The 72089-nt window shown below is 41.4% G+C and overlaps 3 protein-coding genes, 2 long non-coding RNA genes and 1 pseudogene across 7 annotated transcripts; 2 read left to right on the top strand and 4 right to left on the bottom strand.

Annotated features, from left to right (window-relative positions):
* LOC127321296 (methyltransferase-like protein 2) overlaps window positions 1-663 on the bottom strand; it is a 4895-nt pseudogene extending 4232 nt beyond the window's left edge.
* A 27842-nt stretch (window positions 664-28505) lies between these two features.
* Window positions 28506-28991, top strand: LOC127321298 (uncharacterized). The gene is made up of 3 exons (XR_007863967.2): window positions 28506-28594; window positions 28707-28805; window positions 28956-28991. It is a non-coding gene; the product is annotated as an uncharacterized lncRNA (long non-coding RNA).
* Window positions 28992-34954: 5963 nt separating this feature from the next.
* Window positions 34955-35518, top strand: LOC127321302 (uncharacterized). The gene has a single exon (XM_051350327.1). It carries the CDS (start codon window positions 34955-34957, stop codon window positions 35516-35518), a length of 564 nt encoding a protein of 187 aa, XP_051206287.1.
* A 528-nt stretch (window positions 35519-36046) lies between these two features.
* LOC127321295 (methyltransferase-like protein 2) lies at window positions 36047-41774 on the bottom strand. Of its 3 annotated transcripts, none has more exons than XM_051350320.2 (11): window positions 41390-41774; window positions 40737-40950; window positions 40520-40650; window positions 40373-40406; window positions 40171-40246; window positions 39425-39602; window positions 39260-39346; window positions 39052-39151; window positions 38692-38899; window positions 38033-38124; window positions 36047-36390 (listed from the first exon to the last, which is right to left on the bottom strand). In XM_051350320.2, the coding sequence occupies exons 1-9, from the start codon at window positions 41678-41680 to the stop codon at window positions 38760-38762; spliced, it is 1251 nt and encodes a 416-aa protein (XP_051206280.1). In that variant the 5' UTR covers window positions 41681-41774; the 3' UTR covers window positions 36047-36390; window positions 38033-38124; window positions 38692-38759. The 3 variants fall into 3 exon arrangements, with proteins under 3 accessions (XP_051206280.1, XP_051206279.1, XP_051206277.1); XM_051350319.2 differs by lacking the exon at window positions 38033-38124 and adding an exon at window positions 36873-36994; XM_051350317.2 differs by lacking the exon at window positions 38033-38124.
* Window positions 41775-42214: 440 nt separating this feature from the next.
* Window positions 42215-48171, bottom strand: LOC139830699 (uncharacterized). Its single transcript, XR_011743930.1, has 3 exons — window positions 48034-48171; window positions 46598-46673; window positions 42215-42440 (listed from the first exon to the last, which is right to left on the bottom strand). It is a non-coding gene; the product is annotated as an uncharacterized lncRNA (long non-coding RNA).
* On the bottom strand, window positions 45104-46502 carry LOC139830698 (uncharacterized). Its single transcript, XM_071819410.1, has 2 exons — window positions 45987-46502; window positions 45104-45904 (listed from the first exon to the last, which is right to left on the bottom strand). Exons 1-2 carry the CDS (start codon window positions 46494-46496, stop codon window positions 45227-45229), a joined length of 1188 nt encoding a protein of 395 aa, XP_071675511.1. The 5' UTR covers window positions 46497-46502; the 3' UTR covers window positions 45104-45226.
* Window positions 48172-72089: the final 23918 nt, after the last annotated feature.

Raw genomic sequence — 72089 nt, 5'->3', positions numbered from 1 at the left:
TCTTATCCTCTCCCCGTCTACAGTAGAGAGCGGTGTTTTTGGGCGATTCCAGGCGACCCACCTCGCCGCCGCTCGGCCGGCGGGTTCCTCCCCCTCCGGCGGCTGCTTCGGCAGCGGGAGGATGGGGAAGCCCCGGTCGGCGGCGTGTATATAGCGTAGGGTTGGCGTGGGTGCTGGCCGGCGGCGTCTTGGAGCGGGAGGAGCGGCCGGAGCGGCTTTTGCTGGTGGGAGGCCCCTGCTCTGGCGGTCTGGTTCTTCGGAGCTGTGCTGCTGATCTCCTGCCTTGTACGTGCTCGGGGCTCCATGGAGCTGATGGGCGCGTGCTTCCCTCGCCGGAATCCGTGGGGCGGCGGATCCGGGATCTTCGAATAAGGATTCAAGCTGGTTGTGTTGCAGGGCGTTGGCGTGGGCGGCGCTGGGTGGAGGCTCTTTGGGGCCGAGGTCGTCGACTTCCCAGTCGCAGAGGGACGGTCCCGTATCCAAGGCCAGAGGGGATCGATTGCGGCGGCGCGCCGGCGTACGTCTGGTTCGTCGTCTTCGTCAACGGGGTAGCTGAAGGACTTCTTTGTAATATCGTTTATGTATCAGGACCTATCTGTAAGATCCCTGTGATAATATAATCAGCTTGTGTTCCCGCAAAAAAAAAATCCATAGGTGGGTCCACTTATCAGTGAATACCGTCGTCGTTGGAGACTCCGAGTATAGCGCGCTGGACACACATGGATCAATAGTGAATGTTCCCATGGAGGCACTCAAAGAAGGATGACCTCAAAGCCCGGCCCTTGGCGTCGAAGAAGGAGGCGGAGCCGCGCAACCGGGTGCATGTCCGCATCGAAGTCGTCCAGGCCCTATACAACAGCGAGATGCCGTGCGACGGCTAGGACGATGTGCACCTGCTCGACGGGTGGCTCCTCAGCCACCGACGGGTTCCCATTCCACCGGTGCCATGTTTGGGCCAGGCGCGACGCGATGAGATCATCCGTAGGTTATCCCTCTTACTGCCGGACCTCCGCGCCGATACCGCGTTCGTCGTGTACTCCCCAATGTCGGACACGTTAGATCATCCCTTCATGTGTTATTGTACTAAACCTAATCCCTTTTGATCTAACCCATAGATCAATTCATCTTTACCCGATGTTAGCATGAGGGACGATGGCGTCTCACCCACCCCTCCCACGTCCTAAACCCTAGCCCACTTCATCGCAGACGATCTCTCTTATCCCTGGTGTTTTCTATTTACTTTTCCACCTATTCTCTCCATCATACTCTCTTCTACACTTTGATATCCTTTTCTGATCTCTATTTCTTCATCCCATCATGGATCCTTCATAGGTCTAGAAGGTGACATAGTCCACTCCAACCGCTACGATGGTGAATTATGCCTCCGGCTGCCTAAGGAGTGGATTTCCCTTGCCAACGCCAAAGGAACACCGATCATCGGTAGATCTCTTGAAAATGGGGAGGTGATATATCCAACTAACATAACACTCGTCTCTAATTCAGTTATGTGTAGGTGTGTGCTCCAAATATAGTTATGCGTACTAACCAAGAGAATTTGCATAACATCTTTTGTCAGCTTGCCCATTTCACCGGGACCAACTTGGAACTACAAGCAATTAAGTTCTACCCTTCCGAATAGACCAGAATAAAGCATTAAGATTCATGAACACACATAACCCTCGAAATTACTACATCTCACCTTTGTTTTTTCCCACCTGTCACCCGGTGATTCGCATGATCAACATAATAACAAGTGATACACATCGCAGATAAATACCAACCTCACATATATGATAAATAAATATAAGTTCAGTACTAAAATCAAGTTACTTAGGCCCTAGTAACAAGCATTAAACATATCAAAGGTGTACCAACACTCATACAAGAATATCTTTAAGACGAACACCTAAAATATCGATACATATGGAGGATTACATGATCAATCTCATCCAAAACCCATCCACCTCTAAACCTACAAAGAACTACTCACTCATTGTGATGGAGAGTGAGTACATGATGGTTGGTGATGACGTCGGTGGCGGTGATGATGAAGAAGCCCTCGAAATCCCTCTCTCCGGGGTGGAGAGCAGGATCAATCTGGCCCCTGAAACGAAAATCGTGGTATCGGCGGCGCTCTATTTCATGAAACGTCGTGTCCTCCAAGGGGTCAGGTTTTAGGGTATATAAGGCACCACGCGAATGGGGGAGGCGAGAAAACGATCGAGGGCCGAACTGTAAGGGTATATTGCACATATGTGTGGTTTTGGTAATTAATGACAACCCCTATGGACTAATGTTTTCATTGAGTTTATATGAAAGAGTATTCCATAGGTACTACTTGTATTCCATGTGTTGGATTCAAGTATGTATTGGCATCAAGATCATCGATTTGAAGATATATATGTGATATGATCAAGAAAAAGAAATGAAGATAGAGTTCTTATGTGGAACTCAATATTAGCCATGCTCTAGCTTATGTGATAAGCAACGAATGATCAAGATCTTGAGTGCTTGATTCCAAGTGAAGAATTCTTTATACACCTCAAGATAGTATTATAGAGCATGCGAAGATACAAGGTTGACCAATACAAAGAGTGAAGAATAGATTCAAGATTGGTCAACACATGAAGCATGATGAATGTGCCACGAGAAGTCATGTGGTATGGTAAGCCATGCCAATCATGCTTTATGAACTAACCCATCATATATATTCCCTTGTGTTGTCTATGTGGGTTAGGTATCTTTCCATGGGCATGCATCAAAAGTGAGATCTCATATAGCCCATGAGAGGATGACGTCAAGTGATACGTCCAAAACGTATCTACTTTCCCGAACACTTTTGCTATTGTTTTGCCTCTAATTTGTGTGTTTTGGATACAACTAACGCGGACTAACGCTGTTTTCAGCAGAATTGCTCTGGTGTCTTGTTTTTGTGCAGAAATTCAACTTTCGGGAAAATCCTCGGAATTTATATCAATGGGCCTATTTTACAAGAATACTCACGGAGCCAGAAGGGCAAGCCAGGTGGAGGCCCGAGGGCCCCACACACCAGGCCGGCGCGGCCCAGGGGGGGCGCGCCGCCCTAGTGTGTGGCCCCCTCGGCTAGCCTCCGACGCCCCCTCTGGACTACTTAAGAGGTTCGATCTAAAAATCGCGAGGAAGAAGTCGAAGTCGCCAGAAACCCTCCAGTACGCCGCCACATCGCGAAACTCCATCTCGGGGACCAGAAACTCCGTTCTGGCACTCCGCCGGGACGGGGAATTGGAGGAGATCATCGCCATCATCATCACCGACGCCTCTCCATCGACCAGCCATGTTTCCCCCATCCATGTGTGAGTAATTCCCTCGCTGTAGGCTGAAGGGGATGGTAGGGATTGGATGAGATTGGTCATGTAATAGCATAAGATTGTTAGGGCATAGTGCCTAGTGTCCGTAATTGGTACTTTGATGATATTGTTGCAACTTGTTATGCTTAATGCTTGTCACTAGGGCCCGAGTGCCATGATCTCAGATCTGAACATGTTATTGTTTCATCATGATATTCATTGCTTTATGATCTTACCTGCAAGTTGTATACACATGTCGCTGTCCGGAACCAAAGGCCCCGAAGTGACAGAAATCGGGACAACCGGAGGGGATGGTAGTGATGTGAGGATCACATGTGCTCACGGAGTGTTAATGCGTTGCTCCGGTACTCTATTAAAAGGAGTACCTTAATATCCGATAGATTCCCTAGAGGCCCTGGCCGCCACCGGCTGGTAGGACAAAAGATGTTGTGCAAGTTTCTCATTGCGAGCACGTACGACTATATATGGAACACATGCCTATTGATTGCTTTGTACTTGGACACCGTTTTATTATTATCTGCAAATGCCCTGCTTTGATTGTTACATGAGTTTCTCTCATCCATGCAACGCCCGTTATCCGTCCCTGTGCCTACAGTATTTTAATCCTGCTGTTTACTAAAATCACCACTGCTGTCTTTGTTACTCTCTTCTTTGTTATTTCACTATCTCTATCGCTATAAAACTGTTACTACTGATAAACTCTTGCGAGCAAATCTGTTTCCAGGTGCAACTGAATTGACAACTACGCTGTTAAGGCTTTCAAGTATTCTTTGTCTCCCCTTGTGTCGAATCAATAAATTGGGTTTTACTACCCGCGAAGGCTGCTGCGATCCCCTATACTTGTGGGTTATCAAGACTGTTTTTACGGCGCCGTTGCAGGGAGCATAGCTTTATTTGGAAGTTCACTTGGATTGATATTGTTCGCTGCAAATTCTCCATCATGGGTAAACCTCGCGATCCTAAAGTCGCCATATTACCATCCACTACAAGAAAAGGTACAACTCTGAGTACCTCTGCTACTCTTGATTCACCCTCTGTGATAAGTCAACTTGTTTCACCGCCGCAAGCTTCACTTGCGGGTACTTCTGCTGAATCTGAAAATTCTCATAATATTGATAATGTTTCTGTTGTGCTTGATGATAGTGGTTCATTGGGATCCTTTCTAGATGCTACAATTGCTAGGTCTAGACAAATTGAAAATACTGAAACTCCTAATGCTGCTACACCTGTTAATTCACCTGAACTTGATTATTCTAGTGATGATCCTGATGAGGATTATGTGGAACTTAATGATGATTTTATTGATAAACTAGCATAGTGGCCCCCGCAAATGCGAGGGTATTATCTTTATGTGTTCGAGAAATGCATTCATAGTTTCATATATTTTTGCAATATGTCAGCATAAAAATATGGTTAAATAGTCATAGCACATCAGTTAGATTCCTTGATATTTCCTTCAATAGATGGATGCAATAACAATGGGCGTGTATGTGCTTTGTGTTAGGAAACGTTTCTATTTGCTATCTTCACTCCAAAATATCTAATGAATTAGTTATTGCTACATCATAAAGATGTCACTTTGACCTCGTTTTATATGATTATGTTTTAATAATTAATAAAAATCAATTGTGGAAAACAATTGAATAAAATATCTAAAGTTATTTATATTTGCTCATTGAGGGCCACTTAGAGTAGAAAATATGGAGGTGTTTGTTCAAGTGCTTGGAATAAGAAAATTGCTCATCCAAGTACAAAACCTCGTGATCGTCCGTCAAGATGACCATAGCACGCCTATGTGCGAGGCTCTAGTGAAGAGAGACAGAATTTCTATTTACTCGAGTTGAACAAAAATATTTTTATTTCAAGAGATATGGATTAGGTTGCCATAGCATCTTAAATCGACAAAAGGTGATCTCCTTTCCAATTTTGTTTTCTCCCAACGAAAATATAGCGCTAGGTAATGTTATTTCAGGTTTACAGAAATACCGGCCAAATATCGTCAGAGATTTGTTAAAAACATTTTACAGATTTCTTCATAATTTGCAAATATTCATTAAACTTGAGAAAATTACGTAAAACTTGGTAAATTTTTCTTGCTAATATTTTTCTTCGGTTTTATTCGGAAAAGGTGGTTGGTGCCGAGATACCGGAAAATACCAATTGAGAAGAAGAAAAAACCTGCTCATGTCTCTAAAACTGCTTTTGTGCCAAAGTATAGGAATAGTCTTTTTTACTGTAATTGGAGCAGAGTTGTATGAAACTATCTCAGTGTCGTTTGAACTAATCTTTTGTTTTAACGGATATAGCTCGTGTCATTGTTTTAAACGGACGTGGCCCTGTTGTTTTACGTGGACTCGTTTTCTTTTGGCAGCCAGCCTGCCGGAACACATCTTTGTTCTAGCTGATTGCACTTCTTTTTTTCTTTTTGATTCAAATTCAAAAACGGATATAGCTTGCCATTTTCTAGCTGGACTCTTCTTTCCTTGTAGCCGGCCAGCGGGAGATGCAACATATTGTATATATGGCATGTTTTGTTTGTTTTACGCTGAACCAATATAGTAGTTTTTTTTGGGTAACTCAATCGTGTCAACTACACAAATCGGATTGCTTTTTAGTTACGTAACTATTAATAGTTGGTTAAATCCTAGCCACTTATTTTAGATCTAACTATTATAAATAATTAAAGTGATGTGGATTAACGTGATGTCTCTATTTGAGTTTCGTATATTGCTTTTAGTATATAATAGATGCAATGCTATTACTGATACAAGAAAAATTAAAAAGTTTCTCGCACAATATACTATTAGACATAAGCTATCTCCTAATCCTAAATTTGCCACATCTCCTATATGCATTAAGGATAAAGATTGTGATTTTTCTCTCAATCTATCTCATATAGCTATTGTTGAGAAAATACCCATTTGTGGTACTGAAAAAGAAAGTGCTGTAGAACACATGAATGAACTCTCTTCTATGAGTAGCTTGTTTTCTGATGATGTCAAGATGCGTACTTATTTCGTTGCTAAATTTTTTCCTTTCTCATTAAAGGATGATGCTAAAACTTGGTATAATAATTTGCCTCCTGGTTCTATTAAAAGTCCAGGTGATTTGCTTGATGTTTTCTTTCGGAAATACTTTCCTGCTAGTGCTCAACATGCTGCTTTACAGAAAATTTATAGCTTTGACCAGGAAGATGGAGAGAAATTGCCTGAATCATGGGCAAGATTTTGCTCTCTTATCAGGGCTCGACCTAGACATAAATTGGAAAAGCATGATTTACTTGATATATTCTATAGTGGACTAACCGTTGAGTCTAGGGCATATTTGGATAGTTGTGCTGGTTGTGTTTTCAGGAAAAGAACTCCAGACGAAGCTGAAGAATTATTGGCTAAAATAGGCCGGAATCATGATGATTGGACTACACCTGAACCAACTCCAACGCCAATATTGAAGAAGAGGGGTTTAATTAAATTGAATGATGAAGATATGAGGGAAGCCAAGAAGTCTCTCAAGGAGAAAGGTATTAAATCCGAAGATGTGAAGAATCTACCTCCCGTAGAAGATATATGTGAGATAATTCCCCCCTTCATCCATGATTGAGGTAAACTCTCTTCAACGCTTTACTAGGGAAGATATTCCGTATTCAAAACCTCCTGCTCAATGCTTAGATGAGTTTGATAATTATATTGTTAAGCAAGAAAATTTTAATATGAGAGTAGAGAATCATCTAATGGAAAATTCTCAAGCTATTAGCAATTTGCATGATATTGTGAAGAGAACCTCCAATGATGTTAAGATGCTTGTTAAACATTTTCAAATGGTTCAAACTCAAATTGATCAACTCACTAAAGTGCAAAGTGACCTGTTAAAAAATAATTCTAAAGAGAAACATGCTTATGAAGTAACAACTAGAGGCGGTGTCTCTACCCAGGATCCTCTATATCCTGAAGGGCATCCCAAAAGAATTGAACAAGATTCTCAACGAATTGAAACTAGTGCTCCTTCTAAGAAAAAGAAGAAGAAACATAAAAATATTGTAGAATCCTCTGAACCTGTTAATGATCCTAATAGTATTTCTATTTATAATGCTGAAACTAAAAGTGGTAATTTACATGATAATGATAATGATAATGATAATGATAAGAAAGATGCTTCTGATAAAGAAGAGGTTGAAGATGAACCTGAAAAGCATGCTAAAAATAAAAAGTATACTAAAAAAGATTTTATTGCTAAGAAACATGGTAATGAAAGGGAACCTTGGGTACAAAAGCAAATGCCTTTCCTGCTAAGAAACTAAAATCAAAGGAAGAAGAACACTATAATAAATTTTGCAATTGGATGAAACCTTTATTCTTGCAAATCCCTTTGACTGATGCTATTAAATTGCCTCCTTATTCAAAGTATATGAAAGATATTGTCACTAACAAGAGGAAAATCCCCAATGAGGAGATTTCCACTATGCTTGCTAATTACTCTTTCAATGGCAAAGTTCCAAAGAAGTTGGGCGACCCAGGTATACCTACTATTCCTTGTTCTATTAAGAATAATTATGTTAAAACTACTCTATGTGACTTGAGAGCCGGTGTTAGTGTTATGCCTTTTTCTCTTTATAAGAGACTTTATTTAGATAAGTTGATACCTACCGATATATCTTTGCAAATGGCTGATAAATCTACTGCTATTCCTGTTGGTATATGTGAGGATGTTCCTGTTCAAGTTACTAATAACTGCTTGATATTAACTGATTTTGTTGTGTTGGAAATACCTGAAGATGATAATATGTCTGTTATTCTTGGGAGACCTTTTCTTAACACCGCAGGGGCTGTTATTGATTGCAATAAAGGAAAGGTTACTTTCAATGTTGATGATAAGGAGCATACCGTCTATTTCCCCAAGAGGATTGATAAAGTATGTGGAGTTAATACTATTTCTAATGTGAGAACTATCAAAGTTGGAACTATCGATTGTCCTATATATGAGCCTAAAGAAGGATATCAAAGCCTTATGATTGGATCCATATCAATACAATTCAAGGTAACATGATTGATTTGAGGTTTATTTCTCTTTATGCTATGTAAAATTTATTTGGTGGCAATACTTGATCAACCTTGTTAACAAATACTTTTTATATGCATAGAGGAGGTAAACAACATTTCTTTCTTCCTCCACTTGTTCTACTTGCTGTAGCACTTTTGTTTTGCAAAGTTCCTTAGCTAATTAGAGATTTCAAAATTTTTCCTAGCCAGTAATAATAAACTTAATACCCAGAAATGTGCATTTTTCAAAGTTTTCAAAAATTCACAAAAATTATACCGTTGGTCCTATTTTTCGAAAATGCACCCGGGAGCACCTGGGGATGATCAGTTCGGCACCCCAGGGTGGCACCCCACAGGCCGGCGCGGCCTGGAAGGGGGGCGCGCCACCCTGGTGTGTGGGTCCCCCTTTGCCCCACTTCAACATCTCTTTCTCCCACACTCTTCTCTCTCCCGAAAAATCAGCACCAGCTTTCTCTCACTCGTGTTTTTGCTCAAGAGCTCAGGATTTCTCGATCTTTTTGCTCAGCCCAGATTTCTGTCTGAAATTTGGCACATTTGCTCTCCGGTATGTGACTCCTCCGATTATCCAAGTAGAATTTTGTTTGGTTGAGTATATTTTGAATATTTTGCTGCTGTAGGTAACATGTTTAGTGAGTTTGCATGCTTGTCCTAAGTTGTAGAAACTAGTTTTGATGCATGATTAGTACTCTAGCAAGTTCCTATAGTAGTTCCCCTCAATTATATTTCACCAAATCAAATTTTATAATGATTGTTAAAAATTTCAGAAAATGGAGTGGAATAGACATCAGCTAAACCAACAAGAATTGGAGGTGCAACAAGTCATGAGAGTGAACCGCGAAGAGGGAGTATACCCCTCTTACTACCCGTGCACAGATTTCATGAGAAGTGCAGGAATCTTGGGAGATGTTTAGAATCTAATTTCTCGTGCAGGGTTGAATGACTTTGTTGACGGAGAACCATGCCAATATGCAAAGTTGACTATGTCTGTTGTGCAGGATTTTAAGTTCAATTGGTCGCAATCTAACCCCATGGTTCAGTACAAGATTTATAATAAAACTGTCAACTTTCCATTCAATGATTTTTGTACATCAATTAGAGTACCGCAATGGGGATCATGTGAGAAGATAAGGGGATCGCCGCGAGAGCTCTTAAGCCTCTTCGAGATGATTTGTCATGGAAGGAGTTTCTCAGAGGATGGTGGTAAAATCACTAGCATTCAACTCCCAGCTATCCGCTACTTTGCTTATTTCATTACTAAATGCGTTCTTGCTAGAAAGAATGGTAGTAAACTATCTATCCAGGATTTAGCTTTTCTAGCTGCTGCACTGCAAGGTAGTAAGGCCTATAATTTGGGTGCGTTGATAGCTTATAGACTTGCTACTAACCGTGAGAAGGGCGGAATCTGTGGAGGTCTCATCGTCTCTCGTTTACTAGCTTTGCATGGTGTAGAACCTCACCATCTTGATATTCAACTTTCCATAGAAAAACTTGACATAATCTCCATGATTAAACATCAATTTGTTTCTAATTCATCTAACTTGAGTAACATGTCTTACAAGATAACATTTTACAAGAAGACTTGGAGAACAACTAAGAAAACTGAAAAACTAGTAAGATTGCCTGCGCCTGTTCTATTTAACCTTGATTCCAGGGAGGATTGGTCGATCCACGAAGGTGCACTGAATGCACACATAGAGGGAGGAGGCCATCATGCAAGAGACAACACGGAGGAGGCCGAGGAACACCTCGACTCGTCATCCGATGCAGCAAGTTCTTCGCATCAACATTTTGGACATGTGGAGCCTCCACGCTTTTCTTCTGCACAGGGACCTTACTATTACTACGCCATGTATGATCCACCGGCGAGGAACAGCGACCCTCGCTGGGGTTGAACTCCACTTAGGCCAAAAGCCTAAGCTTCGTGGGAGGTATACCGGCATCACTCATTCTTAGCATATTATGGTTGCTGGATACTTGTATATACTTGTTTAGTTTCTTTGAGTGGTTTTCTAATGAGAGGGAGATGATATTTGGGGAAGTGCTGCCTGAAAACAGATTCTGGACTGTTACCGAAAAAATTCCCAAAAATAGCCAGAATGGTATTTTGCGAAGCCAATTTTTGTGCATGTTCCCCAGGTTGTTATCTAACTTTCATTAGTTGAACACTTTTCGATTTGAGCAGTGGAAGAATTTCTTAAAAATCGAGTACTGTACTGCTGTTAAGTTTGACGAATTTCTGCTGCTTTGTGTTTATGTGACTCTTCTAGTTTCCATTTTCTTGTTTTTGCTTTGTTTCCTTCCTAAAACACAAAAAGACCAAAAATATTTCCGTTGTTTCTTTTCACCATTTGTTTATTTTGGTTTCTAGTTTTTATTTTGCTTTATTTACTATCGTTGGTTTGCTATAAGAAAATCCAAAAAGATTTTGCTTTGTTTGCTTGTTTCCTTTTGTTCTTGTTTCCAATTCGAAAACACCAAAAATATTTGCTGTTCTTCTTTGGTTTGTAAAGTTCACTATGAGTTCAATGGTCTTCGGTGGCTGGAGCGTGGTTTTCATTTCATATTATCCAAGCTACACAAGTGAAAGGCAATAATGACGATCTACGACAATTCGACTGTGGTAAGAGGCTGGTATGAACTCTATTTGTTTTCATTTTTGTACATATACTCATCCATGTGAGCATGCTTAGTTGGTTCATGTGAGGTATATGTCATTTAAGAAAGTCTAGTAGTTCATGATCTCTCATGTTTAGCTCCAATTTATTAATATGAGTAGCATGTCATGGATGTTTGCTTGCATTATTTTATTCATAAGTAGGTATGACATTATGGTATCCTCCTCTGAATAATTCATTTGTATCGACTTGGCACATGCTCACGCATGCATATGACTGAACAAAAGTCAATTAAGCCTCGATGATTTACATTGCTTCAGAGTTCTTGTATCATTTTTATGCCTCCGTTAATTTATTTTGCCGCAAGTATAATTATGACAGTGACTGCTCTCTTGATTTGTCGCTCCCCAGTCTATTGCTAGGCGTCACTTGTACTGAGCGGGAACGCTGCTCGTGCTTCCAAACACCTGAAAACCAAGTTGTTCCAAAGTGTCCACCATAAATACCTATGCATGGCATTTCAAACCATTCCAAGTAAATTCTCATGCGCTACCTTTAAACCTTCAAAATGCTTCTCAATTTGTGTTAATGTTTCATAGCTCATGAGGAAGTATGTGGTGTTTAACTTTCAACCTTGTCATTTACTCTTGACGGACTTTCATTATGGACTAGTGGCACATCCGCTTATCCAATAATTTTGCAAAAAGAGCTGGCAATGGGGTTCCCAGCCCCGATTAATCAAACTTCATTAATAATTCTCTTCACATGTTTTGCTCTGATTCATCAGTAAGCAACTTAATTTTGCAAATAGACACTCCTCCATGGTATGTGATTGATGGAAGGCACCCGAGGATTCGGTTAGCCATGGCTTGTGTAAGCAAAGGTTGGGGGGAGTGTCACTCATAATAAAACTAAAATACGTGTGTAAACAAAAGAGAAGAGGGATGATCTACCTTGCTGGTAGAGATAACGTCCTTCATGGGAGCCGCTCTTGAAAGTCCGGTTGGCGAGGTAGTTGGTGTACCCATTACCATTCGTTGACAACAACAAACACCTCTCAAAATAATTTTATTCCTGTTTTAAAAATGAAAAGCTCTAGCGCATGCTAATCCCTGCTTCCTTCTGCGAAGGGTCAATCTTTTACTTTTATGTTGTGTCTCCATCCTTTCTTTGAGCACTATCTTGAGAGCACAACTGTCATTCTTAGTATAATATGCTTGTCCCAAAATATGATTGATTGCGGTATAACTTTGATGCTTTTATCTTTGACAATCACTATTTCTAGTCTTTCTACGAACTTCAGAGGTGCCTGGGCATTTATGTTTTGCTGATCAAATATGGGCTAGCGAGATACCACTTTATCATACTCTTTTATGAACATTGCAATCCTGCTTATAGACATGATTCATGATGCTTATTATTAATTGTTGGTACCTTTCCATGATTGACATAGCTGTTAGATGATCTTATTTGCATGTACCTTATTATGAATTGCCTAAGTGTTAGCCATATCATGAGAATATTTACATCATATGAGCAAATGTGTTCGTGAAAGTTCTTTTATCGCACTCAGTTGTTAACTGAATTGCTTGAGGACAAGCAATAAGCTAAGCTTGGGGGGAGTTGATACGTCCAAAACGTATCTACTTTCCCGAACACTTTTGCTATTGTTTTGCCTCTAATTTGTGTGTTTTGGATACAACTAACGCGGACTAACGCTGTTTTCAGCAGAATTGCTCTGGTGTCTTGTTTTTGTGCAGAAATTCAACTTTCGGGAAAATCCTCGGAATTTATATCAATGGGCCTATTTTACAAGAATACTCAGGGAGCCAGAAGGGCAAGCCAGGTGGAGGCCCGAGGGCCCCACACACCAGGCCGGCGCGGCCCAGGGGGGGCGCGCCGCCCTAGTGTGTGGCCCCCTCGGCTGGCCTCCGACGCCCCCCTCTGGACTACTTAAGAGGTTCGATCTAAAAATCGCGAGGAAGAAGTCGAAGTCGCCAGAAACCCTCCAGTACACCACCACATCGCGAAACTCCGTCTCGGGGACCAGAAACTTCGTTCTGGCACTCCGCCGGGACGGGGAATTGGAGGAGATCATCGCCATCATCATCACCGACGCCTCTCCGTCGACCAGCCATGTTTCCCCCATCCATGTGTGAGTAATTGCCCCGCTGTAGGCTGAAGGGAATGGTAGGGATTGGATGAGATTGGTCATGTAATAGCATAAGATTGTTAGGGCATAGTGCCTAGTGTCCGTAATTGGTACTTTGATGATATTGTTGCAACTTGTTATGCTTAATGCTTGTCACTAGGGCCCGAGTGCCATGATCTCAGATCTGAACATGTTATTGTTTCATCATGATATTCATTGTTTTATGATCTTACCTGCAAGTTGTATACACATGTCGCTGTCCGGAACCAAAGGCCCCGAAGTGACAGAAATCGGGACAACCGGAGGGGATGGTAGTGATGTGAGGATCACATGTGCTCACGGAGTGTTAATGCATTGCTCTGGTACTCTATTAAAAGGAGTACCTTAATATCCAGTAGATTCCCTAGAGGCCCGGCTGCCACCGGCTGGTAGGACAAAAGATGTTGTGCAAGTTTCTCATTGCGAGCACGTACGACTATATATGGAACACATGCCTATTGATTGCTTTGTACTTGGACACCGTTTTATTATTATCTGCAAATGCCCTGCTTTGATTGTTACATGAGTTTCTCTCATCCATGCAACGCCCGTTATCCGTCCCTGTGCCTACAGTATTTTAATCCTGCTGTTTACTAAAATCACTACTGCTGTCTTTGTTACTCTGCTGCTATTATTTCACTACTGCTAATGCTATAAAACTGTTACTACTGATAAACTCTTGCGAGCAAGTCTGTTTCCAGGTGCAACTGAATTGACAACTCCGCTGTTAAGGCTTTCAAGTATTCTTTGTCTCCCCTTGTGTCGAATCAATAAATTGGGTTTTACTACCCGCGAAGACTGCTGCGATCCCCTATACTTGTGGGTTATCAAGACTGTTTTCTGGCGCCGTTGCCGGGGAGCATAGCTTTATTTGGAAGTTCACTTGGATTGATATTGTTCGCTACAAATTCTCCATCATGGGTAAACCTCGCGATCCTAAAGTCGCCATATTACCATCCACTACAAGAAAAGGTACAACTCTGAGTACCTCTGCTACTCTTGATTCACCCTCTGTGATAAGTCAACTTGTTTCACCGCCGCAAGCTTCACTTGCGGGTACTTCTGCTGAATCTGAAAATTCTCATAATATTGATAATGTTTCTGCTGTGCTTGATGATAGTGGTTCATTGGGATCCTTTCTAGATGCTACAATTGCTAGGTCTAGACAAATTGAAAATACTGAAACTCCTAATGCTGCTACACCTGTTAATTCACCTGAACTTGATTATTCTAGTGATGATCCTGATGAGGATTATGTGGAACTTAATGATGATTTTATTGATAAATGTAATGCTATTACTGATGCAAGAAAAATTAAAAAGTTTCTCGCACAATATACTGTTAGACATAAGCTATCTCCTAATCCTAAATTTGCCACATCTCCTATATGCATTAAGGATAAAGATTATGATTTTTCTCTCGATCTATCTCATATAGCTATTGTTGAGAAAACACCCTTTTGTGGTACTGAAAAAGAAAGTGCTGTAGAACACATGAATAAACTCTCTTCTATGAGTAGCTTGTTTTCTGATGATGTCAAGATGCGTACTTATTTCGTTGCTAAAATTTTTCCTTTCTCATTAAAGGATGATGCTAAAACTTGGTATAATAATTTGCCTCCTGGTTCTATTAAAAGTCCAGGTGATTTGCTTGATGTTTTCTTTCGGAAATACTTTCCTGCTAGTGCTCAACATGCTGCTTTACAGAAAATTTATAGCTTTGACCAGGAAGATGGAGAGAAATTGCCTGAAGCATGGGCAAGATTTTGCTCTCTTATCAGGGCTCGACCTAGACATGAATTGGAAAAGCATGATTTACTTGATATATTCTATAGTGGACTAACCGTTGAGTCTAGGGCATATTTTGATAGTTGTGCTGGTTGTGTTTTCAGGAAAAGAACTCCAGACGAAGCTGAAGAATTATTGGCTAAAATAGGCCGGAATCATGATGATTGGACTACACACAGACCAACTCCAACGCCAATATTGAAGAAGAGGGGTTTAATTAAATTGAATGATGAAGATATGAGGGAAGCCAAGAAGTCTCTCAAGGAGAAAGGTATTAAATCCGAAGATGTGAAGAATCTACCTCCCGTAGAAGATATATGTGAGATAATTCCCCCCTTCATCCATGATTGAGGTAAACTCTCTTCAACGCTTTACTAGGGAAGATATTCCGTATTCAAAACCTCCTGCTCAATGCTTAGATGAGTTTGATAATTATATTGTTAAGCAAGAAAATTTTAATATGAGAGTAGAGAATCATCTAATGGAAAAATCTCAAGCTATTAGCAATTTGCATGATATTGTGGAGAGAACCTCCAATGATGTTAAGATGCTTGTTAAACATTTTCAAATGGTTCAAACTCAAATTGATCAACTCACTAAAGTGCAAAGTGACCTGTTAAAAAATAATTCTAAAGAGAAACATGCTTATGAAGTAACAACTAGAGGCGGTGTCTCTACCCAGAATCCTCTATATCCTGAAGGGCATCCCAAAAGAATTGAACAAGATTCTCAACAAATTGAAACTAGTGCTCCTTCTAAGAAAAAGAAGAAGAAACATAAAAATGTTGTAGAATCCTCTGAACCTGTTAATGATCCTAATAGTATTTCTATTTATGATGCTGAAACTGAAAGTGGTAATGAACATGATAATGATAATGATAATGATAATGATAAGAAAGATGCTTCTGATAAAGAAGAGGTTGAAGATGAACCTGAAAAGCATGCTAAAAACAAAAAGTATACTAAAGAAGATTTTATTGCTAAGAAACATGGTAATGAAAGGGAACCTTGGGTACAAAAGCAAATGCCTTTTCCTGCTAAGAAACTAAAATCAAAGGAAGAAGAACACTATAATAAATTTTGCAATTGGATGAAACCTTTATTCTTGCAAATCCCTTTGACTGATGCTAATAAATTGCCTCCTTATTCAAAGTATATGAAAGATATTGTCACTAACAAGAGGAAAATCCCCAATGAGGAGATTTCCACTATGCTTGCTAATTACTCTTTCAATGGCAAAGTTCCAAAGAAGTTGGGCGACCCAGGTATACCTACTATTCCTTGTTCTATTAAGAATAATTATGTTAAAACTGCTCTATGTGACTTGAGAGCCGGTGTTAGTGTTATGCCTTTTTCTCTTTATAAGAGACTTTATTTAGATAAGTTGATACCTACCGATATATCTTTGCAAATGGCTGATAAATCTACTGCTATTCCTGTTGGTATATGTGAGGATGTTCCTGTTCAAGTTACTAATAACTGCTTGATATTAACTGATTTTGTTGTGTTGGAAATGCCTGAAGATGATAATATGTCTATTATTCTTGGGAGACCTTTTCTTAACACCGCAGGGGCTGTTATTGATTGCAATAAAGGAAAGGTTACTTTCAATGTTGATGATAAGGAGCATACCGTCTATTTCCCCAAGAGGATTGATAAAGTATGTGGAGTTAATACTATTTCTAATGTGAGAACTATCAAAGTTGGAACTATCGATTGTCCTATATATGAGCCTAAAGAAGGATATCAAAGCCTTATGATTGGATCCATATCAATACAATTCAAGGTAACATGATTGATTTGAGGTTTATTTCTCTTTATGCTATGTAAATTTATTTGGTGGCAAGACTTGATCAACCTTGTTAACAAATACTTTTTATATGCATAGAGGAGGTAAACAACATTTCTTTCTTCCTCCACTTGTTCTACTTGTTGTAGCACTTTTGTTTTGCAAAGTTCCTTAGCTAATTAGAGATTTCAAAATTTTTCCTGGCCAGTAATAATAAACTTAATACCCAAAAATGTGCATTTTTCAAAGTTTTCAAAAATTCACAAAAATTATACCGTTGGTCCTATTTTTCGAAAATGCACCCGGGAGCACCTGGGGATGATCAGTGGGGCACCCCAGGGTGGCACCCCACAGGCCGGCGCGGCCTGGAAGGGGGGCGCGCCACCCTGGTGTGTGGGTCCCCCTTTGCCCCACTTCAGCATCTCTTCCTCCCACATTCTTCTCTCTCCCGAAAAATCAGCACCAGCTTTCTCTCACTCGTGTTTTTGCTCAAGAGCTCAGGATTTCTCGATCTTTTTGCTCAGCCCAGATTTCTGTCTGAAATTTGGCACATTTGCTCTCCGGTATGTGACTCCTCCGATTATCCAAGTAGAATTTTGTTTGGTTGAGTATATTTTGAATATTTTGCTGCTGTAGGTAACATGTTTAGTGAGTTTGCATGCTTGTCCTAAGTTGTAGAAACTAGTTTTGATGCATGATTAGTACTCTAGCAAGTTCCTATAGTAGTTCCCCTCAATTATATTTCACCAAATCAAATTTTATAATGATTGTTGAAAATTTCAGAAAATGGAGTGGAATAGACATCAGCTAAACCAACAAGAATTGGAGGTGCAACAAGTCATGAGAGTGAACCGCGAAGAGGGAGTATACCCCTCTTACTACCCGTGCACAGATTTCATGAGAAGTGCAGGAATCTTGGGAGATGTTCAGAATCTAATTTCTCGTGCAGGGTTGAATGACTTTGTTGATGGAGAACCATGCCAATATGCAAAGTTGACTATGTCTGTTGTGCAGGATTTTAAGTTCAATTGGTCGCAATCTAACCCCATGGTTTAGTACAAGATTTATAATACAACTGTCAACTTGCCATTCAATGATTTTTGTACAGCAATTAGAGTACCGCAATGGGGATCATGCGAGAAGATAAGGGGATCGCCGCGAGAGCTCTTAAGCCTCTTCGAGATGATTTTTCATGGAAGGAGTTTCTCAGAGGATGGTGGTAAAATCACTAGCATTCAACTCCCAGCTATCCGCTACTTTGCTTATTTCATTACTAAATGCGTTCTTGCTAGAAAGAATGGTAGTAAACTATCTATCCAGGATTTAGCTTTTCTAGCTGCTGCACTGCAAGGTAGTAAGGCCTATAATTTGGGTGCGTTGATAGCTTATAGACTTGCTACTAACCGTGAGAAGGGCGGAATCTGTGGAGGTCTCATCGCGTTTACTAGCTTTGCATGGTGTAGAACCTCACCATCTTGATATTCAACTTTCCATAGAAAAACTTGACATAATCTCCATGATTAAACATGAATTTGTTTCTGATTCATCTAACTTGAGTAACCTGTCTTACAAGATAACAATTTACAAGAAGACTTGGAGAACAACTAAGAAAACTGAAAAACTAGTAAGATTGCTGCTTTGTTCTATTTAACCTTGATTCCAGGGAGGATTGGTCAGTCACAGAAGGTGCACTGAATGCACACATAGAGGGAGGAGGCCATCATGCAAGAGACAACACGGAGGAGGCCGAGGAACACCTCGACTCGTCATCCGATGCAGCAAGTTCTTCGCATCAACATTTTGGACATGTGGAGCCTCCACGCTTTTCTTCTGCACAGGGACCTTACTATGACTACGCCATTTATGATCCACCGGCGAGGAACAGCGACCCTCGCTGGGGTTGAACTCCACTTAGGCCAAAAGCCTAAGCTTGGGGGGAGGTATACCGGCATCACTCATTCTTTGCATATTATGGTTGGTGGATACTTGTATATACTTATTTAGTTTCTTTGAGTGGTTTTCTAATGAGAGGGAGATGATATTTGGGGAAGTGCTGCCTGAAAACAGATTCTGGACTGTTACCGAAAACATTCCCAAAAATAGCCAGAATGGTATTTTGCGAAGCCAATTTTTGTGCATGTTCCCCAGGTTGTTATCTAACTTTCATTAGTTGAACACTTTCTTAAAAATCGAGTACTGTACTGCTGTCAAGTTTGACGAATTTCTGCTGCTTTGCGTTTATGTGACTCTTCTAGTTTCCATTTTCTTGTTTTTGCTTTGTTTCCTTCCTAAAACACAAAAAGACCAAAAATATTTCTGTTGTTTCTTTTCACCATTTGTTTATTTTGGTTTCTAGTTTTTATTTTGCTTTATTTACTATCGTTGGTTTGCTATAAGAAAATCCAAAAAGATTTTGCTTTGTTTGCTTGTTTCCTTTTGTTCTTGTTTCCAATTCGAAAACACCAAAAATATTTGCTGTTCTTCTTTGGTTTGTAAAGTTCACTATGAGTTCAATGTTCTTCGGTGGCTGGAGCGTGGTTTTCATTTCATATTATCCAAGCTACACAAGTGAAAGGCAATAATAACGATCTACGATAATTCGACTGTGGTAAGAGGCTGGTATGAACTCTATTTGTTTTCATTTTTGTACATATACTCATCCATGTGAGCATGCTTAGTTGGTTCATGTGAGGTATATGTCATTTAAGAAAGTCTAGTAGTTCATGATCTCTCATGTTTAGCTCCAATTTATTAATATGAGTAGCATGTCATGGATGTTTGCTTGCATTGTTTTATTCATAATTAGGTATGACATTATGGTATCCTCCTCTGAATAATTCATTTGTATCGACTTGGCACATGCTCACGCATGCATATGACTGAACAAAAGTCAATTAAGCCTCGATGATTTACATTGCTTCAGAGTTCTTGTATCACTTTTATGCCTCCGTTAATTTATTTTGCCGCAAGCATAATTATGACAGTGACTGCTCTCTTGATTTGTCGCTCCCCAGTCTATTGCTAGCCTTCACTTGTACTGAGCGGGAACGCTGCTCGTGCTTCCAAACACCTGAAAACCAAGTTGTTCCAAAGTGTCCACCATAAATATCTATGCATGGCATTTCAAACCATTCCAAGTAAATTCTCATGCGCTACCTTTAAACCTTCAAAATGCTTCTCAATTTGTGTTAATGTTTCATAGCTCATGAGGAAGTATGTGGTGTTTAACTTTCAACCTTGTCATTTACTCTTGACGGACTTTCATTATGGACTAGTGGCACATCCGCTTATCCAATAATTTTGCAAAAAGAGCTGGCAATGGGGTTCCCAGCCCCGATTAATCAAACTTCATTAATAATTCTCTTCACATGTTTTGCTCTGATTCATCAGTAAGCAACTTAATTTTGCAAATAGACACTCCTCCATGGTATGTGATTGATGGAAGGCACCCGAGGATTCGGTTAGCCATGGCTTGTGTAAGCAAAGGTTGGGGGGAGTGTCACTCATAATAAAACTAAAATACGTGTGTAAACAAAAGAGAAGAGGGATGATCTACCTTGCTGGTAGAGATAACGTCCTTCATGGGAGCCGCTCTTGAAAGTCCGGTTGGCGAGGTAGTTGGTGTACCCATTACCATTCGTTGACAACAACAAACACCTCTCAAAATAATTTTATTCCTGTTTTAAAAATGAAAAGCTCTAGCGCATGCTAATCCCTGCTTCCTTCTGCGAAGGGTCAATCTTTTACTTTTATGTTGTGTCTCCATCCTTTCTTTGAGCACTATCTTGAGAGCACAATTGTCATTCTTAGTATAATATGCTTGTCCCAAAATATGATTGATTGCGGTATAACTTTGATGCTTTTATCTTTGACAATCACTATTTCTAGTCTTTCTATGAACTTCAGAGGTGCCTGGGCATTTATGTTTTGCTGATCAAATATGGGCAAGCGAGATACCACTTTATCATACTCTTTTATGAACATTGCAATCCTGCTTATAGACATGATTCATGATGCCTATTATTAATTGTTGGTACCTTTCCATGATTGACATAGTTGTTAGATGATCTTATTTGCATGTACCTTATTATGAATTGCCTAAGTGTTAGCCATATCATGAGAATATTTACATCATATGAGCAAATGTGTTCGTGAAAGTTCTTTTATCGCACTCAGTTGTTAACTGAATTGCTTCAGGACAAGCAATAAGCTAAGCTTGGGGGGAGTTGATACGTCCAAAACGTATCTACTTTCCCGAACACTTTTGCTATTGTTTTGCCTCTAATTTGTGTGTTTTGGATACAACTAACGCGGACTAACGCTGTTTTCAGCAGAATTGCTATGGTGTCTTGTTTTTGTGCAGAAATTCAACTTTCGGGAAAATCCTCGGAATTTATATCAATGGGCCTATTTTACAAGAATACTCAGGGAGCCAGAAGGGCAAGCCAGGTGGAGGCCCGAGGGCCCCACACACCAGGCCGGCGCGGCGCAGGGGGGGCGCGCCGCCCTAGTGTGTGGCCCCCTCGGCTGGCCTCCGACGCCCCCCTCTGGACTACTTAAGAGGTTCGATCTAAAAATCGCGAGGAAGAAGTCGAAGTCGCCAGAAACCCTCCAGTACGCCGCCACATCGCGAAACTCCGTCTTGGGGACCAGAAACTCCGTTCTGGCACTCCGCCGGGACGGGGAATTGGAGGAGATCATCGCCATCATCATCACCGACGCCTCTCCATCGACCAGCCATGTTTCCCCCATCCATGTGTGAGTAATTCCCCCGCTGTAGGCTGAAGGGGATGGTAGGGATTGGATGAGATTGGTCATGTAATAGCATAAGATTGTTAGGGCATAGTGCCTAGTGTCCGTAATTGGTACTTTGATGATATTGTTGCAACTTGTTATGCTTAATGCTTGTCACTAGGGCCCGAGTGCCATGATCTCAGATCTGAACATGTTATTGTTTCATCATGATATTCATTGTTTTATGATATTACCTGCAAGTTGTATACACATGTCGCTGTCCGGAACCAAAGGCCCCGAAGTGACAGAAATCGGGACAACCGGAGGGGATGGTAGTGATGTGAGGATCACATGTGTTCACGGAGTGTTAATGCTTTGCTCCGGTACTCTATTAAAAGGAGTACCTTAATATCCAGTAGATTCCCTAGAGGCCCGGCTGCCACCGGCTGGTAGGACAAAAGATGTTGTGCAAGTTTCTCATTGCGAGCACGTACGACTATATATGGAACACATGCCTATTGATTGCTTTGTACTTGGACACCGTTTTATTATTATCTGTAAATGCCCTGCTTTGATTGTTACATGAGTTTCTCTCATCCATGCAACGCCCGTTATCCGTCCCTGTGCCTACAGTATTTTAATCCTGCTGTTTACTAAAATCACTATTGTTGTCTTTGTTACTCTGCTGCTGTTATTTCACTACTGCTACTGCTATAAAACTGTTACTACTGATAAACTCTTGCGAGCAAGTCTGTTTCCAGGTGCAGCTGAATTGACAACTCCGCTGTTAAGGCTTTCAAGTATTCTTTGTCTCCCCTTGTGTCGAATCAATAAATTGGGTTTTACTACCCGCGGAGACTGCTGCGATCCCCTATACTTGTGGGTTATCATCAAGTGGTGATCGTCATCAAGGTTGAGTTGGGCAAGTTCAAGTTGAGCATCTCAAGAGGATCATATGCTTGAAGCTTGTCGTCCATTTGGTGATAATGGAAATGTGAATATGTGCATCAATGGAGCTTTTCCATCATGGTGTATGGGGGAGCATTTGTGAGTCTTCACGAAGTAACAATGATCAAGTGAGGCATTCTGGCTTGAGTGGAGCTTGAAGAGTTATCATCAAGATCAAGCGGGATGCGCAAGGCAAAGGTATGGCCTTGCTAGGTTTTCCTTTTACCAGTCTCAAGGTGGTTGATGGGAGACCGGATTATAGGATAGATAGCCGCACTATCAAGAGGGGCTTTCGGTTGGGTAACTTGATCATATCGTCTTAGGGAGCTCAATCCTTCGCATATCCCTATTGCTTCTTAGTGTTTCTCTGTGAGAGGTTCTTGAGCTTGTTCCTAGCTTTACAACAAGCCCAAGTTCATCTGAAACGGAATCCGCATGCATCTTCTATTGCGTTTTCGAGTTTGGATGTCTTCACCATTTCTTGACGGTGGGAGACTCCCTCTATAAGAACATCTAAAAATATCCTGTGAGGAATCTCCATATTTCCAACAAAATTGGTTTCATTTCAATCGGGGTCCGGACACAAAAGTTATCACAATTTTTGTATAACATATTTTTCCTGCTGGCCCGGTTTCTCACCCGGCTTTACCGACCGTCTCACCAGTCGACCCGGTTCAAACCGGTCCGTGGACTGGTGCCAACCGGGCCATGTACTGTAAGACACAAAAGTGTCCCGGTCAAAGGCCCGGTTTGGACCGGCCAGGTCCGGCATGTGGCCCGGTCTGACCGGCTCCTAGACCGGCCTCCTCGACTGTGCTGAGCTGAAACACATCCAACGGTTATATTTCTCCCTAGACTATAAATAGGCCTTCTTCCACCTTGGGCTGGATAAGTTCTTCCACTCTCTCTCCTCCATTGTTGACTTTGAAGAATTTGCCCTCTCTCTGGATTCCCCCCATGATTCTTGCTCATTCTTGAGGGATCTAAGAGAGGAGATCTAGATCTACAATCCCCACCAATCCATCTCTCCTCTAAGTGAGGGGAACCCTTTGGATCTAGATCTTGGAGTCATTTGTTGATTTCCTCTTTGTTCTTCCTCTCTAATCTCATCCTAGCATTTTTTGCTTTGGTGGGATTTGAGTGTGAAGGATTTGAACACCTCTAGTGTTTTTGCTTTGCATCATTGCATAGTGTTGAGCTCTCCACCACGATTAGTTCGAGTGAGAGACCGTGATCTTGTTACTCTTGGAGGGAGATCTCCTAGTTGGCTTGGTGGTTGGTGCTCCGGTGATCTCTTCAAGGAAGATTGTGAAGAGGCCCGGGCTTCTCCTTCGTGGACCTTGTGAAGTGGTTTTGGAGCTTGGCATCTCCGGAGTGGATGGAAAAATAACCATAAGGAAAGGGCCATTATCCTTCGTGGGTTTGGCTCGGAGAATAGGGTGAGCCTTCGTGGCATTGGGGAATCCTTCGTGGGACCTTCACTCCTCCAAACGTGACGTACCTTCTTGCAAAGGAAGGGAACACGAGAATACATCCTCGTCTCCGCGTGCCTCGGTTATTTCTATACTCAAGCTTACTTTCCTTGTGATAGCCATCATGCTTGAAGTACATATATCTTGCTATCACTTGTGCTACATATATCGTGTGCCTATTTTGCTTAGCTCTAGTTGTTGTTGTTGCACTTAGTTGAGCCTAGCATATTTGGGGTTTGTGCTTGTAGAATAAACATAGTTTAATTCCGTATTCTTACAAGCCAAATCCATAAAAAAAAATTAAACACCTATTCACCCCCCCTCTAGGCGACATCTCGTCTTTTCACGAATGACCATGAGTGGCGTGACCAAGAAGTTGGGCCGCGCCACCTAGCCTCGTTCGGGCCTCGTGGCTCCCCTCTCGTGATCCAAAGCTCTAGATGCTTCCTTTTGGTGGAAAACTTGCGTCCTATTTTTCCCCGATTTTACTTCCTGCGAAAACTTGACAAAAATGAGACTTTGCTAAAAACAACATCAGATTTAGTAGTTTTTATCCAAATATGGTAAGATTATGGAGTAATTCATTGAGCAAAGTGCTTGGAAACGTAGATACATTTGGGATGTATCAACTCCCCCAAGTTTAGCTCGTTGTTTGTCCTCAAATAACTCAAACGCAGTGTAGAAGCGATAAAATACTTTGACAAGAACTTTGATCTATGCATGCATAAACAATATAACATGGCAAGTAATCGATACATAGCTTCACAACTGAATGACAGAGTGTTACTAAATATGCACTATGTTCATGTTCCTCTATCTATGCATGGTGTAAGAGAGGCATTATATAGCAACACTATTTGGACAATATTAATTGGTAGTAGCAAAAAGTAAAGTTCTATCATCGCATTCGATTGAATCATGAACAAGGTTGTCGAGACCTTTTGATTCTTTCAATTGTTGACTAGTAAATTCATCATACTTGCATTGCAAATCCAAATAATGGGAGGATGTCGTACCCTTCTAGTCCTTTAACATTCAAACTCTCAGAGATGACTCATACGTTAGTAAGAAGCTAGTATTTTTGGTTGGCCGTGGTGGAAAGACAAGGTAGGTGTTTGATTATTAGCTTTAACACCTTATGAGTGGAAGGGGTGCATCCATTTTTAGCTTATGAGTGCAAGTCAGCGGGCACCTCTTGGTTTTAGCCTTTTCTGTCTTCAAAGCTGCCAACTCGTTGGGTTCTAAATTTTCTCCTTATTTTCTCACTTTTTTCTTTCTTTTCAATCTCTCATTTTGTTCACTCTTCTAATTTGAGGATGCTCTTTGCTGAAACTTTCACCATGATTAGGCATGGCTTTTGCTAGCGGCCCATTGCTCTTCTCTCACGAGTATCGCAATGAGGTACCTTCATGCCGCATGTACAAAGAACCAAAGGAGAAAGATATATCTACTATAGGCCATCCATCCCGGGATAACATGAACATCAGACAATGAACATCCTCCTAACTCTCTCTTACTTTTTTTTTCTCTGAATATTTTTCTTCTATTTTTGCTTTGTCTCTTTTTCTTTTCTCTCTCTAAGATATGGCTCAATGGTGCATGGCTAAAAAGAATGATGGTTGGTCAACCAAATATACTATCAACCAACTTATATATGTTTCAACGATGAGTTCTGCCATTTAAAGGGTTGGACTGTCATACAAACATCAACCTTTATATTTTAAAGGCACATAGGAATATAATTCATCATTAAATATGTGCCAAGTCCGCAATAACAAGTGTGATGGGATCCATATACTTTACTCAAAACCATTATCTCTCAATCATGTATAAATAGCATCCCTCAATAATATCTCGCTTGCATCATAAATAGAGAGGAAAACACAAAGATAGTAGACATCTAATATCACTTTCCCAAGTATTGATGAAACTATGCACAAGTATTTTCTATAGTTAAATTTCATACATGAATATAGCAAAGGTGTCATACCTCTTTTATCGATCCTCTCGTACAGTTTCATCATCGTTGTTCTTCCTCTCCCAACTGAAACTGCGCAACAAACTCGTATATCTCTACTACTTAAAAAGAAGGAACGTGTTCCCCCTTCTCTCCATAGTTTGGTTGTCCTTTTGCGTCGTTCTTCCTTCGTCATCCATCATCCACCCGTATGGGCCTGGTGACCTGGCCCGTTAAGGTTTCCAGAAAATCACGTCCAACTACTACCCAAGCAATCACGATCGTTTTGCTGGCAACGAGCGGGCACCTCTTGGTTTTAGCCTTTTCTGTCTTCAAAGCTGCCAACTCGTTGGGTTCTAAATTTTCTCCTTATTTTCTCACTTTTTTCTTTCTTTTCAATCTCTCATTTTGTTCACTCTTCTAATTTGAGGATGCTCTTTGCTGAAACTTTCACCATGATTAGGCATGGCTTTTGCTAGCGGCCCATTGCTCTTCTCTCACGAGTATCGCAATGAGGTACCTTCATGCCGCATGTACAAAGAACCAAAGGAGAAAGATATATCTACTATAGGCCATCCATCCCGGGATAACATGAACATCAGACAATGAACATCCTCCTAACTCTCTCTTACTTTTTTTTTTCTCTGAATATTTTTCTTCTATTTTTGCTTTGTCTCTTTTTCTTTTCTCTCTCTAAGATATGACTCAATGGTGCATGGCTAAAAAGAATGATGGTTGGTCAACCAAATATACTATCAACCAACTTATATATGTTTCAACGATGAGTTCTGCCATTTAAAGGGTTGGACTGTCATACAAACATCAACCTTTATATTTTAAAGGCACATAGGAATATAATTCATCATTAAATATGTGCCAAGTCCGCAATAACAAGTGTGATGGGATCCATATACTTTACTCAAAACCATTATCTCTCAATCATGTATAAATAGCATCCCTCAATAATATCTCGCTTGCATCATAAATAGAGAGGAAAACACAAAGATAGTAGACATCTAATATCACTTTCCCAAGTATTGATGAAACTATGCACAAGTATTTTCTATAGTTAAATTTCATACATGAATATAGCAAAGGTGTCATACCTCTTTTATCGATCCTCTCGTACAGTTTCATCATCGTTGTTCTTCCTCTCCCAACTGAAACTGCGCAACAAACTCGTATATCTCTACTACTTATTAAAAAGAAGGAACGTGTTCCCCTTCTCTCCATAGTTTGGTTGTCCTTTTGCGTCGTTCTTCCTTCGTCATCCATCATCCACCCGTATGGGCCTGGTGACCTGGCCCGTTAAGGTTTCCAGAAAATCACGTCCAACTACTACCCAAGCAATCACGATCGTTTTGCTGGCAACGAGTCTCCCCTCAACCGCGCCGCCTCCCAGTGCCATCTCTGGATCCTCGGTTCCCGGCCGCCTCCCAGTGCCACCCCTGATCCCCGCCGCTAGCCCCACCCCGCCGCTAGATTTCCTACGCATCCGCTTGAGCTCCAGGACGCCGCCGCATCAACTACCTGGAACGGCGGACTTCTTACCGCAGGCGACCATTATGGAGGCCGGATCGATGACCGCGGGTGGCTAATCGATGCTAACTCCTGCCGGCGCATCCTTCACACGTTTATTCCATGATCCGTTCCACCCGGGAGATAGAATCCGCGGGTGGCTAATTAATGGAGATGGAGGAGCGGGGCGGTGCGGCGCGCGCAGGCCCGGGGACCGGGGTAGGAGGTCACCATGGTAGGTTCTGAAGGACGTCGAGGCCAATGACCTTTCATAAGTTCCTACTTTCAAGATGCATATCTGAAACCTTGATGTTGTTTCAGTGAGGGGGCTGTTCAGGAGGTGCACGGACGACGGTGGCCTGAGGGTATACAAGACACCTGTCGAGGGGTTGCGGGATGTGCGAGATCTCAGTGCCAATCAGGTTCAAGCGGACAAGGCCAATGCGGCAAGGAGGGGTATTGGCGACGCGACCAACATCAGACTGGAGGAGGCGTCGAGCTGTAGGCTCAAAGAGGTAGCCATTTCAATCTCATGGGTCATGGCATAAGAGGAAATTAACATGACTCACTGATATGAATGGTGAAATGGTTGATGCACATATGTTGGCCTGAATGGTGTTTACTGAGATGACTCGTAGAAGTAGCTCTTTAAATAGCTGTTCGTGAACTTGTTAGCCAGAGTGAATTCACCCATATAACTAGCCGAAATTTTCTTTGGATGACTTTTTTTTGTTCGATGCTATGATCATAGCAACTCTGTATCAAAGGTGAATGCTTTTGGGTTCCTCTGCTTTTGAACTCTAGCTATGTTAAATGGATCAATTAGTGCATTATCGCTTAACCTGTTCCTTGTGACTTTTTTAACAGCTTTTCACATATAACTCACATAGTTTGTACTTGTCTATTTCAGGATCTACATAAATTATTTACGCCTCTCACAAATGAAGATGAAACTTTAGTAGACAGCTCATGTATGGTAGTGGTCACAGGTACACACTTGGCAATCGAGCTTAGTGAATTTTATTCAATACTTCTGCTCTTATTTTGTTAGCACCATTAAGCATTATTCCTCTTCTGTTTGCAGTAAAAAAAATATTAGTACTGCATGAGCCTTCAAAGATCGAGATTACCAGAGAGAAATTAGGGTGCTTGAGGCCTCGTGGTTGGTTAAACGATGAGGTGAATATTTAAATTGAAGAAATTTCTTCATTAAGGAAAAACGTCCGGTTATATTTTTTATGAGCTTGAAGTTCCAAGGCTTTATCTTGTATTCTATTTTAACCCCTTTCAGATCATCAATTTGTACCTAGAATTGTTAAAGGAGAGGGCAAAAAGAGAACCCACAAGATTTTTAAAATGCCACTTCTTTAACACATTCTTCTATAAGAAGGTCAGCTGATCTGCATTCTTTGCTTTCTATATTTGGAACTCCTGAAACCTTGATGCTATACAAATTAAGTTAGATGTCTTCTCTTAAGTTCAGGAATCATGATACCATCCGATTTCCTCAAAGCTTAATTTTCTCAATGTAAATTTTCAGCTATGAAGGCAACATGGACCTCCAAATAGGGAAGCACCACTTAATAATCATTACATCTGCTCTACTTGGAGTAACACTGTTAGTTGCAGTTTCCCTCTGCTGCTATGCCTTCGCATGGAAAACCATCAAGAAAACTCATCAGAAGGTCAGAGAAGGAAGCCTCCTCTTATCTTGTTATATTTTCTTACAGTGTCTTTTATTTTGTGTGCATGTGGTCAAAGAAGAAACTCCTTCCTGCATACAAGTTACAGAAGTCAAGCGCGCTGTCGTGCGAAATTTTAGAATGCCATAGCCATCGTTATAAGCTTCACTCCTTTGTTTGAATAAATCTATAGGGAAAGGTAACGAAGATAGAAGCTATGGTTGCAGACACACATTAAAAAGATTATGTATGTTGTAGAGGTAAGTTTACCTGGACATTTGCTTTTGGTGAATGACCAGATTTTTGTACATCAACTCAATATTCGTTAGAGACAAGAGTGTCTGGTTTGCAATCTGGAATTGATTAGGCTAGGAGCGCTATTGTGGAACAAAATATTCTCTTGGTTAGCTATTTGCACTTGAGTTTAATAGTAGTATACTGCAACCATATGTCAAACAACCAAGTTTATAGAGGGGAGGATTTGACTAGAACCATATATTGGTTGTCCTTTTTTTTGTATCGTTACCATGTGAGTTTTCCGAATGATTTTGAGAGATAGGTAAGACCATGTAGTCCACTGTTTTAGACTGTCCATACTGCTCTGTATTTGCAGGTTAGTAAAATGTCAACAATCAGTATGTGTTCAGTTAAAAAAATGTTTGTGTTAGTCTCTCTACTCCCCACCAAGTCTTAAGACCCGAAATGTGAGTCAAAATCACTTTTATATGATCATGCATAAGCCCATAGTGTAACTCAATGATCAGACTTAACACCACAATTAAATCAGATGGGAAATTATCAACAGAGGAGTGCTAACAGTCAACAGTGGATTGTATATATATTCATAAAAAAACCCACCTTACTCCATTCAGGTTCAAATGGCGAGGCACACCATACTGGTGCATCTTTTTTTTTAAAGGCCCCTCCTGTGGGTAATTAACTGTACATTGTTGCATGTACATGTGCATAAGTAAGTTAATAAATGTTTAAAAAGAACTTGTAAGAACAGGACAAGATTTGATGTCTGAAACACACCCTGTGTGAGTAAAGATGCATGGAGTTTGTTGGCTGAAACCATCATTGGCGGCGCCATCGCCAAGGTGCACCGACAACCTGCTGCTTAGACGAGACCAGTCCAATTTCTTTTCATGCCGTCATGTCCAAGTATGTCCACAAGCGTGATCTCCATTGAGTCCTCAGACAGAACCGCCCCTACTATGTCACATGCTCGTGCCCACTGTGGTCACCATGTTCGGAGCAGCTAACCTGGCAAAGTCCTGGGCCTCCGCTAGTGTTCCCAGTCTGAGGGCCTTCACTTCAGAGGCAATCTGTCTTGGTATGTGACTTGCATAAGCAAAATTTTCATTAACTAGAATGTACAAAGTTTTCATTCATATTCATACAGGTTAATTTCTTGTTGATGTTTGTTTGTTAAATGTCTTGCATTTCTAAAGAGTACATGTTTTAATTTCTTGTATCATGTGAATATCTACATACTTATCTCCAATTCATATTGGAGGATATATAGGCTAACATATTTTTTTTCCATATACCATATAACTTTTCCTTATATGCAGGTCTAGGGAGAGCAAGCCTACAGATCACATCCCCTTTGATTTTTTTTGCTCTTTCTTTGCTCATGATAATTTGAGCTTTATGCCTAATCAATCAAAATCATAAATATGTTTTTTTGTTACACGTTAATATATAGTATATGGTTTCATGCGCAGCGAAAACAGCCGGCCCTAAATTAGGACCTATTGATTACAGATTGTTTTGGCATGTTCCTCGTAGACATGTGAAGATTTTTTTTTACCAATTAGCTGATAGTCAAATTGGAAAAAACCACGTGCATTTTCTCTGAAAACTTGGTTATTTGAACTTCGAAAACATTTATTATTAATCTGATGTTGCAGAACGTGGTCGATTATCAGAGAACTATGTCCAGCGTAGATATTAAAGCTCATCTAGAAGCCATGTGTGAGGCTTTAGCTGATATTTTGCAATGGATGAAGGGGAAAATTAATGAAAAATTATTCTATTTTGTTGTGAAAAACTACTTCTCAATTATAGTTTGTTCTAATAACTAATAGCAACATAAGTCATCAGGAAGCACATCTATATTTTGCCTGTGTGTACACTTTTCTTTGTCGGTTTATTTCATGCGTTGCTATAGTAGAAAGGATTACGGATTGGTCTTGGAGGATATCATTCAGTTTTTATGCTTCGTTATTGTCAGGGAAGATTCAAGAGGTCATGGTGTGGGGGCAACACTAAAGGTGTGCATGTACCAGTCTGTTTTTTTTAGTTTGCCTTCTCACATACTGAATTCTTTGTCGAGCTATAGGTTCATATCATACTGAATTATAGTTTGTTTCATATTCTTGGCTCAAGCGTAATGTCAGGTCTTTGATGGCATCTACAGATCATCGTCTCAAGGATTATGGATGAGTAGAGAGCCTGGGTGGCTTGCTGCGGTGGAAACCGGCGATAGTATCATAGTAATTCCTTTAGTGTTTTCTATTCTGTTGTTGTCCCAAATCATGTGAGGGTTAATTTTGTGGCCGTGCCCTTCAGGTCTAATTAATATCTCCTCTTAAGCTTAGTGAAATAACTCCATTTAACTCCCTTTTGTTTCATATGAGCTATTTCATTGTGGCCTGTCCATGTGTAACTTAAATGTTTTGATCACCTTGAAAGCAAAGATGGATTGATTTGCTCATTTTTATGTAAAATAGAATTATGTTTTTAAATAAAATCTCTTAAGTCCATCAAATTAATACTAATGGAGGCTGGATCTCGGTGTTCTAATTAATATTTTCTTTGTTCCAATGTATTCGGTCTATCTTTAACTGTCTATAAAGATATGATATGATAGCAATGTTTTAGTGATAAAATAGCATTATCATAAGACAGTTGGTACTATCATATTTGGTGGCATGGTAGGCATGAATTCGTTGCCGGCGCTTGTTTTGGAAGCTCGCTGATACTTACCAGCTCTGCATGGTCATTAACCATCACTGGTGGTGCAATCCGATCACCCTCATACTATCATACTGAAATCAAGCATGTTTTTTCTTCTCCCGTTGCAACGCACGGGCAAATTTCCTAGTAGAATTAAAAGATTTAAACTTGGTTCACTCAAAGCATTTCATTCTTGCAGTAACACCTTTAAAAATATGATGTAAATAAGGTGTACCGTGTGGCTGGGATCCATATAAAGGCATATCAATTCATTTTGGGCCAATAGAAAAATCAACTAGCTACTTTAGTAATAAAAAATAAAATCTGTTAATAAAATCCAGCAGCTGTGCAACCCATTTTAGCCCCACTTAAACATTCCAGGAATTTCAGCCAATTTTTTTGACAGTAGGGGATGAAAAGTTTTAAATTTCACCGAAAGTTTCAGCCCAATCAAAGTTACAGGCTTGGAACTAAAAATCAAACGGTGAAGATTATCATGCACAAATCTACAACTCCGTTTTCTCTTTTGAAAGCAAAAGGAAAATCTTTTTGTGTTTTTGAAGTTTTGAAGTTGTAAAAAAACAAAAGTGCAGCAAGAAAGTAAAAGAAACAAAAGAAATCATTTTTAGTTTTAAGGTTTTTGTTTGAAAAAAAAAAGCAAAACACGTGAAACTAGAAAACAGAAATCTTTTTGGGTTTTTGAATTTTTCGTATGAAAGAAAACCAAATACAACAACTAAAAAAGAGAAATCTTTTTAGGTTTTTCAAATGATGACTAAACAAAAACTACAATGCAATAATACTGAAATAAGAACCTTGGGCATGGAGCAGTAGATGTCCACTCCAATCGCTGGAGGTCTAGTCTACTGGTGACTTGCTCCATCGTGGCAGAGGATTTTCGCACCACAGGTGTTGCAATCGCAAAGCGGCCCGGTGGCAGTAGCGGACAGGTCGCTGCTATCCGTGAACTTTGAGCACGTGCCCGGGAGTGGCTTGCGCTGGCGACCCCGCGGTCAACCCGCCACCACTTACATGCCTACTAATACTAATTAGAGTCATATACACTTTTAGTACCACAACTTGTATTAGATGTGCAGTTTAGTACCGCAACTTGCAAACCGAGCATTAGAGGTACCACAACTTGTATTGAGTGAGCAAATAAGAACCCAATCAATCAGAAGCGGACATGTGGCATTGTAAATTTTGCAGAAAAACCCCTAATATTTACAAGTAACCTTAGTGCTGTCTTCATGGGTCCCACCTGTTAGTGGTGGAAGAAATAATAAAGAAAATGTGGCCGAAAGGGGATTCGAGCACAGAACCTAAACCTTTTCACGTTTGCTAACAACCACTGCAAGACAAAGCTTTGTTTGTTATCTACCAGGACGTGACTTGATATATCATTGACTAGCCGCGCATCGACTCCAGACAATTCTGGCACGAAGCTAGTTGGGCACGCTCTGGGGCCGGTTGGAGCCTTGGAGGCGATCGCACCGAAGCTGGGCACAATCCTACCGTACCTATCCAGCCACCACCCCTACTTCGCGGAACGTGCTCTGCGGCGAGCTGCTGCAGTCTGTAGCCGTCACGCTTATCGATGTGGCCGTTCGGAGCCGGGAAGGTTTAGAACATCCCGTCTCCCCGACGAGGCTCCCGGCGTCGCCAGTGTCCTCGTTGACGGTTTGCGCCGGCGCTGGGGCCGGACCATCAAGGAAGCCATGAAGACGGCGGGCTTCGACGAAGTTGGGACGGGTGAGGGCCTTCCACACCATGAAGTTGCTACCGTTGAGGCGAACGACAATGGTGGGGAGGACCGGCACTACCGTCGCTTCCGACGAAGACGCGATGACCGGGCCAGCCACAACGGTGGAAAGGCTGGTGGAGTTTGTCAGCGCGAGAGCTGGAGTGGTGGACATCGCGACGGCAACGGCAGACAGAGACGGCGCAGCGGCGGGGCTAGGGTTTCTAGCGATGGCGGAGGAAGAGAGCTCGAGTCGGCTCTGAGACCAAGTCAGAAACAAAGGGTTTGGGGTTTCGGTGAGGGCAAAGCCTCCTCACGCCTCTTCTATTTATATGTGATCAATACATATATATGTGTATATATACACGTACATAAACATGATAGAGATATATACCACTAGATCTATTTAACGGAATGCTCAACAAAATGTCCGGCAGCGCGCGCGACGCAACCTAGAATTGTCTCCGATGGGTTCATGCGCTAATGTCAAATGCACTACTATTAGGTGCTACAGTATATATCATTACGTCCTTCCCTGTGAGGCATAACCCTCGGTGTTACAGTGGCTAGCGAACGTGGCCTGAAGGTTTAGCTCCTTTGTTCGAATCCCCTTTCAGCCACATTGATTTTATTATTTATTCCGCTATTGACAGGTGGGACCTACATGTAAGACAGTACTAAGTTTACTTGTGTTGGGGAAATATATTAGGGGCCTTTATGCAAAATTTACAAAGCCACATGTCCACTTCTGATTGATTGGGTACTTATTTGCTCACTCAATACAAGTTGTGGTACCTCTAGAACTCAGTTTGCAAGTTGTGGTACTAAACTGCACGTCTAATACAAGTTGTGGTACCAAAAGTGTATATGACTCTACTAATTAATAAGCGGTGAGCTGGAGAGGGTTTACTCACGTAGAATAGATACGATTTGAGCGTATCTGCTTTATTGTGATGTGACTGCCCTATATACAGTACAGTGTAATCTGATGATTAATTAATTCCCAGATAAACGAAAGATAGAAATTAAAACATTTATCTCAACATTATGAAGGAAATGAAAATATTCATCTCCTTCCATAAGGATAGATCCCACCATAAATATGGCAGCACGTACGAGAATTATGCGTGACCACCACGAACTTGGTGCTCGATGGCAGCAACGGCGACACGGCAGATCGCGTTCATCCTCTCGCTCGTCGCCGCCTCCGCCCATGTCGCCATAGGCACTACGCCCGTCATCAACGCCACATGTGCCGCGGTCTCCCACAACTCCACCAAGCATACCGAGTACGCCTATTGTGTGGGTGCCCTCTCGGCGGACCCGGCGGCTTCGTCCGCCACCGACGCCCGCGAGCTAGCGGCCGCTGCAGTGAACCTCACCGTCGCCAACATCACAGACACCAAGCACATCATCTCCGACCTCCTCATGAATCTCGGAGGATGTCTCCAATATTACGGAGAGATGAACGATATTATGTCCCGCGTGCTTGACGACATCCGCGCTGGGCACGTCGCCGAAGCCTCCAAGAAGCTCTTGGGAATGGTGAACGATGACTTGAGCAGTTTGTGCGACCTTATCTTAGTAGAGGGATATGCAAAGAGGGACCCTATACGTCTGGAGAACCAAAACGTCTACCTCGTGTCTGCCATGGCATCCGACATCACGGAGCTGCTGCTGCGCTCACAAGCATTACCACCCGAAGTTTCAAACTGACTGTATGCATATTGTCTTCCTCCAGTTTTAATAATTATGTTTGTGATTTGTAACTTATTTTTGAGTTGGTCCAAAGAGGATATGACAAATCCTCACTGCTCATAAAGTCAGACGGATCTGTCTTTCGCATTGATTTATTTTAGAATTACAGAGACACACCCCCTGGTTTCATTAAAAACGCAACCACAACTATGACATGTTTTTTTAGCAGAGCTCATCCGTTAAATAAAAGAAGGTAGAAACACCAGAAAAAAAAATCTACAATTTTACACTTTTCAGAACTGAAGCATATGTGCTCGCTGAATGAGTTACTCAGAGGTAATCTCCAGGCACCAACGATCAATAGGCTAAAAATGACACGCTTAAAAGGCCCATTAGTGACTGGCACGCCTGTCACTAATGACTAGTCAGTGACTAGTCACTGGTATGAGTTTACTAGTGACAGGCAAAAGTGATGCATGTCACTGGTTGCGATCGCCGATAATAAAAAAAAGAGTTTCCATGAATATTCCAGATAGCACAATAATATGATATACAGATAAAATACATTTTCCACGGATATTTCATATAGCACAATAAGATATTGTACCAGTGATACGTTCACATCACCCAATGTGACATAATATTTGTACAACTAACACAATGGTATAAGAACTTGCAATCTATCATAGACAACAAAGAGTAGTTTGTTATGTAGTAAGAAGCTTGAACTCCAAAGAACGGCACCACCATGTACATGTGTTGTTCATATGCATAGCTGCAAGTTCCTTTCAATGTTTTACATTTCCACCATCTTGTTGAGGTGCAAATTCTTTCATTACATCTTCTTTGTATGGACCTAAATGGCGCAGGACACTGATGATGTGCTTAACCTGATACAAACAAAGAAATCATGTTCATATAAAAAAATCATGTTGCATTTACCAAATAAACGAAAGGCTAGCATTCACATGTCTCTGATTTAGCATAGTGGCATACTGTGAGGATTATCTTACTTCAGCTACGCTGCTATACAATCAATGTCAAGGAAAAATGGAATTTAATCATTACAGATTGCACAGCTCAATGTCTCAGCTACTAATTAATTTTTTTATAATAGATTGGTGAAAAGAATCCCATAAAGAAGTTTCCATTTATTCTTCGGATAAGTAAATAAAAAACTTCTCCAAAACATGCTTTTAGTCAGTTTATTATTGGCACCCAAGGAATTAAAAGTCATAAATTACAAAAGAACATTAGTTTAAGATTAATTGATCCAGTTATAAACCTGTGTTCCATATGCTTGTCTAGCGGCCATGGAAGGTAAAAACAAAAAAAATAGCAAATGTTAGTATGTGCTTAAAATGACAGGAACCTTTTATTTCCCATAGTAAACTTGTGGTCCTTATTCCTCTCCTCACCAATCCATGACCACGGGTTCATAGAATACAACGTGACCATGACAGAAGTACAAACATTGTTCTCAAGTGCATCAACCTAACCAAGCACATGGTAAGAGTTTGGTGTCTAGAATAGTAATGCTAACTAGAACATTGGGCACACAAATGTGAACTACGGATTCACGAAATGGAGAGCGAGAAAAAGTATTGGTAAAAATGATTCAATAAATCACGAAAGAAAATGCCACCTGATAATAAATTGCGACTTTTGAAGTAGTAGGCATACCATTTGAATTACTCAATGTAATCCTTGGGAAGGAAACAGGGAAAATGATGCAAAGCCAACATATATTTTACACGGTACTATCATTCAAGTTATGGAGCAAAGGAATTATTTTTAATTTACAGGAGATGAAAAATAAAGGTACTTAGTAGTTAAACTGCCATCATCAGAGTGACACAGGAGAGGAAAACTAAAAATCCTACCAGGTGAATGAGAACACATGCATCATTGCTGCCCTTGGGGAGATTTACCGTTGAGTCTCATTGCCAGAGAAGGAGCGGCAGTGTTAGCACATATCCATACAAAATTAATAGTAGGGAATGAATTATCAAGAAACATACACAGGTGATAGTTTCAAGCGGATGTAAGTGGCAGAATCTGATTTGTTGTTCCTGTGTTACCACGGGGTGTCAGATGGTAAAATCACGCTGGTTGCCTCAATGGATCCAATATGCAAGGAGAAATAGCGGATGAAGAACACAACGGCTCAAATCCACACAACACCACCCAGATAGCGGGAGTAGCATGTCAGCTGGAGGCAAAACGCTGGCGGATGTCCGAAGCGGATCGAGCCCTGTTCGGCAAGCTCGAGGTCGGCTCGATCCAGGCCGACGTGACGGGGTTGCCCGTGGCCTATCCTGTCACCATAAGGAACAGAACCGGGGCGGCGCAGGGGGCGGGGAGGCGGCGGCTGTATAGCGGAGGAACCCTATCGAGATGAGAAAAGAACGACTCGCGAGAGAGCTATGCGGGGGTGTTCGCGGAAGAACAGCTTTGGTCGTGGCTGAACTAAGCAGGCACATAGGCACATACGTGGTCTTGTTCAAAAAAAAAAGAAGCAGGCACACGTACCTGGCTAACTGTTTTACGTGCAATCTGCATTTGCACGTAGATTCAGATTCAGTACTTTCTAAAAACCTGGCTGGACGCTGCTAGTCACATACCTACATCTAACACAGTGGAGGACCGTGAGAGAGGAAATAAAAGAAAATGAAGGAAACTTGGCTTCATGCATCTACTCCGTATCAAAATCTTTGTTCCTTCTATCATCTCAAGCTCGTGCCGTAAAGATTTTTCGTGTGGTATTTGTTTAAGATGAGCCACGTCTGATACGCTCGTCCTCAAAATGTTAGCCAACTTAATAAAATAAAAAATATTTGTCTAGTTTTCAATGAATGTCGCTAACACATTTGACCTTTCAGCCGGTCTCCGCAAAAACTGCTAGTGACAGGCTTTTTTATGCGCTTGTCACTAGTGTTTCGTACTAGCGACAGGCTTATACGAGCTTGTCACTAGTTTGCCTGTCACTAGACGCATAGCGGCTATAAGCGTTTCTGCAGTAGTGAATCCCACGATGTATATGGACAACCATATGAGGCATTTTTTTGGCTTATGGTGTGGTTTTTTCTCACATTAACAAATAACCTGAGGAGCTAAATACAATATTGTAAAGCCAAGGCATGGGTGCATTGCTAGAAAATGTAAGAGAATGGGAAGAAGGAACTACTTACGGAAAAACATGAGACATAACAACAAAGCATTTCATCGATTCAAAATGCACATATCGTGTTGTTGTAATTTACTTCTCCGTGAAGTACATGGAATCCTGAAAATGAAGTGGCTCGTTTCCCCAAGAGGTCCATTCAGAACCCAACTCTCTTGCAAAAAGCTCAATGCACCTTGGAGGTTTAGAACCAGGAATAAATTCGGAAAGTATTTCTTTTGCAGGTTAAGGATTGACGACAAACCATATTGCACTATAAGAAGAAGCCCCATCACGTCAGTAATACGAATATGCTTCATTGCAAATAATAAAACCTATTAATTAGCTGATTAACGGGATAAACACTGGCAAACCACAGTAAGGATACTCTGAAGGGGAGGTTTCCTTGAGTGTGCACCCGGGACACTCATAATTACTTGGCTAGCTTGCAGAAACTTAAAATTTGATCCTGGTTCAGCTTCTCTATTCTGCAGGAAGAAAACCAAAAGAACAAAATATATCAAGTTCAGGTTAGATGTTGCCGATCAAATATTGCATTCAAGAGAATGGCAAATAATTTAGACAAAAGAACTCACAACATTTATGTAGCCAAGAAGAAGACACTCATAAGGCCTGTGATGGAACAAGTCCAAATCACCAATGAGTGAACCATCCGACTTCACCTATGATTTTTTAAAGTTACCAAATATATCAATTACTGTTGAAAGATAGAAGGTGGCACATGAGCATTAGCTTCAAACCTTCAGCCAATAAAACTCAGTGGGATCTTTAACTCCCCAAGATGGAAGCAATTCATCCTCAACAAATCTTCGCAATTTCTCCCGATTTGTAATCCACAAAACTAGAAGAGCTCCAGCTGGATCAGCAAGTTCTTGAACTGGAAGATACAACAAATATCTGTTGGGAAGTGTAGGATACCTAGGACATAAATCGTTGAATAAATGAATTTCCAATTCATAGAGATTCCTAGCTGAAAATATAAAGATGGGACTACTATACTTTAAAAGATGGCAAATTAATCGCAAAGATAGATTCGTCTTGGTACAAGATAATTTAGTTTTCTCTAAATCAGGGTTTATTGTAGGAGACATGACATCAACATGGTTCATGGCCTGTGTATAATAAATACCTGTAAATCATAGGAGACCACAAAAGATTTGCTTCTTACTCCTCCAAAAACAAACTTCAAGAACCAGCGAATGATTTAGGATATTACAAATGCAATATTCAGGAATAGAACGAAAAGAACCATGTGTTATAGGTCAGATATTACATAGCTATGCTAACGTTCAAGCATAGTTTCTAGAGTTTAACAAGTTAGTTAGAAAAGATAAGTGGAAAGTTAAAATGCAGTGTAATTTAATTAAAGCAACACAGCTAAACAAAAAGGACAAATACTGGAAAGTCAGCCACCAATAAGTCCGATCATAAAAATCTAAAGTTCTGCCTACTTGGCAGAGGAAGAAAAATAGAAGTGTTAACTTACGCTTCTTTCTGACGAACACATCCATTCTCCCAAGGTGGGTCAATAACTATAAGGTTGTAACCATCATTAGAATTATCTGGAGAAAAAAGACACCATTAACAAAATAAACAAATTAAGTGCATGTGCTAATACAACTAGTATAACAAGTACAGCAAGATCTATACGGCGTATCAAGAATCTTCTGATGCTACATTGAACATACCAGGAATGAGATCACGAACATGTTTGAAGTCAGTCTTCAGTATAGGTATCATCAGCATCATGCAAAACAATCAGATTAAGGGTGGAGTGTTCACTTAGATGAAAATAAATGAGAAACCTGCACTAACGAATGATAATATTAACTCACCATCAGGAAGCAACTGCCTTTTGGTAAAATATAGAGCCTACTCTGAAATTCTCCTTCCGCCTCATCATTTTCTTCAATACTGATTATCTTATCAAACAACGTACTGGACCTCCTTTGGACAAGGCAGGGACCTAAAACACGACAGAGAAGCCAAAACCATTTTAGTTGCGCGCTTAACACCAGAAGTATTCATACATTTTTGGTACGATCATGTTACCTGCCTCGCCCTGACCATGGGGCTTCTGAAAGCAAAGAGTCATCTCACAAAGAGGTGCTCGCCATGAGCTCCCAAGCTCAACAAAATTGTTCTCAGAGCTAGTTTGAACATCTTGCATGCATTCATCTCCCTTGACCATCCCTGGAAGAAACTCCAGTAGATCTTTCGCCTCAAGGAGTGATTTATGCGCGCTAATTAGCAAAGCCCTTGCTTCCTATCAAATGGAGGACCACAAGAGATCCAAGCATGACATCAAATGGCTGTAAAATAACTATGCAGCCTATTTCCCCACAAATTTGGCATAGGCATAGTGCCATACTCCTACTGTCACTGTTTTGCGAACATCCTAACAAGGCAACAAGTGTTAATGACAGAATAACAGATATTTCTCTATAAATTTCTAACAATGGCATATCCCGATTTTCTGGTTTGCTGATGACACAGCTAACCCTTGGGCACACCGGTTTTTCTCGTTAACCGTCATTACTCTGTACGAGTAAAATGTGAAGTTCTTGTCACTAATGAGGAATGAATAGACCACAACGTTTTCACTGATTCATCTCTTACCGAATTTACAATGAGATGAAAGAAACAGCAGTAAACTAAAAAAAAAAAATTGCGAGAAGCAGTAAACTAATGCAACACATCGTCACCTGATGCCGCGCTTCCGCGATCCGCTCCACGGCATTGAGTTCCCGGGGCTTCGGCTGGCGCTTCCGCTTGCGCTTCTTCCGCTCCGGAGACGGCGCCGTCCGCTCGCCCTGCGCGTCGCCTCCCTGATTCGACGGGCCGAAGCTTCGGGAGTAGTACGAAGAGGGGACGAGGCGGAAGCGCCTGTAGGATTCGTTGAGCAGGCGCACCGGGTCCAAGAAGGCAGCGCGGGAGCCTGGGAGGCGGTAGATTCCCGTGACCTCTAGCGACCGGAGCTCATCGGAGACGCTCATCGGAGAGGCGGCGCCGCCGCGGCAAAAGGGTTTGGATCGGGACCGAGAATGTCGGCCGCAGACCGCAGGGTAGGGGTTTAATCCAGAGGCGGGACCACTGGTCAGCGACACGAGTCGTCAGAGTATTTCGTGCTGGTTAGCAGCAAGTACGGGCAAGGCCTGCCCCTAAACGGGCCTAGCCTAGAACGGCACGCAGCGGCCCGTTTATAAGAGGGCCGTGCCATGCAGCGCGTGCGGCAAAACCTATAAACGGGTCCTCCTCCCTCGCGCCCGCGCGCCCCCTACTTCCCCAGCGCTCACGTTATTTCTTAAGGCCTTGTTTACTCCTAGGGTTTTTCCATCCCCTAGGGGTTTGGGGATGAGAGGGGATTTGGTGAAAACCCCCCTTTCACCCAATCCCCAGTTTTCCCCTAATTTCCCCTCATTTCCCCACACACTTCCCACAGCCTCTAGTTACTTTGTTTTTGGGGATGAGAGGGGATACGAGAGGATTGTGATCAGATAATAAAAAGTCAATCTTTGCATTCCAAGAAGTGATAATTGACAATCAGTAAATTTAAAACTTCGGCTTTAACATAAACTTCGTGTCATGCAAATTTGTCATGCGATTTTCTCAAACAAGAACACAGATATAAATAAATGCTCGACCAAACAGATGAGCAACCAAGTCGCCATAAACACATTGTCATAGAGTTTGAAGAACATTAGAAGTTTTCGCCGCCGAACGCCGGAAACCACGCCGCCGCCAGAGGACCTCCAGCTAGAAATACACACAGGTAAAATTTAGTATTGATACATTGCTTACTGATAGTTCAATTGCAGAGGTAAAATTTAGTAATTGTCAAAAGTAACAGAAGCTACCAAACAGTAGAAGTTATTCTTGCACAATACTATAAAATTGAATCTCACATATGCATCCCTGGGCCACTCAAACTGAAGAATGAATACGGCAGGCTACAGCGCCTCCCATATAAAATGATGCTACACCTAGCTCTGTTTCATATACAGTAGAATGTTCAGAAAATGGTTTCTAGTGAGGTAAAACCTGACCTAGCATTCCAAAGCATCAAACATGATTCAGAGCATGTCAAACACTTTTCGATAGGCACATACACATACCATGTATCTCATTTTCACCTCTATCTATAATCTAACAACAGTAAACAGTAGTTAGTCAAAACTTGACATGATCCAATCCAACAATAGGCCAAGGTGCAGGTATCTATAAAAAAATAAAATGCTACTTAATCAACATGATTGAATCATATCGGAGGAAACTCCTACTCACGAAGGGCTGAAGATAACAAAATGCAGTAGTCTTTTCATGGCTGGGTAGACACACATTAGTAATTTGGAGCATGGACTAAATCTTGTAAAGCAGAATACTAGAAAATTGAATGCCAATGCATGACTATGTAAGGCTGTGGTGGTGGACTGGTTGTAACTTGTATGTGACTGCTCCATGGTCCATGTGATGGCCCGTTGGGCGCATATCAGTGCCCTGGCTAAGAGTCAAATGAAGTGCGTAAATCCAACATCAAGTGGCAAAATCTCCTAAACAGTTACCAGGAAGAAGCAATACGAGAGAATAAGTGGGGCCGACTACTCCTACCCATGGTATATCATCATCCTACATAGTGGCAAAGGTATCACAACAAGGCACCGTCTTTGCAAAATAGGAAACCAACTAGCACTGCACGCTTCGCAACCCAGGAGCTCTCTCTCTTCTCAATAAAAACTCACAACTACAAGGAGCTAGGCATTGTTGACAGAGGCAGGAGGATCTTCATTGATCTCCCTGCTGGTGCCACTGGAAGTTTCACTGGCACTTGATTACAGGATTGTTACAAGGAACTACTGACTATGATCAAAAGAAGAAAACAGGGCATATGAATAACAGGGCATATGAAGAAGGTAAAATGGTACATACACATACCTCAAGTCAACTCTTCCAGCTCACCCCGGAGCCACATGATAGCTGACTCCTCGTCTTCAGTGACCCAAGTGAGGAAGGTCTCGCGATTTTCAAGACTTTTGAAGACCTTTGAAGCCTTAACTCTCTCTTGACGGGTGAAGTCTTGGATTTTGTTTACAGCTGCAATGCACTTGGCAATGGAGAATGTACTCGACTCGGCCTTCTCATCTTCTGCTTGTTTTTCTTTCATCTTCACATACCTGTCTACAACTTGCACCATTTCATCGCTCTTAACAGGCTTCTTTAATTCCTTTGGAGGAATTTTCTTTGGTACACCAGTTGCCTTCTTCTCCATTCTTTCACCAACATTCACTAGATTCAGCAATTGCAAATGTTAATATACACTTGATACAATTTGTTATATATATTTAGTCTTGACGGAAGGTAATTACCTCGGCTGGCTGAACTTCCCGTGCCCTCGTCTTTCTTTTCAGTAGGGTCTTCATCCAGAATTTGTACGTCCTCATCAAATTCAGACCCAGCTTCTTGCACTCTCTCATCTTCTAACTCTTCATCAAGTTGAGATGCCTTAGAGCTTGAAGTGAAATTGTGATTCCCCTCAGCTATTTGGCCTATTTATACAAGTTAACATCAGTATAGTAACCATAATATAGATCTCCGAGCATTAAAGGAATATGATAGCAATTGTACAAGTTAACATCAGTGCACTAACCATCATATAGATCTCCAAGAGAATCATACATAGGAAAGCCATTTCTCTTGAATTTCCCAATTCTTGGAAAGGACTGCAAAAGAATGGTGAGAGGAAACAATGAGTCTAAGCTTATTATGAAGCTTGTGACCAAGTATAAGAATGGAGAAACGGAAGCTTACGATTTCTAGATTATCCCACAAAGCCTTCTCAGCAACTATCATGCAGGTCTTCTCATCCCAACCAGCGCCACTTTGCATCCGAGCTTCCTTGAGCATCTTGTATTCTCTCTTGAGTTCTTTTTCTTTATCTTGTAGCTGGGATTTGACGAAGTTCACCTGCGGATTACGTTCTGGAATAATTGCGTCATTCGATTCCAAGTGTCCCCACTCCATCCATTTTGTGCTCTGTAATAGTCATTATTATGCTCATGAAGTATATCGATCGAGAGATTTCTCAAGCCCCAAATTCCATTGGGCTCTTGCTTTCGTTCTTTGAACAAAATTAGTAAGGTGTTAGTCAAAACTTGACATGATTCATCAAAGAATTTGCTGCTCTATATCACAGTATAGCCATACACAAATAGTACCTTTTGGAGATTTCCTTTTCTTATTGGTCGGTGGAGTTTTTCTCACACCAAGAGCAGCTTTTTTCAAGTTGAACTTGGGTGTGCCCACTGGATGCAAAGTCGGCTTCATATCTGTTGTCATAAGAATAATACCGTTAGACTAAAAAGGCAAACATAAAACAGGAATAAGAATTACTAGTGGACATGAATAATGGCAAACATAAGACAGGAACCATAATACACTGAGTCCATTACAAACATATTGGCAAACATAAGAACTTATTCTCCGACAAAACATAGTACATTGATTCCATTATTACATTAACAAATTACTACTACATGATACAAGAGCTAATCATGTTGGAAATCATTCCACATCTGCATTGCTATTTGATCTCTCAAGTTATTGCCTGCAAGGTTGTGTCCTTGGTGGTTATCATCTCCATTGGGCAAATCAACATGGTTAGCAACAGGAATAAGGTCTTCATCTTCATGGTCAAGCCACTCTTCGTCACCATGTTGACTTCTGATTATGTTGTGGAAGATTGCAGTAGCCGCAGGGATCTTCACTTGATTGTTCAGTTTGTGAAACGTGGCAACATGTAGGATAGGGAACCTCTTCTTTAGTATTCCTATGTTCCTTTCCACACTGTTTCGCATCAGAGCGTGACGGTGATTAAATAACTCTTGGTAGTTTTGTGGGCGACGGTGTCCATGGCCCCATTCCTTCAAGTGATACCGCACGCCACGGTATGGGGCGAGGAATTTTTCCGTGTTTGCGTATCCTCCATCAACTAGGTAAAACTTCCCAGGAGGTACTGTAAAACCAGTGGCCCTTGCAGAGCGAAGGACTCGAGCATCTGTGGCCGAACCCTCCCAACCACAAGAGATGTATGTGACATTAAGGTCGAAGTCAGTAACTATCATTACGTTGTGGCTGAGGGTTCCCTTTCTATTTCTGAATGGTGCAGCAAGGTGCGGTGATATGGAAATAGGCACGTGTGTTCCATCAATTGCCCCTATGCAATTCTGCAAAGTAAGAAAGAAATGGTGATATAAGAAAGTATGTGGATTAAGGCAAGGAAGAAGGTTGGGGTTTCAAAACAAGAACCTCGAAGTAGGGGAAGAAACGGTCATCATTAGCTATTCTTGGATGAGGATGGTCAATAATGGGAGGCTTCAGAAATCGCCTACTTAGGACAGGGATGATGTTGAAGAACTCTCTTATGCACTTGTGGAAGGTACGGTTGCTGTGTTGGAACTCCAATTGTAGGTCTTCGAAAGAGGCATTGTGTGACAACATGTAGAGGAAAATAGCCAGTTTTTCTTCAACCTTAATCCTTTTGTCCTTCAATAATTTTTCTCTTCTAAGATAGGATGCTAAGGATCTGAAAATGTGTGGCTCCATCCTATAGGCTACCCGGCAATTCTTAACATGTCCGTCAAGGATTCCTTGAACACGTTGCATGCCATACAAGACGGAGCTATGCCGCTGCGTTCTCTCTACTTTCCCTCTTCTACTCCTTTTGTGATAGTGCAATATTGGTAAAAGTAAGAACATGAACTCCTCATCGTCTTCCTCTCTCCTCTTCCTAATAAGCTCTAGCCTTTGTGTATTCATTGCAGCACTAAAACAATAGCAATTAAAAATGGCGACAATAAGATACAAAAGCTAGATTGCATGGTTTCACATCAAGTACAAGCAGTAAATATGATTCATACCAAAATCAGGAGTTCTCACAAGTTCCCAAGATGGAGGTGGTTGATCCAATCCAACAATAGGCCAAGGGGCAGGTATCTACCAAAAAAAAATGACATGACATACTCTGTCTGTTCCACGCACTGGTAAACTATCTTACAAATAAAGTGCAAGCATCTAAATAAAATAAACCACAACTAGCAACAACAAGGCGGAATGAATAAATACTGTAAGTATCACTTTATGTTCAAAAGGGTAAAATAAATTAATGCTGCAACTTAAGAAGCCCATACAGGCAGCAGCAGTACAGTTTCATTGTGTGAAAATCCATACATTGCACAAACTAATCAATTTGATAATTTCCAGTCCTTCCAAAACTACAATGTCAACGTTAAACCAAACAATTCCAGGGAGTTTAACCATAAGACGGATGGCCTTATGGTGAACCATGTCAGTGTGCTGCAGGCAAGTTCAGAAGATATGAAAGGCAGATAAAAACATGTAGTGCATTATTAATAACACATAGAAAAAATGGGATCAGTTTTCAATAGAAACACAGAATGTGAAGGAAACTAGCTGGTCGATCACGTGGCTGGCTGACTATTCTTTGGGTTGCTTGTTAGCAGTCAATCAGTCATAGGTGTTATGTTTCTAATGTATCATGTATGCATGGCTTCTCTTGGTTTCAGGGACAATCATATTGTAAAATGGCCAAGACTTTCTGAACGAAACAAAGGTTTCAGTTCAGCGTGTACTACAAGTCTACAACCAGCAAAAGAACAGCTAAGAAATCCAAGGAATAGAATTCGTGCTACAGAGAATGATATCAGTATAGATATGTCAACCCATTTCTTTTGCGGGAGATAAATCAACACAATTGCACAATTCTAGGCGCCTGAACAAGCAGGTAATTTGGGAACGCGTTCTTCTCATTGTCATATCAACAAGCAGGTACAGAGCACTAGATCATTTGGGAACAGTTGACCACTATAGGAAGAAGAAATAATGAGAAGTTGCAGCTGTAGGCAGAAAGCAGGAAGAGGTTGAGCAAGCGATGCCCCCAGGCGCGCTAGAAAAATAGCTCGACGACCGCCGTGCGACAAGCGCTACAGGCCTACAGCCGACTACTTCTTTGTGTAAATTTTGCGACTGTACTTTTATTCTAAACTTGCTTGTACTTTGCCAGCTCGAAACAAGAAAAATGCAGAGATACACCGAGCTAGGAAACGGCCGCAAATGGCCGCCGCGGCCTCCTCCCCGCCCGCGCTGCGCCTCGCCGACGACCACCACCGCGCTCACCGACGACGTGCTCGCGCTGGTGGTCTTCAAAACCGGCATCGCGGACCCGCAGGGCCGCCTCGCCGCGTGGACGGAGGACGACGACCGCCGACCCAGGAGCAACCACCGACCAAGAAACCCTAGGGAGGAGGGGAAAAGGGGAGGAGGTGCGAGGACTCACCGGGGACCAGTCGTCGGAGGAGGATCTCGTCGGCGCCGTCTTGATTTGCCCCGCCTCCGTCGCCTTTCCCCGCCGCCGTCGCCTTTCCCCGCCGCCGGTCGCCGCCGCTGCGTAGCCTCAGTGGCTCGTCTCTCCTTTCCACGATAGAAACACGGGGTCGACCTCGTGGCTCAGAAAACCGGAGGGTGCAGGCTACCGGGTCGGGAAGATCTGGGATGGGCCGGAATATTACCCAAAAAAACCAGAGAAGTAAACGGGCCGTCCGGTAACTTTCGGGATTTGGTCCCGGGCCGGTATTTTACTCTCCCAAACCCCAAAATACCAGACAAGTAAACAAGGCCTATGGGTCAGCCCAACATCGGCTGGTTCCCGGAACCCTCCAACTTGTTCCGGCTCGGGTGAGTTGTTCTTAGCAGGCTGATTTCAGCTCGTTCGGGCTGCTGGTGCTACCACTTTTGGCCGGTGGATTTATAAACCGCTGTATTTTTCTGTCAACTTCCGACGTGAGACTATTCTCCCGGGAGGCCGAACGAGAAAACGTTTCGGCTACATGCTGTCAGTTTCGTCAGTTCCAGTTCGTTTTTGGTCTCTCGTGCTGTGCTTGTTGCTGTACAACCCACCCGGGCGCCGCTTCTCTTGCATGCTTTGTGCCTGACACGCCGCACTCTGTCCGATACTAGTGGGGCTACTGTTGAACAGGGGGCACTGCTTTTGCATGCGCATGGTGCCAGGCGCTGCTTGCATGTTTGCTGGTGGTGCTCGCTGCTTGTGTCAGACGATGCATTTTCTATCTATGATTGAGAAGTGCAATCCTGCATGGTACCAGCTAGTGGTGGTGCAGAGAGCATACGCCACATGGTCTGCGCACACTTGTATTGGAAAGCCGGAAAATACCTGCACAAACATGCATGTACGTGCATATAGGCATGGGAATGAAACCTAAATAACTCTATCTTTTAGGCAAAGCATCTACCCTTTGCAAAAAAAAATTGAAGAATCAAAAACATGATTTAGTCGAACTTTGAATTAAATAATTATACAGTCCGAAAAAATATTCATACACTATGAACAAAGAAAAAAATTACTGGTACTAACTTTCTCTACTATATAAAAAGGAGGAACTTCCTCCGTTTTCTGCCATCATCTTTCGTCAACCATCACCAAAATAACGGAAATCAGCAAAACAACAAGTAACGCAAATCAGCAATAATCACGCAATAATTTACATGCCAAAATCACGCAATAATTCACATGCCAAAATAATCGAAGTCAATCAGCAAATCGCACAATAATTCACATGCCAAAATAATCGAAGTCAACCAGCAAATCGCACAATAATTCACATGCCAAACTCACTCTCACAAACAATTAACTTTCATGCCAAACCAATCGACCCATCGCTGTAATGCTTCCTAATCATCTCCATAAGTCACGCTGTCAATCCATAAGTGACATGCCAAACTCATATATATTACACCTCCAAGATACGATGTTATGCTTTAGAGGTTATTAGTTCATTGCTAGGTGAGTCGAAATACACTCGAAAACTGTGTGTGTCATCTTCAAGCTTAGGGAGAAGACCCTGCCAACAAACGCCAATAAAATGCAGGAAACAAAATTAGAACATTCATTTGATTGAAAAATACAAAATAATACTGTCGGTTAGATCAAATGTCCTTCAGAGAATGAAAACCAGTACGTGCAGAGCACATGATCGACTGAAACCCTTGTGTGTAACATTGACTGAAGGAAATTTCCCATAGGTGTGGAGAATCACTAATACGAGGTGATGTGGTGTTGTGACTAATCACCAATACGTGTGGTTACAACTGAAAATAGTGTGAGTGGCTGCAGGGGTACTTAAAGAAATTGTGGTTAGAACTTAAAATGTTTTCAACACATCCTAAATTCATAGCATAATTAGAGGCAGTAAGTGAAATGCTGCAGAGCTAACTTAAAGATGGCAAATAATTAGAGGCAGTAAGTGAAATGCTGCAGAGCTAACTTAAAGATGGCAAATAACCGAGAGGAATATTTGGATATGTCCACATTATGAACATAGGTGAAACAGCATAATCAGCATCAGCAATTAATCCCTTTACACCATTGAGACTGTACCTAGAGCACCCAAACTCTTAAATATCATATATTTCAGCTCGGGCAGAGAAATCTCTAATTAACAATAGCATTTCACTCTTTGATTCAGTCTGTTGCATGGAAGGACCAGAAATAATTATACGAGGGAAATCTGTAGATGGCGAAATTCAGACAGGGACACAACATTTGGGCTCAACATGTACAAATCAACAGTCATTCTCGTGGAAGCTATTTTTGGCAAGCAACGATTTGATTGATAGTGCGATTAATGTTAAAAGATAGGGGTTTACCGTACACTTGAATGTTAAAAGTAGGATCTGCTTCTATTACAATTTAACCCACCATGCAAAAACAGAACCTAGGGCACAAAATATGAAATGTTCAACAACTATCAAACTGTATATACTTTAGTATTTAGCGAAAATGGAATGTCGCTTCCAATGGTACAAAAATTTAAGCTGTAATTTGCTACAGCTATTCCGGAAAAGGCTCCTTTGCAACCTTTGGCTTCAAGAAATATTGCGGGATAACACGATTACAAAATAAATATGGATCTCATTTAAAATATTATTATACTTCAGATAGTTAATAAGAGAGCAATTGACCATGAAATTTCCAATCATTTCAAACGCAGTGGCCAAAATATACTGAAGTCGGAGTGACACGTTCATGCTTCTAATGAAGATTTCCCTAATATCACACAGATATTTCACCAAGCTGCTAAAATATCTTATCAAGCTCATTGTAAAGTATTTCAGCAAGTTTTACTTGATAGTAGTGGAAGCCGAAACAAAATACATGATCATTCGTGAAATGGCTTCCATACTTGATACAGAAGTTAGAACACAGCGGATCATTTTGATATAGGTCAATAAGCTGTTCAGAAGAATCATAAGCTCACTTTTCAGAAGAATCAACTGCCACTTTCAACTTGGTACAAAACACATTTTTTGCACTGTTCCACTATTCCCATTGACATGAAAAAGGGAGTATTACGAAAAAGCTAGGGAATCTAATAATTTGCATAACCTGCTTGAATCTGTTTTTGGATAACCACTGACTAATTACCACAGTCTAGCTTATGGGAAAAAAGGCAATCTAGCTCCTCAAAATTCTTGATACTTATCCCACCCGCAAATCTTTAGTACGACAAAAGAACCTGACCCAAAGTAATGTTCATGCAAAATTGCATCAGTTAGTCAAGCCAGAAATACCGTGTTTAATTATCCAGACAAAAAATAGCAGTTTGCAATAATACACAGTCCCCAATGGCTTGGAAGCCTAACTAAATGGACCCTACGATTTTTTTATATAAGAGAAGTATAGGTGTAAGTGGGTATGGACAACTGAAAGTAGTGAAAAGGCAGTTCTTATTCCTCTCTCAAAACTATCAAGAAAACAAAATAGGAACATACTTGAAGCCCAATCAGTTTATGCTTAGGTGAATTACCCTCCTTTGAGGGTCCATATCCACTTCCAGATTTTTTCTTTTTGAAGGTAAACACTATACGAATTGCCTACTGCAGCACCTGATACTACATGCTATTTATGTAATAACTTCCATATGAAAAGGGCAGCCAACATATTTTAATGTTACTGTATATACAGTGAAATCGGAGGGAAAATATTTCCAGCATCTCCAGGCAAACGGATATTGAAAGAACAAATGATATTTTGTCTCAATTTTGAGTTCGTTGCACAAGCCACATCTATTATCTTCCAAAAAGTAACTATGTGCTACAACATGGCTCTTGTAAGGTTTTCCCGTATGCATGGTTGGGTCCAGGAAAGTAAGTATATCCTGAGGGCGCATGATACCATGTATAAACAGTTAGTCGAGCGGAAATTCAATTCGGCTCCCGGATGCGTATGCTCCCTCTACCAAAAACTCATATTTCGAAATACCGAAAAATTTGGACAAAAAATTCTACATGTACATCTCCATAATATATGTGCGTTCGTCAAGTTTCACGAAAAACTAATATTTTGTGTGGTCTATATAAAAAAGAGAAAGTTTATCTTGTGAAAAGCATTATTTTTAGCACTGAATTTTGTCTTTTTTGCACACGTCACATGATAAGTTGATTTTTTATGAAACGACTTTGTGAGCATGTAGCACATGAAGATGTATGTGCGAACTTTTAGTTTCAATTTTTTTGAAATTTAAAATGTATATAAGATGCATTTCAAAATATAGGGAGCATATGCACCCATGTTCCAAAACACCGCTCTTAGTCGAGTACTTATTTAATTTTTATAACGTACAAGAATTCTACAACTGCTCGCGTCCTACTGAGATCAACCATGTATAACGTTCTTCAAAGCAATGTAGTTGTATTATGACAATGATATCATGTTATTCTGTTCTGTATTATCATGCTATAGCACATTATAATATTCCTGATTTGATTTGAATTTGAATTTTCATATTGAGCTCAAATTATATATGTGCATTGAAAAATGAAATTTGAAAATCCGTGGCAACGCACGGGCATTTCTACTAGTGTAGAGTAAGAGGAACAAAACTTCCTAAATAATTAAACAAATAATTATACAGTGGGAAACAAATATTTGTACAGTAGGGAACAATAACCTGGATAGTGGGGAACAACATCCTACATGGAAGGGAACAAGAGTTCGGATGTAAGAAAACAACATCCTAGACAGAGGGGAACAACCGCGTAGACGATGGGGAACAACAGCCCAGACAGAGGGGAACAACCGCGTAGACGGTGGGGAACAACAGCCTAGACAGAGGGGAACAACCGCTTAGACGGTGGGAAACAACAGCTTAGATAGAGGGGAACAACCACGTAGATGGTGGGGAACAACAACCTAGACAGAGAGGAACAACCGCGTAAACGGTCGGGAACAAGAGCCACATAACGGAGGGGAACAACAACCTTCACGAACGGGAACAAGAATCTGGACGAAGGGGAACAACATTCTACACTATGGGGAACAAGGTAAAGAAAAGAAAGAAAAATACACATAAAGAGAAGAAGAATATAAATAGAAAAATAAAAGAAGAAAGAGAAGAAGAAGAAAAAAAATCGTAAAAGCAAGGGAAAAAAGAGCGTACTAAGCTGCATGTACTGAAATGGAGAAATATAAAAAATCTGAAAAGAAAAATGAAAAACACAAGACGAAACAGCAGCGTATGTATATAGAATGTTACTTCTACAAATACAATAACTAGTATTGGTCTACAGGTTCCGTTCTAGTTTAACCATTCGATTCTTGAATCCAGCGTCTATTTTTGGCTTTTCTCGCGCCAGCAGCGAAAGAAAGGATTAACGAGCTACATGGGCCGAGCCCACAATCGAAAACCCTTCAGCGAAATGGTGCTTCGTAGCGCACGCGCGCTACCGAGCAATTTCTATATAAACCAATCAGGTCGGTGGCTACCGGCCACCGCACACCCCCTGGTCGGGTATGGGCCAGGCCCATTTTTGTCTGTTTAGCCCCATTCGTTTTTTTTTCTTTTTCTGTTTGTTTTTCTTTTTTCTGTTTTCGGTTTTGTTTATATTTTTTCAGATTCGAAAATTTCAATTTTTAAAAATTATTCAAATCGAAAAATGTTTAAATTCAAAAATGTTCAAATTTGAAAACCGTTCAAATCTGAAAATCGTTCAAATTTGAAAATCGTTCAAATTCGAAAACCATTCAAATTTGAAAACCGTTCAAATATGTAATTTGTTCAAATTTGAAAATTGTTCTAATATGAAAATCGTTCAGATTCGAAAATTGTTAAAATATAAAATTTGTTCAAGTTCAGAAATGTTCAAATTCGGAAATTGTTCATAGAGAAAAATACATTTTTGTTCAAATTTAAAAATGTTCAAGTCTGAAAAATGTTCAGATTTTTTAAAAGTGATTTCTTTTTAATTTTGATTTTTTTAATTTTGACAAATATTCAGATTTTTCTAAAAAAATATTTTAAACAAGAAAAGAAACAACAGAAAACAAAAAAAACGAAAAAGAAAAAACGGCTTACCTGATGTTGGGTTGGGGCCCAGTTAGTAACCCGGGGGCGCGCGGGGTGTGCGGCAGCCCCATCTGCACCGACCAGATCGGTGGATAGCATCTCCCAGCGCGTGCCGAGGCACAACACACCTGGTTACACCTGGCATTCCTCGGGTTGGGCCGGATTTAGGCCCGAGCCTGGCCTGAGCTGACCTTCGGGATTACAAATCGGGCCTCAACCTGGCCCATGGCCCGGTCCTACAAGCCCAACCTGAACTAAGCAAAAAATTATGTTTCTATTGTAAGCTCGAGCTCGGCCTGACGTTTAGGCTCCAAAATCATGCCCGGACCCGGCCCGACATGCAAGCCCAACCTGGCCCAGGATTTTTGGGCTGGGCCATCTAGACCGGGCTGCCCATGCCTAGCAGTACACCTAGTAAACGACAGGCAAGTGTGCGGCGCCTGATCTGTGCCGACAAGGTCGGCATACAACACCCCGTCTGTTTACGGGATTTCTATACACCGACCAAGTCGGTGCCTACCAGGCATTGCACACCCCTGGTCGGGTACGGGCCTAGCCCATTTTTCGCTTATTTTTTTCTTCGTTTTTGTTTTTGTTTTTTTCCTCTTTGGTTTGTTTTTCTTTTCTTCTTCTTTTTTTCCAAATTCAAAAAAGTTCAAATTTCAAAATAGTTCAAATTTTAAAAAGTTCAAACATGGAACATACTTAATTTTTAAAATTGTTCAAATTTCAAAATGTTCAAATTTTAAAAAAATCGTATTCAAAAATGTTCAAATTTAAAACTTGTTCATATTCAAAAATGTTTAAATTTCGGAATCAAAAATTTAAAATCAAAATTTTGAAAAAAAATCAAGTTTAAAATTTCAAAATTTGAAAATATTTCGAACAAATTTTTGAAAATTAGATTTTTTTTGAAATAAATTTAAAATTTTGGATTCATAAATATTTCAACTTTTAAGAAACATAAAAAGAAAAACCAGAAAAGAAAAGGAACAAATAAAGAAAAAGCGAAAGGAAACATTGCGCCGGCCCAAACCATCCGCGGCGCCTGGTCCGTGTTGACCAGGTCGGGCATACATCACCCGCTCTGTTTAGAGCTTTTGGGCGGTTTTCCCCTTTCGGCCCTACCATTTCAAGAAAATCAGAAAGTAAATTAGACTAGCATAAAAGGCGCGACGGCACGCCGCGCCAACCGTCTAATGCAATGGTGCTAATAATTTTAAGATCACACTTGGATTGGTAAATTTAATGATTATTTTGTTGTTCAAACAATGATCTTCAAGCTAGTTGATAATCAAATCTGATATAGCTAGTGTGCATTAATATCATGTGTATAAAAGGCTGATCCTGAGAAAAGAGTATTGTATATTGATCATCATCATACTGTAATGGGTGATCAAATGGTAGTTCCACATTGCAATACAGAAGAACCATTACATATATAGAACTTCGGTAGTAGCATGGATTGTTATACTGATAAACAAAAGGCGGTTTCACGCTGATGCCTATGCACGGTTTTAGCTCTCGGCTGAGAATTCTGTATGCATAAGTACGTGTGTATGAACTGAATAGAATTCCTAATTGTTATTCTCCTTGCATAGAAACTAAACAAAAAAGTGAGCAATAACATTCAACATTTTTTTCTCACGTGCTTTTGAAGAGGACGATAATAATATGCAATAGGCGCCAAAGGTGTGATCAAATGGTACATCAACACAGCGATACAGTCCTACTGCTACTCGGAGGTTTATTACATAGAACACACATGGATTAGTATAGGAATAAACAAAAGCAGACCCTAGCTTGTACACGCCCCGTGAGACGATATTACACATCACATTAGGTACGTGGATAAAATGTATCTTTTAAAAACGTCTTAGTACATGCTGTCCATTGCATCATACTTTGGAGCCAACTATCAAATAAAATGACAGGTTACCATGGTTGCCATTACAATAACTTAATTGTAAGGCATTGTTATACGGCGGGAGATGAATCGATCTGTCTGATTTTGCCTTCACAAAATACATCCTGGAAAGTGCAGGTGTAATGAACGACACAAGTTAACTGAGTACATGATACAATCACTTTTCTTGTGCCGTGGTAATCGTCAGAAGAAAGGAGATGCAAGAGAAATCAGGTTTTTAGTTGAAGAGAGTAGCATCATGCATTTAGTGTATTTCACTTACTAAAGTCTGCAAAGTATGAGTTGTACTGACTTAAGCAATTATTCATTGTTAATTATCACAAAGTTGCACAGTTGTTTTCTGCACCGGCTTATTTCGTAAAGAAATTGTGAAGTACCAACAAATTAAGGAAACATACCACACGCCGAATAGAGTCCTGCCATTTTTTTTTTTTTTTTGCGAGAAGAAGACGCTTTATTGATGCTCCGATCTTACAGAAAAGCCCAGAAAAAAGAAATTACAACGAAGTCCCTCTGAGCTCCAACTTTGCCGGCGACCTGAACGAGAGAGAGACGCGCCGCTGCCGCTGCTCGTCCACACGCCAAGGATCGACGAAGGCAGCCCCATGGCAGCCGGGAAGTCCCCGCTCACCACCCCCGAAGGAGTAACGCCCTGGACCATCAGCTCCGTCGCGAAGCACCGCACCGCCGTCTTCAAGATCTTCACACCCCAGATCCGCCGCCATGCCGGACCTGGCCGGGGATCGCCGCACCACACGATTCCGCCGAACCGCGAGTACGGAGGGAGCAAGCGCACCACCACGGAGCTCCACCGAGCGCCGCCGTCGAAGGGGACGCGCACCTGCAACACACACCACACCGGCGACACCACCTCCTCCACGGCGCCGCCGGCCACAAACCCTACAGATCCTACACTATATACAACCGCGAGACGGGGATCCCCCGCCCTCCCGCCGCCGGAGCGGCCGCCGGAGGGCGAGAGATCCGGCGAAACGGCGGTAGCGAGGTGGATCGGCCGGGGGATTCTACAAATTCGCCCTCTGCTACAGTAACGAGAGAGGGAGAGACGTCCTGGCTCGTCTTAACCTTAGAGTCCTGCCATTTGATGCTTCACAAAAAAATACCAACCACCTAAAAAAGGATATACCTGATTAGTTTAGTATAGAATGATAGTTATCTATTTCGATACAAGGTTGAGGTGTATCATACGGCATTGACGTGTGATCAACCCCTATGACATATGAAAATTGGCTTTCTAACAATATATCACCTACAGAATGAGAAATGGACATAGATTGGTGAATTCATCAAAGCGTAGCTCACGCTCACCCAGGGCCGGCCATGACCCATGGCAGCCATGGGCGGCCGCCTAGGGCCCAGGCCAGTGAGGGACCCAGGAACGGAAGATTTGTTTACTATGGGCTGGAAAAAATACAATATACTCCCTCCGTTCACCTTTAGCTCGCGTCCTAGGAAAATAGCAGATATCAAGGCAAGTCCTCGATCAGATAAATTAGGAAGGAGTTAGCTTAATTTGCCCCCGGTACAATCCCACCCTCAGGAGCTGTCATAAACGCCATGCAGCCATTCATTGGTTAGCCGCTCTCTATTTCTCGCATGAGCGCGCCTCCTGCTTACTCTTTCTCGCATGCACGAAGAAGTTTTCTTGTGAAGCATTGAAGCTTAATTGTCGATGAAGTCATCGTAATTTGATTTTATTTGAGTTAATTAAACTAGTAAACAATATTTATTCTATTTTTTTACCATTTTATTATGTTTTCTATCATAAATATGCATACATATATCAGCCTTAAGGGGTCCTTTTGTGGAATTCGCCCAAGGGCCCGAAAAACATAGGGCCGGCCCTGAGCTCACCTCACAAGATACCGTTTCTCTTCAAAAGAATAACACTGCTGTCAGCCTAGAATAAATATGGGTAATCCACTAACAGTGAATAAATCTAGGTTTATTTTTTCACTCTAAGTCATATGAACTGATTTTAATAGCAACCAAACGAAACCATGAGCTGGAGAGGAAGTTCACAGATAAATTTGTGATTTTTATCACCCGTGAGTTTATATTACCAATTTTTCAGACAAACTCAAGCTTACATATCCTACAGGGGCATGGGTGAGTACCCACCATACACCTAGTAAAGCATTAAGCAGAAAATATTGACAACACACAGACATATATATCCAGCTTTGCAATGAAGAACGGAACATCGTCCAACAGTTTCCATGAGACATCAAGAAGCCAAGATGCAACCAAAGGAAAGCACACCATGGCATAAAATAATACGCAACCATTTTTTTAGTACCATAATTTCTAAGAGCATTTTGATAATGAGAATAAGCATACGTGGTCACACTTTTCAGATTCGAGAAACTGCATGTACCCTAGACTGGAAATTACCTAAACTACTGTCTGGGACAGTACATCTAATGTGCATATCTAGTGCACATCTATCAACACTTATGTCACTGTGTATTGGAAATCAAATCGGGATGCACAATTATTCTGTGCCTCCACATATTTATTAACGTGAAAATCGTCTAAACTCTTGGAAGCGTGAACACACAAGACTAAGGAAAACATAAATCATAAATGCAATATTTTGCATTAAGAGTGCACATGACTAAGGAAGGAAAGTGATTTAAATAAGCATCTCTAAAAAGACCCATAGATCATAAGTCGAATATTTGGCATCTATAAAGCTTCAGGAGGCCTATAGCTCAATAAGGCTCGTGATGAGGTGCTAAAAGCATGTATAATAGCGGTTTTATAATAGATTTTGACTGTGATACCAAGAAACAATCTACAATACGACTGACACCGTTTGGTGACACCACATAGCACAAGAGTTATTTGGTCTAGCTGAAAAAGTAAGTTAACTTTTCTATCTGAGAGATCTACTACATGATACCAAGGAAACATGAACAACAAGTTTAGTACGGAAATGAGCATCTTCAGATGTGATGAAATAAAAATTTATTATGTCATCATTGTTTGAACCCCTAGGACGCTAACATGGCACCTAAGAATTTTCAGCACTAACAGTAATAGGAAGTGCACTTTCTTGTCAAATAAATAATAATCCAGTAAAATAAAAGGTCAAATAAAAAATTTGCTGGCAAATCCAAGTATGGCCAGAAGATTTTACAAAGCACGTACGTACACATCAACAGTACAGAATTTTCGAAGAGACAAACATGCGTAAAAATGAACATAGTAACTACCTCTGTATCGGTCCCTTTTTTACACATCAATATTGTACTTTAATCATGTTGTTGATGTGACTGTCAACTGTCATAGAGCTTTCTTTAATTTTAGCATGTGTGTCCTCTAGGCAAAGAAGAAGGCAGATGCAGACAGATTAACACTGAAGGATCCTAAAGACAAACATGGCCTTGTGTAGCAACATCAAATGTGGCAAACCAAAACACGGTACATATGCATGCTTACTTGTTATCAAGCAAGAATCCCACGGCTAGACGACGCTCACGTTTGGCCCGTCGAAATACTACCTCGGAGATGTCGTCTTGGCCTGAAAACAAAAAGGAACCTTATTACCAAATTTCCACCAAAATGCAAGGAAAAAAAATCCGGAGTTGTACATAAGGAGAAGAAAATGCCATCGACCTTGAACATGACATGGTGCTAGCTGTTGTTCACCACCATGAGATTGCAATAGAATGGCCAATCCAGCTCGACTATGCGTCAGCATTTGACACACAGGAAAACGACCCAAGTTCAGTTAACCATTTTATCTGTAGAAGGTTGAAGAAAATCTTAAGAACTTACTGGTACTTACGTACACAGGATGGTGAGGTCGTCCAAGTAAACCGAGATCAGCGTGCCACCTCCCCAATTGCGACGCCTGTCACCACATACGGAGAAGAAACCACTATATGCATGAATCGCTGCACTGGAAAAGACAGAGTCAAACAACACATCATTAATTGTATAGTATAATTTGGTAGATACTTTTTGCTTAGTTGACTGATCAAACAACATGTAGAGAATTGCAATGATATCAAGCATGGTGAGATCATGTCCTTAAAAGACCTCTGCATGTATGCATAGACCAACCTAATGCTGTGAAACGCCGCACATAATTTTTGGAAGTAGGCTAGCCAGTATTGTTTCATTACCGGGTTGGTCTGTAAGTAGATACTTGACCTTCCTTTAGCGCATATATTTTGTTCCTGAAAAATAGCGAGAGACTATCAAAATCCCTAAAACAACACCAGACCAGTAAATGGGATTAAACAAAACCTAAGCAATCAGAGTTCAAATATTTCTCTCAAACTCCCATGCGTACCTTTCAAGAGCCAATTTGAATATCTTTAGCTGAAGAAACAAGGTTCCTCATATCATAATTGTGCTCATCTCCACCTGCCAAATTTATAGATCAGAAACTAATGCTTAGATGTGGATCTTTTGGCCTGACAAAGTGACAATCATGTCCACTAAATTATGTAAAGTGGTAATTAGTAAATTCTCCTAACTTGGTTTATGCAAATTTCAAGTAATCACTTTACATATTAAGCTAATCGATAGCACATAAAATTTCTATGTTATCAAAATAATATAAATGAGCTTGCATAAACAGAGGTGGTGTGGCGATGCAACCCAGCAGCTTAATAATTAGTTTTCAGATCTGAGTTCAATTCCTCCTAAATCCCTAATATTTTGGAAGATACACCTTTTTTATTCTATTTGTAACAACAACAAAATTAAGGCATTACTCACAAAAGCAGAATCAACTGAAGCACTTGGGAAATTTTTTCTTCAAAGGAAACACTGAAAAATGCCGATGCAACCCAGCAAAGCTTACTAATTTATTTTCAGATCTGAGATTAAATTCCTCCTAAATCCCTGATATTATGGAAGATATACCCTTTTGTTTATTCTATATGTAACAACAACAAAAACTAAGGCATTACTCACAAAAGCAGCATCAACGGAAGCACATAGGAAATTTTTTCTTTAGAGTAAAGACTAAAGAAGACCCATGGCAGACGATCTGTCTCTGAATGCTTGGGAAATTTGGACCACTCTGCATGCTTGCAAAATTTGGACCAAGGATGCAACGAATTGTCTCAATTATTAATATTGGTGGATGTAAATATCTAATCATCAAGCAGAAGGAAGACAAATACAACACGACACGCTGAAGGGAAGAAAATTTGACCTGAAGAGAAGATTCAGTTGTGCACAGTCCAAAACAATAAGCTTGTTTGTTTGTAGCCATGCAGCTCAATGTGTACAAAGCCACAGTACGTTGCAACATATGAGCCTAGTGCAAAAAACAGCATGCAATGCCTGCAAACTATTTGAGTCTTTCCCCTGCTTTCTTACATTTTATAAAATTGTCGAGAATTAACAGACAGTAACTATCTGAATCGAAGAAAATATATATACACAAGAAATATGGAGGCTGTGTATTGTTAATCTAACGTCTAATCAGTCAATTAGATTGTAGGGTACCTGAAGGCTTCTAGGTATATGGAAATTTTGCCTGATTCACCTTTCTTAAGTATCAACTTAAGTCGCAGAAATGTTCAGGGGAACAAAATGTGAAACGCACTATGTGCATAAAAAACACTAACAGTACATCTATGAAATCTAGGATCTAGAACTTAAATCCGATGTGTAAAACTAACCAAGGAGTAGGCAACAAAGAGGGACTTACTCTACCAGGGCATACCTCAATAATCATGTTGGATTCTATTTCTTACGATAACACAATAACACTGCAGCTCCAACTTCAAACTTGCCAAAACATGGAAATAGAAGAGGCCATCTGGACTAATAAAATTCACGGCTACTATTATTTACACAATGAAAATAATTGTGTTCCACTATGTATAAAATCAAGCTAGTTCTATATTTCAGCAGTTATTCAGGGGAAAGATACCGGGAGAGAAACCTAGCTGATTACCATGCCAACGTAACATACTACCTCAAACACCCAATGCCACTTTATCCTAATATATACTTAGAAGTGCTTCAAACCAAGAGACCAGTTCTTAAACATGGCAGACAAAAGCAACATCCAAATTATCAATGATTGGTTTCCCATTTGCAGTATTGAACTTCACATACTATTAGCATGAGGTGTGATATGCTCCATCAGTCGTCCTCACAAGAACACTCCAAGAGTAAGAAGTGAGGGAACATCGTTCAGCATTGTTCGTTCCATTGCTCCGATGGGCGCCTATACGGGGAAATGTGAAATCAAAGATTACCAAATGCAAGACATCGAGGCTTTATAAAATATATATTTGTTCCTTCAAAGAAATACGCAGGGATGGTCGATTAATTACATTGCACAGACTTGTACTGTAAATAGAATCTATCCTAGTTAGCAGTTCTACTGACGCACATATAGGAATAAGAACAGAGAGGTGCCATAGAAACCAATCACTGGCAATTCTAGTTTTACCCTCAAACCTACAGGCACTACAACTCCTCGAACGAAAATACATTCTCTAGTGTAAAGCAAATTCATTTCAACAGATATAGCCGGTGCAGAACACATTGGCATAATTTCAGTAGCAAATGGTAACCCGTCTATTACTTGCCATGATACATCAAAGAGAATCCACCCAGACACGTTTATCCCATTAGACTTGCATATGGTAAAACTCTGGTTCTAACTAATCAGAGTAGGCCAAAAGCATATAAATAAATAGATGAAAAGGTAGGACATGCATGTCAATGTCCAACAAAGCGACCAGCTGGGAGAAAACCGTGAACCTAAGCATTGTGTATCATTCAGTACGAAACCGGAAGAGAAAAATGGTAAGATTTCCAATAGTGATAGTTATCTAGTTACATGCAAGATTGAGATGTATCATACGACACTGACGTGTGATCAAATCCTGTGACATCTGAGAACTGGCTTTCTAACAAACTTATATCACTTACATAATGAGAAATAGATATAGATTGATGAATTTATCAACTGGTAGCTCACCTCACAAGACACTGTTTCTCTGAAAAAAGAATAACACAACTGTCAGCCTACAACAAATATGGATAATCCACTAATAGTAAATAAATAATCTAGGTTCATTTTGTTACTGTTAGCCATATGAACTGACTTTAAGAGCAACCAAACAATCACAGATTAATTCATCTAGACCCATGTCACGAAAATATAGTAAAAATATTCACTGTGCATGCGAGATGAAAATGTTGGTCCCTACACTCTGTTTTTTTTTTTCCTTTGCGTCTTTGCCTCCCAGTAATCATCTCCCCATAATCTGATAATCACGTGTTAAACTTCTTCTTGCTTCAGAATTTCAATCTCAAATAGTACAACCAACATAGTACGTTTTCTTAGTCGAATCTTCAGAGATTCAAATTGGACAGAGAAATGAGTTAATTACCCCGGGCAGGCTCTCGACTATGGTGAAGAACCTGGAAACGCCCAGTCCATGGTCCGTCGAGATCTCCGCGAGGTACTTGTCAACCGGCCTACCCACCTTCCTCATCTTCTCCAACGACGGGATCCGCAACACCCAGAAGAGGCCTTGGCAGGAGAATGCTGAACGCCACGCCCTGCACGGCCGTATCGTCCAGGCCGGTGAGGCATCTCGGTTTGTCGGCGTTGCCGTAGTGGAGGTAGCGCAGCAGGAACCACATCAGCGTCAGGTTCTTGTTCTGGGTGTCGTACAGCCGATCGACCGCATCGCCTTCTCGACAGTGCGCCGGGACAGCGATGCAACATCGCTAAACCACCCGCTCCATGGAGAAAGGTCACTGCTTGAACTCCTCGTCCCTCTGCAAGACTGCAACGCAAGTCAGCAGGAGTCGATTAACTAATCCCCACAAAGAAGTTGCCAAAAAAAAATCCCCACACGAAATCCTAATAGAGCAACATAAAATCGCAGAGGTCAGCAGGAGTTTATTTTTTGTCCAAGATCGCAGAGGGAGCAGGAGAAAAAAAAATCGGATCGAAACAGCCACGCCACCGGATCAAAACACAACCATAAGAAAATAGTCATGGAGAGAAGAAACCTTAAGAAATAGAGAGAAGACGCCACCGCAGGTTAACGATTCTTCCGACGAACATCAAGCGGCGAGGGAGCTGGAAGGAATAGGACAGGGAATTCCGCCATGCACAGTAGGACACGGTCGGATGGGATCTTGGCCAGGGTGGCGCACGCTTCGTCGCTGATGAACGGGTTGTCCAGCCCTAGCGAGGACACAGGAAGACGAACCTTTAGATGAGGTCCATGAATCTCTGGTCTCTGGACCTCCGCGGCGAAGGCCAACTGCGTGCCCACCATCTCCTTCCCAGTGAAGTACGGGTGCACAGCCAGGAGGCCCCGGAGGTGACGCCGTCCGGCAGCAAGACCTCTGCGGTGGCGCGGACGGCCATGTCGTGCACGAGGTTTGCGCCGGCTCTCCACCAGCCAAAGCAGCCTCGCTCGATGGAGGCAAGGAGCGGGCCGTGAGTGGGAGCGGCGTGCTGGTGAGGTTAGACGCGGCGCGCTGCTGAAGCTCCCTCCCAGTGCAGCGTCCGAGGAGCCGAGGAGGTCCGCCGTGGCGAGCAGAAGAAAAGGGGGCGGAGACGAAGAAAAGAATAACATGACCGCTTTGACCGCCTGTCGAGGCAGCCCTCATCAAGGGGGAGAAAGAGAGTTATTGGGGGAGAAATCGATACATGTGTGAAATAAATCTAGAGAGGAAGATGTGTCAGCACCGCTTTGACCGCCTCACTCTTCACGGCTACAGCCACAAGTCGAAAGACTAAAATAACACACTTGTTCTTCTGCTGGCCGCCCATAGAAATGCTAGAGAGCACCAAATTGTACACAAGAAAGAGGCAGCGAAAATAAAACCACACGTGTCACCATGGTGTGAATTCGAAAAAAGCCCCAAAATTCTGAGAAAAAAGATGTTTGTTCCCAAATAGTATAGTAGTTATACATTAAAAATGGATTGTGTCTTTCTTACCCATTGGACTTGGACTCGTCCAGGAGACGAGCATGGCCTCTTTAGCCGCATGCTGAGTCGGCCCATGCAAATTCGGCCCACCGGCCAGCTGCTCCCAATAATCAGAGGAACGAGTGACCTGGAATCTTCAATACCGTGGCAGTTTTTAAACATGGCCATTCAGCTTTCCAAAAGGAAAGAGCACGTGGATGTGGTCTTCTTTCCAAAAGACCTGTTTCTCCCTTCTTTGGAAACATCATTAACTTGTATCGGCGATATGAATCAAATTTCTAAAATGAACTTAATCAATCCTAAAAAAAATAATGGAGTATGAAGAAATTTTTAAAATGAACTTAATCAATCCTAAAATGAACTTAATCATGCCAATGAGGGTCGTATTACTACCAACTTCTAGCATCAAAGGAATCACACCTAACAAAAGAAATTATCGATCTACAATCCATCCACCGAAATAAATAAAGCCATTAATCTACGGACCGCCCAAACAAATCATGCCTCGTGTTAGTCAATTAACGACAAATACGACATCAATTATTTAAAAAACTTCACTTCATTTGTCACCACTCACATGTACTAAAACCATATACAAGAAACTACATAGCACAAAATCCACAAGCCAATAAAGAAAACTTAATGCATAACTAACTGATAGGCTTAAGACATGATCATATATGCCTATTTTTAATGTTTTTGTCATGGTGCTGAAATGTAGAGCGAAAAAACGCTATGATGCCCTATCATTTTTTTAAAACAAACTTGCAAGTCAAAGTTCAAAGAGATCAATAGAAATGAAGAAAAGTCTACAAATTATTATTAAACCCAATTGAAGTGGTGCTGGAACTGGACGTCACCGAGGTGGATGAAGAAGCTATCCATAGTGGAACCACTTATATTTGGTTGGGTGAGCTAAAGGGAGAAGAACACTCGGTCCAAGAGGGATCGTTGTAGGTTTTGCTTGCCACGGCCTCTCAAACAGAGAGTAGAATATTGACGGATTTTCGAACACTGGAAAAAACCTCACTTGTCTCTCGCCCCCTTCACATTTCGCAATTCATACTCGTTACTATTATATTAATATATATACATATATATCTTGTGTAGAGTTTGAAAATGAATTTTTCATTGTAATTACCGTGTTTAGTACTAAGTTGTTGCAGATATATCAACAAAGTAGTGGGTGTTTCTTCATAGCGTAGTAACGACATAATTTTAATAAGGGCACGCGCGATTGCCTTGTGGCGAAAGTAGTCATACACCAACAAGCATTTGCACATCAATATTTTTTGAATAGTTTTTCATCTTGTCAGAGCACAAATTAATTCTACTGTAGGAAGGCATCGAGAGACACTTAGTAGACGCTCGAGTTATACGTTACTTCTCGAGGCCCACTGCAAGACATTGTACTCAACACCGATTTGAATCATACGTGGCTTCCCATATTTAACCCTAGGATCCCAAAATGTGTCTTGGGGCTCTACTGCCATTCATGGGGGCTATTTATAGCCTAGAGGCCATTGACAAATGGCTACACTAGAGGTGGTAGTTAGGAGGGGTAGTGGGGCTAATATTTGTTGCCGCAAGTGTTGTGCAGAATCCTGAATATGTTTAAACTTGTGTACCGATGTCAATAGCGGGCGGGTTTGGTTACCTGCACCAAAACAACCAAGCTTGCAAGGTGAAAATAATAGTGTTTGGTTGTTGGGCTTGTAAAAAACCTAGCCCGACTAATCCTGAAAAAGCTCCTTGCAACCAGGCCTAGCGTGAACGATCAATTCGGTTTTTCTGGAGCTATGCTCTAGCCTCCAGCGGGCACTATGTGCAAACTAGTTGCATGCATGGGGAAGCGCGGGAGCCTCAACACGTCTGGCATAACCCCCCATTCTCCCTCACTACTCCACTCCCAAACACTCTATCACTTACCGATCCCTTCCATGGAAACCTCTCCTCCTTCTCCTGCCCCCGACCCCCAATATGGCACCGTCTCCATGGATCGACACATCAGAGGCTTTGATGCACTTGATGCAAAGATACTGTAGTGGGAGGAAGCATGGATCCGCCTTGTTTGGAAAATCTTCTAAGCTCACTGTCGCGGTTTGTTTCTGGCCTGCGCATCCACGACGACAACATCCGAGACGGGGACCTCTTCGGCAGAGATAAGGACAAATGGTAGCGGCGGTGGGAACTTGGTGAACATGTATTTTGATCATGAATGATGTTAGTATGCAGGGGTATGGGATGCCCTGATGTAGGACAACTAAACATGTATGATGACAGAGCATGGGGTGCCCCTAATATAGGTTTTATGGAACATGCCTTAATCTGTGACCTCTTGTTAATCATGATGTGTTAAGTATCATGGTAGTCGACGTGTCTGTTTCATGTGATGATTGTGTAGCATTGAGGTGAAAATATCACCACATTTAAAAAGAGGTGAACTTCACATTTACCGACATAAAACCACCGGTGAAGGCAACCAAACAACGAATTATCAATTTGTGTCTCGTGTATTACGGACAACGAAACAAGTTGTTATACAATGTGTCTCACAAGCATGCGAGGAACTAAACAGTCTACGATTTATGCTAGGAAGAGGAAGCAGGCGTCGGTTTGGAAAAAATTGGAGAAAAGAAGATCGTCGGATCACAGGAAGTACATGGGTCACATCAAATGGTCTTGCCAAACTTGTGCTTTCGTCAGGAATCCAACTTAAACTCATGCTAAGACACTATTCAACCTTTTATAAGCAAGTTAAAAAAAACCTTTTATAAGCAGGTGAACCATCACGGACAGAAAATGCATTCGATAAATCTACCCAAACAAAATTAAACAAGAGAACACATGCACCTGCTCGTCCTCAACAATAGCCAACTCTTGAATCTACCAGTAGTATATACAACCAAATCACAGAATATGGATACCGCGATCTACACCGATCAACAACACAATCATTAAACCATGTGGATACCGCGATCTACACCTTATCTACGAAAATGGAGGCTGCCAGAGAAAAACTAAAAACTCAAAAAGGAATCGCATGACTGAGCCCATTGATAGGTGTTCCAGTTCGACTCATGGAAGGAAACAAAAAAAAAAAAGTGAAGTCCACTTAGCACTCGCGAGCATTATTCCATCGACAAAACTAGTATACTTGTATTGGAGCATCCAAGATTAATTGGCATCTTTTGGAGGAGTACAACAGAAAATGCCAATTATTAAGAAGATCGAAGGCAGGGTCACCAAAACGAAGCTAATCAGATACATGATAGTCTCAACATGGGTGCACTTGACCTTCCCGATTATAAAGATCACCAGAAACGCCTCCAGCGACAAGTAGACAAAGAAGGATAAAGCCTGCCGTCAAAGAGAAGAAGGGCATGAATTAGAGATAGGTTATTTGCGTAAGTTACATATATATGCTGCTGGTAGATTGCACCCACCCCTTGTAAACGCATAATGTTCGGTGACATGGCACAAGGATGCTTCTCGTAATGTCGCTAGAGAAGATCTGAACGACGCTGAGTATCAGTCGAAACGAGAAGTCGAGAACCGTGACAGCGGCCTCCTGCATGTTTATATACAGCTGAATCCTTGCTAAGTACTACGTTAATTGGACCCCCGTAGATCAATATACCCGTTAAATATTTCCTAACAAAATCTGAACCTTCCTTGTACAGTCCACATTTCCTAGAAAGTTTCAGAGCCTTCCCAAATATACTCGGATTTCCTACAAAAATATGTGAACCTTCCATAGTAAGAGTTCGTTGATTTCAGACAAGCTAGGCTGCCCTCTAGCAAGTCAATTAATATGAAGCGCAATTTTGGAAGTGCTAAGCATTTCTATACCAGCGCGATTTTTACATACTCCGTATATGCTTGGATCAACCCGATGACAAGCCTTGCCGGCGCGAGGACGCGAGGGTGTTTGCCGGTCAGAGGATGACTTGTGGGGTATCGCTTGCGTCGGACCGGAACAGATCTACATATTTGCAGAGTATAAAATTGGAAAGTCAATTTTTAATTCTAAAACCGACAATTAATAGTTTTCAAATTCTAAACATTTATATTTGAATTGATAATAGTTTTGAATCGGACGTGTGGGGTAGAAGGAGTAGCGATCAAACTTCCACAAAAATATGAATGCCTCATAAATCAAACAACACCGGAGCCATCACCATCGCCTCCATCACCGCTAGGCGAAGCACCACCTCTCCCACGCCGCTATACTCCTGATCCTCCTCGTCACCGTGCGCGAAGCCCACATACCGCCTACAGAGCGGCAGAAGCCAGCGTGCTCTGCTGTGTGTCAGGCCATATGGAGCTGGTCGACGGCGACCTGAGAGAGACGGGAGGAAGAAGCGAGCTTGCCAAGCCCTGGAGCCGTCGCTGGCTGGGTACAGATGCGGTACAGGAAAAATAAAGTTTCTCTATTAGCTGATCCACCCTTCCACCCCACCTGTCTCTTATAAGATGAGACAGGCTCAGCTAAAAACATCCATTACAACTTAGGATAAATTAATTAAGCTAATCAGAATTTAGACTTAAGCTAAACAATGTCTGGCTGGAACGCGGAGAGGGTGTAGCTGGTGAGTGCTGTAACAATGTTGGCCTGACAGAGCCCCTCCCTTGAGCCCAGACCTCAGGGCTGGAATTCAGGGAATGTTTCCTGGATGAAATCGGCGTCTTCCCAGGTAGCTTCATCGCTTGTCATCGTTTCCCAGTGAATCAACCATTGTGGAATGGCCACCTCATAGTCCCCAATTGAGCGAGGAACAATGCGTCGTTGCAGCACTTTCAGTGGAGCGAATTTTACCTTGCCATCCACCGTGACGAGGGGCAGCGTCGGGTTTGGTACAGCATTTGGACCTGTGTGTTTCTTCAGTTGACTAACATGGAACACATCGTGTAGCTTGCACGTATCTGGCAACTGAAGCTGGTAAGAAACCTGGCCCACTTTCTTGAGAACCTTGAAAGGACCATACCACTTTGGGGAGAATTTTGGTGGATTATTCAATCCTAGCGCCTTTTCTCTGTAAGGTTTGGCCTTTAGGTAAACAAAATCACCTAATTCGAATGATCTTTCAGTTCTCTTGGCGTCTGCATATTTCTTCATGCGAGCTTGAGCTTTGCTCAGATTCTGTTGTAACAGTGTGACCATATTCTCTTTCTCTTCCATAGCATCTGTGGTATCTTGAGGTTGCACCAATGGTACTGGAATGTTTTGCAGCAGTGGAGGGGGATATTCATACAAAGCTTGGAAAGGTGACATCTGAATTGCAGTGTGGTATGAAACATTGTACCACCATTCGGCTGCAGCTAGCCAATCACACCATTTTTTTGGCTGCTGAAATGCCATGCAACGTAAGTATTGCTCCAAACATTGGTTAACTCGTTCCGTTTGTCCATCTGATTCCGGATGGTAAGCTGTGCTATAATTGAGCTTGGTCTTGAACTTGGAGAAAAGTTGTTTCCATAGTGTACTGGTGAAAATAGCATCTCTATCACTGACTATGCTAGCTGGAGGACCATGGAGTTTGATGATGGAATTCATGAATACTTCAGCCACTGATTGCACAGAGTATGGATGAGCTAGTGGGACAAAATGAGCATATTTTGTCAATCTATCGACCACCACTAAGATGACCTCTTTGCCTCTGGACTTGGGTAGACCTTGGATGAAGTCCATGCTTATGTCTGACCACTTTTGAGCTGGTATGGGTAGAGGTTGTAACAGTCCAGGGTATGACAAGTGTTCTGTCTTTGATATTTGACAAATTGGGCAAGCTGCAATTTTTTCAGCTATAAATTGCTTGAGTTTAGGCCAATAAAAGGATTGTTGCATTTTTTGCAGTGTGACCTTGGTGCCAGAGTGACCACCAAATAAGGAGGAATGGAAGGTGTCAAAGATTTTCTCCCTGAGATTGGTGGTTGAACCAATATATATCTTCCCTTTGAAACGCAAGATGCCAGCTTCTAATGTGAAGTTGTTGTGGCTGTTTGCATTGATGGACAATTCTTGTACTAGTTTCATACAGTGGGCATCCTCGGTGTAAGAGTAGTGCACGTCTTGCATCCAAGTTGGAATAGTGACCACAGTTTGTGAGTTGCAATGAAGTGTGTTGTCTGCCTCTTCATCTTTGTCTTCTTCCTGGAATTGGCGAGACAAGGCATCGGCAACTGTGTTCTCTTTTCCTTTTTTGTACTCTATTTCATAGGTGAATTCCAGCAATTTGAGCATTAACTTATGCTGAATGCCTTCCAACAATCTTTGGCTAGCCAGATACTTAAGTGCTTGTTGATCTGTTTTAATGATCACTTTGTTTCCCAGGAAGTAGTGGCGCCATTTCTTCAGTGCATGTAAGATGGCTAATGCTTCTTTTTCATATACTGACTGTGCATTGGTTTTTGGACCTAAGCATTGGCTGTAGAAAGCGATCGGTCTGCCTTCCTGCATTAGGACAGCTCCCAACCCTGATTTGCAAGCATCCGTCTCTAAGACAAACGGAATATTGAAATTTGGCAGTCTGAGGAGGGGTGGGCTGGACATGATTTGTTTCAGTTGCTCAAAAGCTGCTGCTTGTTCTGGCCCCCACACAAAATTATCTTTTTTCAGGGCCAGGTAAAGAGGTTGGCATATTGAGGCATACCCTTTGATGAACCGGCGATAATAGCCAGTCAGACCCAAGAATCCCCTAAGTTTCTTCAAGGTTTGTGGTGTTTTCCATTCAAGGATATCCTTAATCTTGGATGGGTCAGTAGCAACGCCTTGGCCTGATATTATGTGGCCAAGGTACTCCACTTGAGGCTGTGCGAAGGTACATTTAGTGAGCTTTGCTTTGAGGTGATTTGCCCGGAGTATGTTCAGGACAATGGTTAGGTGCCTCTTGTGTTGTTCCTTGTCACTGCTGTATACCAAGATATCGTCAAAGAAAACTAGTACAAATTTCCTTAGATGCTTGGCGAAGATGTTGTTCATTAGGTGTTGAAAAGTTGCTGGGGCATTGCTGAGCCCAAAAGGCATGACCCGGTATTCATAATGGCCCAAATGAGTGGAGAATGCAGTTTTGTGCGCAT

The sequence above is a fragment of the Lolium perenne genome, chromosome 4 (genome assembly GCF_019359855.2).
Source record: "Lolium perenne isolate Kyuss_39 chromosome 4, Kyuss_2.0, whole genome shotgun sequence".
In the NCBI taxonomy this organism is placed as follows: domain Eukaryota; kingdom Viridiplantae; phylum Streptophyta; class Magnoliopsida; order Poales; family Poaceae; genus Lolium; species Lolium perenne.
Note: the sequence above shows the minus strand (reverse complement) of the source record. Positions and strands in the feature narration are given on the sequence as shown.

Excerpts from the sequence above, each read along its gene's own strand:
- LOC127321302 (XM_051350327.1), top strand. The coding sequence starts at position 34,955 with ATGGCAGCAACGGCGACACGGCAGATCGCGTTCATCCTCTCGCTCGTC.
- LOC127321295 (XM_051350320.2), bottom strand. The coding sequence starts at position 41,680 with ATGAGCGTCTCCGATGAGCTCCGGTCGCTAGAGGTCACGGGAATCTAC. Across the intron at positions 40,951-41,389 it reads TCGCGGAAGCGCGGCATCAG|GAAGCAAGGGCTTTGCTAAT; the intron begins GTGACGATGTGT and ends TCCATTTGATAG. Across the intron at positions 39,347-39,424 it reads CTGAGTTTTATTGGCTGAAG|GTGAAGTCGGATGGTTCACT; the intron begins GTTTGAAGCTAA and ends AAAAAATCATAG.
- LOC139830698 (XM_071819410.1), bottom strand. The coding sequence starts at position 46,496 with ATGAATACACAAAGGCTAGAGCTTATTAGGAAGAGGAGAGAGGAAGAC. Across the intron at positions 45,905-45,986 it reads GTTTCTTCCCCTACTTCGAG|AATTGCATAGGGGCAATTGA; the intron begins GTTCTTGTTTTG and ends CTTACTTTGCAG.